At 44.7% G+C, this 72,089-nt stretch overlaps 1 protein-coding gene, 1 long non-coding RNA gene and 1 other non-coding gene across 3 annotated transcripts; 1 reads left to right on the top strand and 2 right to left on the bottom strand.

Annotated features, from left to right (window-relative positions):
* Positions 1-20,672: 20,672 nt before the first annotated feature.
* On the top strand, positions 20,673-36,378 carry LOC144338617 (uncharacterized). Its single transcript, XR_013412863.1, has 3 exons — positions 20,673-22,364; positions 27,040-27,182; positions 27,438-36,378. It is a non-coding gene; the product is annotated as an uncharacterized LOC144338617 (long non-coding RNA).
* ZNF275 (zinc finger protein 275) lies at positions 34,984-59,838 on the bottom strand. The gene is made up of 4 exons (XM_001082824.5): positions 59,708-59,838; positions 57,276-57,352; positions 42,413-42,514; positions 34,984-41,219 (listed from the first exon to the last, which is right to left on the bottom strand). Exons 2-4 carry the CDS (start codon positions 57,304-57,306, stop codon positions 40,063-40,065), a joined length of 1,290 nt encoding a protein of 429 aa, XP_001082824.2. The 5' UTR covers positions 57,307-57,352; positions 59,708-59,838; the 3' UTR covers positions 34,984-40,062.
* On the bottom strand, positions 36,307-36,410 carry LOC114675256 (small nucleolar RNA U13). Its single transcript, XR_003726340.1, has one exon. It is a non-coding gene; the product is annotated as a small nucleolar RNA U13 (small nucleolar RNA).
* Positions 59,839-72,089: the final 12,251 nt, after the last annotated feature.

The following is a 72,089-nucleotide window of genomic DNA, read 5'->3' as shown; positions in this document are numbered from 1 at the left end:
CTCAGGTGGGAGTTCTGCTTGGGATTAAACCTTAGCCAGCACACCACAGGCCTGGGCTGGAGTCAAGTTTGTTCCCAGAGCACCTTCAACTACTCTGCCTGCAGGGCCCTCCTGCCCTGGCCTGCCCCGGCCTGGCCCCCTCCCCGAGCCTGGGACTCCTCACCTTCCCTGCTCTGCTCTGTCCTCCTGGGACTTCTGAGAGCTGCTTGCAGTCAGGGCACCTGCTCTCCTTGCCCACGGGCCTCACTGCCTTGGCCTTTCAGGAGTGACTCCAGGCCACATCCTCTTTGATGTCTTCCCAAGTGGATTGAAGGTCCTTGATCCAACGTCCCAGGTCACAGTTTAAGAAACAGTCCAGAGTTGCCTGAGAAGCCTCATCTTGCCCAGCTAAGATAGGCTGGGTCTTTCTGGCCTGGAGTAGCCTTCAAGCAGGAGTTACAGATGCCCCCTCCCCAGTCCAGAGCTCCTGGCAGTTTGCCTCCCAGTGACTGATATGGCCTGGGAACAGATGGAGCTGAGCACTGTATATTATATATAGGCATGGCCTATGATGTTATCTGCTTGCAAAAGATACAGACTAAAGAAACAACATTCCTTCATGGTCTTAGCACTTTTCTTTTTTAGTTATACAGAAAAATGATGGGCTGGCCTTGCTTCAAATACAACTTCAAAGAGAAAAAATACCATCGAAAACTGCTACAACCTCAGACCACAAATTAGCCAGAGGCCCAGCCTCACATTGCTAAGTCTGGACAGGGAGTAGAGAACAAGCCGAGCCAAGCCAGCAATGCCTCCTCAGAACTGAGGCAGAAATCAGATCACCCCCAAGCTAAGGGTCACTGTCCCCAAAGTAATAGAACACTTGAAAACAAATCTCTGGCTAGATTAATGAAATTGAAGGCCACAGGCCACTGGTGTGGCAGAACATCCTGGTCAGATGATGCGGACGAGGGAGATGATGGGAAGATGCTGGTGAAATCCAGTGCCTTTGCAAACCAACGCAGGTTTTACACATATGATGGCAACAGCAACAACGGCAAAAACAATAGGTGGAAGGGAGAGCTAAGAGCAGATGAAAACTACAAGGGGGAATTACGAAAAAACACAGAAAGCCCCCAGACAAAAAATGCTCCATAGACTCAGGGAAAGTCCCGAAAACATGACTCTCAGAACAAAAGACACAGCTTAATGGAGAGATACAGGGTTCAGAGAAAAGATAAGAAAACAGAAGGAAACAAAATGAAGGTCGCAGAGCTCAGGGAAAAAAATGGAAGAAAAGAATAAAAATATTACCAGGACGAAAATCCCATGCAAAGCAATGACAATTTCAGGAAACTAAACCACAGACATACTGGTCATCCGGGGACTTCGTGGCAAGACTTGAAGAAGTCACATGATACAAAGCGGAAGAGAGACTATGGAAGATAGAAAAATAGACACTGCATACATAGCATGATATTCCTGAAAAACAGCACAAATAAACCGAATAAAACAGACTTAGAAAGAGTCATGTTGGCTTTAGACTTCTCCAGATCAGTTCTTAATGCCAGAAGACAGTGGGGCAAGGTTTACCAACTTCGAACTTTGTCTGAAGTTTACAAACTTCAGTTTGCTTCAATAATGTTATAGCTATTCAACTTGGCCTTTAAGTCTAAAAGCAAAATGAAAAATTACTACTGGACAATAAAATTGAGCCAATTAAAAGATGTAATAAAAAAAGAACTCAGAAATGCAGGAACAATTGCGAACATTGAATCCATTTATATACAGATCAAATATTAAACAACTATGGAATTATGCATTGGTGCCTCCTATAGAACTTAAAGGCGAGAAACCTTGACATTAGAAAATTAACAAAGATCCCAGGTGAAGGACTGAGGCTGAGGAGAGATTTCTTCATCTGTTACAGCAAGGCACTGTGTTAAAACATGCAATTATTATTATTACTATTATTTTTTGAGACAGAGTCTTGCTCTGTCGTGTAGACTGGAGTGCAGTGGCGCAATCTCGGCTCACTGCTACCTCCGCCTCCCGGATTCAAGCTATTCTTCTGCCTCAGCCTCCTGAGTAGCTGCGACTACAGGTGCGTGCCAGCATGCCCAGCTAATTTTTTGGTATTTTTAGTAGAGACGGGGTTTTACTGTGTTAGCCAGGATGGTCTCGATCTCCTGACTTCATGATCCACCCGCCTTGGCCTTCTAAAGTGCTGGGATTGCAGGCATGAGCCACTGTGCCCGGCCAGAACATACAATTATTATAAACAGAATATTTCAAATAGTTCAGCATTTTTCATAGTTTTATTCCTTTAGTGGGATTTTTTGGGAACTAATACTTGTGAAGAAACATTTATTACAAGTTCAACAATCCTTTCAGCTTTATTTCAGTTTGTTTTCTTTTTAAAATTTTTTGAGCTGAGGTCTCACTCTGTTGCCCAGGCTGGAGTGCAGTGGTGCAACCATGGCTCACTGCAGGCTTGACCTCCTGGGCTCAAGCGATCCTCCCACCTCAGCCTGCTGAGTAGCTGGATCTACAGGTGCGTGCCACCATGCTCAGCTCATTTTTGTATTTTTTGTAGAGACAAGGGTCTCACTATGTTGCCCAGCTGGTCTCAAACTCCTTGGCTCAAGTTATCCTCCTGCCTCTGCCTCCCTAGGTGCTGGGATTACAGATGTGAGCTACCACACCAGACCCTCAGTGTTAACAAATAAGATGAGTATGCTACTTTTGATTAAACACAATGTATAGACATATAATGATCCCATTTTTGTTGAGATGCATTATTTACATGCCACAAAATTCATCTTTTTCAAGTGTACAATTCAGTGGTATTTAATATGTTCACAAAGTTGTGCAACCATCACTACTATCTACTCCCAGAACATTTCTGTCACCCTAAAGGAGACCCTGTCCACATCGGCAGTCACTCCCCACTCCTCCCAGCCCCAGCCCTTGGCAACGACTTATTTGTTTCCATCTCTGTGGATTGGTCTCTTCTGGACATATCATAGAAATAGAATCACAATATGCGGCCTTTTGTGTCTGGCTTCTTTCACTGAACACATTGGATGATCCCATTTTGGGGAAATTGTTCTGCCACCCACCAGTTCCTTCATCAGCCCGTCTTTCACAGTCCTGGGTCTGGGGTGATGTTCATGGTGGCATTCTAGGTGCTGCGATGTGGGGTGGACACAATGTCACCCTGGACTTTTCTGTGGTGCTTGGCCTTCCCTAGCAAGCCTGCCCTCCCTCTCCTGCTCTCCTTGCTAGTTGGCTCATGGTGGTCTCTCTCTGCTTCTCAGTTATTGATTCAAGGAGTATTTGTTGTGCTCCTCCTGTGTGCAAGTGAGTGGGGCTGGGGGCCTGGTCTTAGGAGATGGCAGGCAGTGTGGAGAGGAATGGTGGATGGGTTAGGGGCTGCTGAGGGGCCCAGATAGCAGGAGTTCATGAGTAATGAGCGAGGTGCCCGGTGGGGTGGGGGTTTCTGGATGATGCTGAGGTGTTCAACCTGGGCTGCAGGCATGGAAGAACCCATGGTGAGGGGGGGTTGAGCAAGACATTGGACTGGAAGTCAACCAGGTACAGCATCACCTTTCCCCTCCGTGGGCAGTTTCTGCCAGGGTGCAGGCCCCACCTTGACAGCCTCCTCCTCAGGGTTCGGTCCCTCACTTCCGTCACCATGCTGGGAGAGTGTTGAGGGAATGAATGCCTTATAAGGGGAGAGAAATAGACTCCAGGCTCCAGATGCTAGTCTCCGGTCAGTCTGTCCCTGGCATGGGGTGCATGTGTGCATGTGTGCATGTGTGTGGTGTGTGTGGTGTGTGTGTATTCATGTGGGGGGTTTTGTGTGGTGTGTGTGTGTTCATGTGTGTGCTGTCTGGGTTAGCATGTGGTGTATGCAGTCATGTGTGGGTGTGGTTGTGGTGTATTTATTCATGTGTAGTGTGGGTGTGGTTGTGGTGTGTTTGTTCATGTGTAGTGTGTGTTTATATGTGGTGTGTGGTGTGTGTGTTCATGTGTGGTGTGTGTGTGATCTGTGTGTTCACGTGTGGTGTATGTGTTCACATGTGTGTGGTGTGTGTTCATGTGGGGGTGTGTGAGGTGTGTGGTTTGTGTGTTCATGTGGGGTGTGTGTGGCATGCATGTGTTCATGTGTGGTTTGTGTGTTCACGTGGGGTGTGTGTGGTGTATGTGGGGTGTGTGGTGTGTGTGTGGTGTGGGCTGTGTGGGGGTTGCAGGGTGTGGGGCATGTGAGTTTTCATGTGTGGGGGTTGTGTAATGTGTGTGTTCACGTGTGGTGTGTGTGGGGTGTGTGTGGTCTGTGTGGTGTGTGTGGGGTGTGATGTGTGTGTTCATGTGTGGTGTGTTTGTGTTCATCTGTCGTGTGTGTGTGGTGTGTGTTGGTTGTGTGGGATGTTTTTCATGTGTGTTGTGTGTGTTCATGTGGGGGAGTGTGTCGGGTGTGTGTAGTGTATGTGTTCATGTGGGGTGTATTTGGTGTGTGGTGTGGGGTATGTGGGGTTTGTGTAGTGTGGGGTGTGTGTGTTCATGTATGGGGGTTGTGTGATATGTGTGTTCATGTGCAGAGTGTGTGTCTTCATGTGTGGCATGTGTTGGGTGTGTGTGGTCTGTGTGAAGTGTGTGTTCATGTGTGGTGTATTTGTGTTCATGTGTGGTGTGGGTTGTGTGGGGTGTGTTTTCATGTGTGGTGTATGTGGTGTGTGTGTTCAAGTGTGGTGTGTGTGGTGTGTGCGTGTTCATGTGGGGAACTGTGTGTGGTGTATGGTGTGTGTGTGGCGTGTGTTCATGTGCGGCATGTGGGGTGTGTGTGTTCACGTGTGGTGTGTGTGGTGTGTTGATGTGTAGGGTGTGTGTGTTCATGTGGGACTATGTGGAGGGTGTTTGTGGTGTTTGTGTTCTTGTGGGGTATGTGAGGTATATGGTATATGTGTTCATATGTGGGGTGTGTGTGTTCATGTGGGGGGTGTATGTAGTGTGTATGTGTTCGTGTGTGGTGTGTGGTGTGTGTGTGTTCATGTGTGGTGTGTTTATGTGGGATGTGTGTTCATGTGTGTGGTCCATGTGGTATGTTGTGTGTGTTCATGTGTGGTGTGTGTGGTGTGTGTTCATGTATGGTGTGTGATGTGTGTGTTCATATGTGGTGTGTGTTCATGTGTGATGTGTGTGGTGTGCGTTCATGTGAAGTGTGTGGTGTGTGTGTTCATGTGTGAGATGTGTGTGGTGTGTGCTGTGTGTGTTCTTGTGTGGTGTGTGTGGTCTGTGTGGTGTGTGTGTTCATGTGGGGTGTGTGAGGTATGTGGTGTGTGTGCATTCATGTGGGGAGTGTGTGTAGTGTGTGTGTTATTGTGGGTGTGTGTCATGTGTGTGTTCATGTGTAGTGTTTTGTGTGTTGTGTGTGTTCATATGGGGTGTGTGGTGTGTGGTGCGTGTGTTCATGTGTTGCATGTGGTGTGTTTGTGTTCATCTGTGATGTGTATGTGGTGTGTGTTCATGTGTGATGTGTGTGTTCATGTGTGATGTGTGTGTTCATGTGGTGAGTGTGTGGTGTGTGGTGTGTGTGTTCATGTGTTGTATGTGGTGTGTTTGTGTTCATCTGTGATGTGTATGTGGTGTGTGTTCATCTGTGATGTGTATGTTCATGTGTGATGTGTGTTCATGTGTGTGTTCATGTGGGTGTGTGTGTGGGATGTGTGTGGTGTATGTATTCACATGGGGTGTATTTGGTGTGTGTGTGCTCATGTGCTATTGTGTGTTCATGTGGGGTATGTGTGGTGTATGTATTGTTTGTGTGGTGTGGGGTATGTGTGTTCATGGGTGGGGGTTGTGTAATGTGTTTGTTCATGTGTAGGGTGTGCATTGTGTATGTGTTCATGTGTGGTGTGTGTGGTGTTTGTGTTCATGTGTGGTGTGTGTGGGTTGTGTGGGGTGTGTTTTCATGGGTGTGGTGTGTGTGGTATGTTCAAGTGGGGGTTGTGTGTGGTGTGTGTGTTCATTTGGAGTGTGTGTGGTGTATGTGTGGTGTGTGTGTTGTGTGGACTGTGTGGGGGTTGTGGGTTGTGGGGTGTGTGTGTTCATGTGTAGGGTGTGTGCTCTGTGTGTGTGTTCATGCATGCAGTGTGTCTTCATATGTCTTGTGTGTGGTGTGTTTGGTGTGTGGGGTGTGGTATGTGTGTTCGTGTGTGGTGTGTTTGTGTTCACGTGTGATGTGTGTGGGTTGTGTGAGTTGTATTTTCGTGTGAGGTGTGTTTGTTCAAGTGTGGTGTGTGTGTTCATATGTGGTGTGTGTGGTGTGTGTGTTCATGTGTGGTGTGTGCTCGTGTGTGGGGCTTGTGTGTGTGTTCACATGTGGTGTGTGTGTGTTCATGTAGGGGCATGGGGGGTGTTTGTGGTGTGTGTGTGTTTATGCAGGGTGTGTGAGGTATGTGGTGTGTTCATGTAGGGAGTGTATGTAGTGTGTGTGTTCTTGTGTGTGTGTGTGGTGTGCACGTTCATGTGTGATATGTGTGTGATGTGTGTGTGCTTATGTGTGGTGTGTGTGTTCATGTGTGGTGTGTGTATGGTGTATGTGTTCATATGTGGTGTATGTGTTTATGTGTTCATGTGTGTGGTGTATATGGTGTGTGTATGTTCATGTGTAGTGTATGTGTTTATGTGTTCGTGTGTGGTGTGTGTGATGTGTGGTGTGTGTGTTCATGTGTGGTGTGTGTGTGTGTTCATGTGTGGTGTGTGTGGGGTGTTTGTGTGTTCATGTGTAGGGTGTGCATGATGTGTGTGGTGTGTGTGTATTTATGTGTGGCATGTGTGTTCATGCGTGGTGTGTGTGTGGGGTGTGGGGTGCATGTATTTGCAGAACTTCCCATAGATGGAGCCAGGCCATGCTCTGTAGGCAACCAACATTTCCCAGAGGTGGGTGATGCCCTCCCACAGTGCCACACCTCCCCAGCCCTGGAACTGCATTGGGTGACAGAGACTGGGCAAGAAGCCAGAAGCCTGGCCCCCTCCCCAGCAGCTCTCACGCAGTAACTGCAGAGGCTCACCCTAGCCTGTGAATTTCCAATGTTTCCCCCTTTCTGTCTGTCCCTGACTCTGTCCTGCCTCTCTGTCTGTGTGACACACACAGACAGCAGAGGGGCCCCCAAGGAAAGCTGAGACCCCGCTGGGTACAAGGTAACACTGTGTGGCTTCCAGTCAAAGCCAAGAATTATCTAGCCCTTCCTGTTCTCGGAACTGTGCTGTTTCCTAGACAACGTATTTTGTATAATCATGGTCAAGGCAACGTACATTTCTGCCCAGAATCAAGGTCACAGCATAATACTGATTCACCACGGCAACAGCAGACTGCTCATCTGACATGGGAGATGAGATTTGCAATGAAAACCACATGCAGATTGCTAGTTGCCCAGCGACTCTGCACCACGAAATAGGTTTGACTCCAGTGGAATCTGGAATCATGTCCTTAAAAGACACAGAGCCCCTGGTAGTTCAACATATGTAACTGGCCAGCCAGAGCCAGCCAGGCACATGGCGCCACTGGTAAGCAAACCTGCACATGATGGAAGCCTTTCCACCTGCCCTGGCTTCAGGAGTTTAGCTCAGTCCACAAATCCACGCCAGGAACATTTCCCTATGTAAACAAGCCCTGCGATGCTCCTAGTCCATCTGAGCTCACTGTGGACCAAGACAGGCGAATGGTGGTTCTAGAAGAAAATCTTGTCATTTAGGATTTGATCTTTTTCCTAATTTCTCAGCCCAAGATCAATTGTTGGTGATCCCCTAGCTCTCACACCTCTCTTCTCTGGCCCCCTGAAATCAGAGAGAGGTAGCAGAGCCTCCTCTATTTTGGTAAGCTTGGGCTTGGGGCCATTATGCGGTCTGTGGGTCTGAGTCCCCAAGGCCTCTGGCTTGGGCTGAAGGAGAGAAGTAGGAACTGGGGCCCTCCAGCCTGTGGGGTGAGGTCTTCATGAAGGTGAATATCTGAACTGTCTCCCCTGGGACTCCTCCAACCCTGCTGTTGCTCCCCGGGAGAAAAGGCCTTTGGTGCCTGCCTGAGGCCTTAAAAGTCAGTTTTAAGTGCCCCTCCGAAACATGGCAGGTGATGGGTCTCTGGAGGGCCCAGGGGACAGAGAAAGAGTGAGAGTGGCTGCATTGTATTCATGTCACCAGTATCCAGCCAGAAAGGAGGCTGAGATCACCTGGGGAGGTCACCCTCACCTTCTGCTGATGTCCAGAGGAGCTAGTGACAGATTTTGTCAAAAGAATCAAATAGCCCGCTGCACATCCCCATTGGGCACCTGGTGCCCTCACAGGCCACCTCTGTCTCACCTTCTGGCCTGAAGGCCACCCTCAGGGGGCTCTTGAAGCCCAGCTGACCTCTCTTCCACCTGCTTTGGTGGCTTCTATTACAGAGCCCCGAGGCCTCGAGGTTGAGAACTGGGAGGATGGCTAGTGCTAACAAGGACAGCTATCCTGGGTGACAGCTTGGCAGACAGAAACATGCTCTAACTCAGAGTCCTGTGACAGGCCACGGCCGCCTGTCTGTGCACGGCTGCCCAAGAAGGGCTGCAGGCAGCTTCCGTGGCCATGCGGGCCAGGGATTACAGCCCGCCTGCCAGGAAATCCTCTCAGCTCGACTGCTTTGGTTACCAACTTTCCTAAACTTACAATCTGTTTGCATCTCATGGTCCAAGGAAATGCCAGAAGCGCTTTGTAGCAGATGCAGTGCTGGGCACTTTTCCTCACCTCACTTCATTTCCTCTTTACAAGCCATTCCCTTTGCTGATTCCTCGAGGGCTGGGTCCTGGGGCACACTGATAAACTGGGTGGGTGTGGCTCCAGAGAGCCCAGAGGACGCACGGAGGTGGCCATCAAAAAAGAACAGACTGGGAGAAGTGCTGTGAAGTGACCCAGCAGGACAAAGATGACTGGGGGCTGGGCTCAAGGAAGGGGCTCTGAGTAGGTGACCCTGAATCTGAAACCTGAGCGAGGCAAGAGAGCATTCTACAGAAGAGGGGCACATGGGTCATGGCCTCGTGCAGCAGGCAGGATTGAAATGGTTGGACATGTTAGGAAACGGAGGTTCACATTGGTGAGTGTCATGAGTGGCTCTGACGTGTTGGAGTTTGTGACAGATCCCTGCTGTCCTCAGAGCTCCTGTCACCAGCAAGATTACTTCAGGCCCCACTTCTTTCCTGGCATGATGCCCATCTCTTTCTCTCTTGAGGCCATGAGGTCCATGAGGGTTCTCGAGGCACCCCAGCTCTTAGCCTCTGCCTCCGTGCAGTAGGTGTTAATGACACAACCATGCGTGGAGCACCCACTTGGGCCAGTCCTGGGTTAGGAGCTCGGGGCACAGACTCAGAGTTTGGCCAAGGAGCTGGAAAACTCCCCATAGACCCAACCCTCTGCACCCAGACTCCCCTGAGCAGGCCTCCAGGTGAACCCAGTGGTCCCTCCACCTCACCTCCCGACCCTTAGCGGTGGGCACTCAGCAGTCTTCTCCCCACTACTCCCTCCTGGCCCTGCATTCTTGCCTGGGCTCTCCTCCTCCCCCAGGCCTCCCACTGTGCCCCTGCCCTTGGCCCTTGCGTCTGCCTTCTCCTCCACCGCCTGCCTTGGGTGAGGCTGACATGTGTCCAAGGCCATGGCCCCACGTACCACAGTGGGAAGGTGAAGGGGCCAGCACCCCCTCTTCCCTGTGATGTCACGTCTGGCACCACGCTCCTCCCCTTTAGGCCTGCCCCATCTAGTCATGCCTGTCTGGAGTGTCCCTGCTGTTGTTTATCCCCCTTGGTCCCCTGCTCTCATGGGTGCACCCTGGACCTGCCCCCGGACCTCTCACTCCCAAGCACCCTCTGTCAATGGAAGCCTCTTCCTCCTTCCTCTACATCCCTGTGACCTTGATGGGAGAGAGCAATGGCCCCTATTCCCACCCACCTTGGCCCCAACCTCTTCCAGGCCTCCTTTCTTCACCACGTGGACTCTAGGACTGCCCCTCAACCGCCCCTTCAGCACTTCCCGCCACCCCTTGTTCCCCTGCCTTCAATGTGTCTGCTCCATGAAACCACAACTGAGGCCCTAGAGGCAGAGGATGAGAGCGAATGCGCCCATCCCCCACCCCCATTCACTGAGCCCCCACTGTGTGCCAGGGCAGGCACTATGCTGGGTGCTGGGGTACAGCAGTGAGCCAAGATCCGCCAGCCTCCTGCCCTTGTGTATACAGTGGTCTAGACATTAAAAAGTAACTTTCCAGTTACGTGATAATTACAAATGGTGACAGTGATGTATAGGCAAGTGCCAGGTGTTCTGAGAGCAGAAAAGGAGTTCTAATGTCATCTAGGAGGAGAGAGGGCAGAGAAGGGTCCCTGGAGGAAGGGACATTTGCACTATAATCTGCAGCGGTCCCATCTGCATTTGGGATAGCTGCTTATTTCACCTTGTGTCTCCCTTGCTGGCAGGGCCCCTATCTTGGGGCCACGTGCTCAGCCCTCCAGCCAGGAGCTGAATTGACAGTGTAAGGGGATTAGTTAGGCATTGCTGTGGGACAGATTGCTGCAAACTTAGCAGCTGTCTCCAATGCTCCTTTCTGTGGGTCAGAAGCTCTGGGAGTGAAGTGGCTGGGTCTGAGGCTCAGGGTCTCACAGGCTGCACTCCTATCTGGAGGCTCTGGGGAATAACCCACTTCCAAATTCATGAAGGTTGTTGGCCAAATTCAGCTCCTGTGGCTATCGGACTGAGGTCCTGTTCCTTGCTGGCTGTCAACAGGGGCCACTCTGGGCTTCCCCATCTTCAAAGCCGGCAGAAAAGCTGCTGTCTCATTGAACCCCTTTCACGCCTGGACTCTCCAACTTCCCTGTCTCTGGCCTCTAGACCCAGATTTCCAGGGCTCATGTGATTAGGTCAGGCCTACTGAAGAGAGCTTCCCTTTCTTAAAGTCACCTGTGCCATGTACCATAACCTGATCATAGGGGTGATGTTCCCTCAGATTCACCACCTGGGGTGTCACATGGGACTTGTGACCCAGGGGATGGGGAATTGGGGGCTATCTTAGAATTCTGCCTACCACCGGAAGCCTCCTGTGGGGGGTCTCATTCCATTTGCTGGTGGGTGGTTTAGGCAGGGTAGGGGTGGATCCACAGTTTATGGAGCCTAAAGTTTATGAATTTGGAGGGCCTTCTTTAAGGAAAAGAATATAAAATTACAAATACAAAATCTCTGGGACCCCTCCCAGGCCGTGAGAAGAAGTCTGTGCAGTGAAGGGCCCTAAGCTCATACAGAGGGCTATGGTGGAAGCAGAACTCCCAAATCAGTTTCACTGGGTCACAGTCAAGATGCCAGCAGGACCACACCCTCTTAGGAGGCTCCAGGGGAGAATCCTGTTCACACCTTCTCCAATTCACACCTTCTCCAGTTCACACCTTCTCCAGCACCTACAGCCGAATTCCTCAGCTCATGGACACTTCCTTCATAATTAAAACAATTTTTGTGGGTACATGCATAGTAGGTATGAATATTTATGGGGTACATGAGATGTGTTGATACAAGCATGCAATGTGAAATAAGCACATCGTGGAGAATGGGGTAACCATCCCCTCAAGCATTTATTGTTTGAGTTATAAACAATTCAATTACACTCAATATGAAATCAAGGCCCCTCCTTGGTCTCCAAAGGGCTGTGTGCACACCCCAGACCAGGTGGCTCAGGCCTGAAGATCTCTTTCCCACCTCCTCTCCAGCCACCTGGCTGACTCAACTTTGCCACAGGTCTCCTGACTGGGTTGGCCCTCTCTTCTCCGGACCACCCCAACTGCCTTCTCCCAGCTTGCCTGGCAGGCCCGTGTCTCCAAACCCCTCTGCCTGCAGCCACTGAGAGCCCTGGACGCTGCAACCACACCTGCCCTCTTGGGCTTAAAGCCACCCTGGGGAACAGTTCAAGCTTCCAGAGGGCTATGCTTTCCAGGGGTGGCAGAGCTGGCCCAGCTCCTCCACAGCCTCACCTGCCCCCTCCTTTGTGTTCACAGAAGCCACCAGTGTGACACACATATGTGCCTTGGACACATGCCATCCTTGCCTATCTCAGCGTTTGCTCATGCTTCTTTGATCAAAGCCTTTATTTCCTTCAGGATCTGGCTTGATTATACCTTTTGCAGGCAGCCTTCCTCATAGTATCAGCCTTTCTCCCTACCCAAAGTTCTCACCGAGTTGGGCCTCTCTGGCAAGTAGACATCCCACTCTGCCTGCTACACTATGGGCTTTAGTGTCCTGTGGCTGCCAGAACAAAGCATCATAAACTGGGTGGCTCACAACAGAGGAAGTGGATCCTCTCCCAGTCGTAAAGGCCAGAAGTTCAAAATCAGGTGTCTCAGGGCCACACTCCCCCCAGAGGCGCTAAGGAAGGCTCCTTCCTGCCTCTCCCAGCTCCAGAAAGCTCCAGGCATCCTGAGCTTGATGGCTGTCTCACTCTAGCCTCTGTTGTATGTCTTTCTCCTCTTCTGTCACTTACAAGGCCCCTTGTCATTGAATTAGGGCTCACGCTAATCTAGAATGACCTAATTTTGACATCCCTACCTTAATTATAACTGCAAAGACCCTTTTCCCAAAGACAGTAGTCTCTTCTCCTCCTCTGTTTTACTTTCTGTGGTTTCAGTGACTTGTGGTCCAAATATATTAAATGGAAAATTCCAGAAATAATTAAAAGTTTTAAATTGTGCACCACTCTGAGTAGCATGATAAAGTCTTGTTCCGTCCTGTCCAGCATGTGAACCCTCCCTTTGTACAGTGGCTCCACACTGTCAATGCCTCCCTGCCAATCAGCCACTTAGTAGCCACCTTGGTTCTCAGAATGACTCTCCCCGTATCACAGTGCTTGTGTTCAAGTTACCCTTCTTTTCTTAACAATTGCCCTAAAATACATGTTGAGGTTGCTAAGAGCTGCAGTAAGAACAAATCTTCCATCCATGAAAATGTGAAGAAGGAATAAGAAATTTGTGCTAGTTTTTGAAGCTGCAGAAATTATGGCTGGGTAAAAGGGAGGACTCACGCTCCGGGTAGGATGGAGAGGGCTTGAGATTTCATCACGCTACTCAGAAGGGGGTGCCATTTAAAATGGTTTATTTAATTGAATTGTTCATTCAATTTAAAATGAATTATTTATTTCTGGAAGTTTCCACTTAATAATTTTGGGCTGAGGTTGGCCACGGGTAACTGAAACTGTAGAGAGTGAAACTGCAGATAAGCAGGGGACCACCACACCACCCAGGCATGCTCAGGACCACTGTGGAAGATCTCTCCCTCATGAGGACAGACTCTCAGACTGCAAGCATAAAACACACCAGAAGTCCTGTGCCCTGAAAGAGAGTCCTGGGAAATTCCAAAGAAAGAAAGGAGGACTAGCACCCATAGAAGAAAATTGGGAGGTCACGGAACAAAGACAGGCAGATAAAAAATGCTAAGGTGAAATCTTAGAAAGTAAAAATGCTCATTGAAATAAAATCTTAATAGATGAGTGAAACACCAGAGTGGACAGAGCTGAAAATTGGGATTCACTCAGATTTGGGAGTGGATGGATTTGTTCCAGTTGCCATAACAAAGTACCACAGACTTGGGAGCTTCAACAACTGAAATGGATCCAGGTTATTGGCAAGGTGGGTTCCTTCCAGGGGCTATGAAAGTAGGATGTGTTCCAAGCCTCTCTCCTTGGCTCGTAGATGGCCATTTTCTCCCTGTGCCTCTTCACATCATCTTCCCTCTGGGTGTATCATCTGTGCCCCAATTTCCTTGTTATGTTCTTATAAGGACATGACTCATACTGGATTATGGTCTACTCTGATGATTTCATTTTAACTTGATTACCCATAAGGTCACTTCGATATTTGTCACTTTGTCTCAAATCCTTTTAATCTATTTCTTCATTATTTCTTGTGCTAAAAAAAGTCCTTGCTTTCACCTTTTATGTCCCTTAATCCATTATCTGTTGTGTTTTTGTGTTTCTTCCAATTTAGTTTTCCTTTTTAACATTTAAAAATCTTGTTTCTAATTCTTTCCTGAGTCCCATCACCTAATTTCCGAGTTTTGCTAATTCTGATATATGTTTTTCTTTCATGTCTTGCATTACTTTCTTAATTTCTTTCTGCTTGTTTGGGAAATCGTAATTCTAGTTTGGATTTGTTTTGAGGACATAGCTTTCTGGTGTGCTTGCTGTCTTTCCAGATAGGAATCTGTTCTTTTCAGATAGATAGGAATCTGTTCTTTGCAGATAGATAGGAATCTGTTCTTTATTTGCTTTTTTCCTTACAGTACAGCTTTTTTTTTTTTTTTTTTTTTTTTTCCAAACAGCTTTCATTATAAGAAAAGGTATGGCATTTTACCATGATAGTTTTCATGTGAAATTATTTTTCTTTAACTTTTAGAAGGAGGCATGGTTCAGGATAATTTTTCTAACTTCACCCATCTCCTTCTTTCTTTCATGGTTTTCTTTTGATGATCAAAAATGTGGTGATGTGCCTTCTGAAACTTCTGGCTCAATTCCTCTGGCTGACCTTGAGCTAGATCTCCTCTTTCTTTTGGCTCCACTCTCTGTGTTTTCCTTGATTTCAGCTTCTCTCTGGCAGTTTCTCCCAGTGTGGGGCTCTGTCCTAGAAGGGAGCCCTGTCTGGCAGGTTTCAGGTACTCACAGAGGCCAGACTTTACTAAGGGCCCCCTTTGTTCACTTGCCATTGCCTTCGGCAAAACCCCTCCCAGACTGAGCTGCTGTTCTCAAATTGGCCTGCCTGGTTTTCCAATGAGCACCTGTTGACTACTTTGGGGTCCCCTGTTCTCAAGTCAGTCACCTGTCCTTTTATTCCCTGGGCTTAGTATGATCATGGCATTGTGATTATGTTAATAGAGTATGTTTTATAGGTCCACACTTACAATCTATGAGACAAATCATAGGATGTCTGGACTTTGCTTCAAAATAATTCAGGAAATTCTGGGAAGATGGCAGTGGCATGAATCTTTAATCTCTCCAAATCCTCACATAAAACAGAACCCTACACTCAGGCTGCTCTGTGGATTTTGTGGCTCTTGGTGGTTTGCACCCACCCACTTGTATTTTGGAGCTCATTAGGAAGACCTTTCCACTTTGCACTGTTGTAAATGTTGTCTTTGGAGTTTTGATTCTGCCACCGGTTCTGTTTTATGTGAGGATATGGGGAGATTAGAGAGCTATGCCACTGCCATCTTCCCAGAATTTCCTGAAGTATTTTGAGGCAAAGTCCAGACATCCTATAATGCCATGATCACGCTAAGAATTAGTGATAATTTTTAATTATTGTCAAATAGCCAGTCAGTATTCAAGCTCTCCATTGTCACATATTTCCTTTATAGTTTGTTTGGATAAGAAGTCATCTGAGGTTCATCCATTGACTGATGATGGTTTTACATTTTTTTTTTTTTGACAGAGTCTTGCTCTGTTGCCCAGGCTGTCATCCAGGCTCACTGTAGCCTTCATCTCCCAGGCTCAAGCCATCCTCCCACCTCAGCCTCCTGAGCAGCTGGGACCACAGGCGTGTGCCACCACACCTGGCTAATTAATTTTTTTTTTGTTTTAGAGATGGAATCTCGCTATGTTGCCCAGGCTGGTCTCGAATTCCTGGGCTCAATTGATTCTCCTGTCTTGGTCTCCCAAAGTGCTGGGATTACAGGAGTGAGCCACTGTGCCTGTCCTGGTTTTAAGTGTCTTTTAATCTACAGGTTGTTCCTCTGTCTCTTGTTTTCCCCTTGCAATGTATTTGTTGAATAAAACAGTGTTATTCGTACTGTGGCATTCCCCTCAGTCTGGATACTAATGGCTGCAGCCCTGTAGGGTAGTAAACTCTGTATTTCCTGTATTGGTAGTTGGATCCAGAAGGTTAATCAGATGTGAGTTCTTTTTTTTTTTTTCAAGACTAATTCATATGCAGTGTTGGAAGACTTTAACACACCTTTGTCAGTAATTGGTAGATCAAGCAAACAAAATACAAGTTAGAATATGGTTTTGAACAGGAACTGGCAGCTTAACCTAATGAGCATATGTGGAACATCACACCCAACTGCAGACCGCACATTCTCTTGGGCACACATGGAATATTAATAAAAACCAACCACAAACTGGAACTTAAAGCAAATCTTACCATGTTTCAAACGGTTAAAATCATTCAGAGCGTGATCTCTGACCACAGTGTCATTAAGCTAGAAACCCAAGAGAAAGGGAAAATAAACAGCAGACCCTGACATTTGGAAGCTGGCCTGGCCCTCGCAGCGAGGCCATGCTGTTCTCCTATTGGACATAAACAATCTCGCAGAATACCAACCTCAGACAAGGTTACTTGGAGACCATGAGAAAATGAGACAAAGCAAGGCCACTTCATCATTTTGTCTAAGTGCAGATAAAAACAAGGTTAACGTGCAACCCACAAAATACCAAACGTCCTCCTCTTGCTTGGCTAGTATGGGTGACTGCTGCTTCTTTACAAATTACAACTTTAACTTTGTTCTAGCCTGCCCTCCCCAGAGAAAAGATTTACTAAGATACCCAATCATAGACTTGTTCTCACTCTCTGATAGTGCTTAGAGCAAACCCCAGCTTCCTCAGACCCTCCTCAAAATACCCCACAAAAGTCCAAATCTAATAGGTTTTTTTTCTAACATACTTTCTCTGAGATGGTGCACATCTCCCTCACTGCAGAGAGGAAGAAGACCACCGTATACAACTAGAAAAATCCCCAGGTGTTTAGAAAAGAAGAAATGCACATTGAAATCACCCAGGGCGCAAGGACAGTAACATGGGAATTAAAAAATATTTTATTGAATGATAAAACATACCACACATCTGTAACAGTCAGCTGTCTGACAGGAAACGAATGTCACATGCAGACTGAGTAATTTGAGGAGAGTTCAAGAAATGGATTGAGGTGGCTTTGTCATGTGTCACCTTGGCTAGCCTGAACTATGTTTTCTAGAATTCCCTTTTCTATAGGTTTTGATGAGATGGGCAACATGAGAGATTCTGATGGGAGATTTGGAGAACAGAAGGGAAACAAAGATGTAACTAAGTTCTCATAACTAGAAGATAGAAGGAACAAAAAATAAGAAAAATACATAGAATACAATAGAAAAATGGGCCAAACTCTTGAACAGACAATTCTTCACAACATATGAAAAGTGCCTGACCTCACTTGTCATTTCAGAACTGTAAGTTAATGTTAGCGGGAGATACCATTACACACCCACCTGATTGGCAGAAACTGAAAAGTATCACAATTGTAAGTTTGTGAAGCTGTGCAGCAATGGAAACTTCCCACAATGCTGGTGGGGGTGTGCGTTGGGAAAAGGGTTGGCATCCCGTAGTAATATTGAAGACACACTTCCCCTATGACCCAGCAGTTCCACTGCTAAGTATACAAACTCTGGAGACACTTGTGTAGGTAGGCGCCAGAAAGCAAGTGTAGATGGTTGCAATACGTTGAACGGTGCCTCCCACTCCACAACAAAAATGATAAATGTCCACCCCCTAACCCGTAGGCACCATGAATGGGATCTTATTTGGGAAAAGGGTCTCTGTGGATGTAATTAAGTTAAGAATCTTGAGAGTACATCATCCTTGGTTATCCATGTGGGCCCTAAACACAGTGAGAAGTGTCCTTATAAGAGAAAGGCACGAGGCCATTTGAGAGAGGCTGTGTGAAAATAGAAGTAGAAAGTGGAGTGATGTGGCCTCAAGCCTGGAGTACCAGAAGCTGGAGGAATAAGCAAGAAAGAGAGTCTCTCCTCAAACCCTCAGGGGAAGTGTGGCTCTGCTAATGCCTTGGTCTTGGATTTCCGGCTTCCAGAACTGTTGGAGAATCCATTTTTGTTATTGTAAGTTGACCACTTTGTGGTACTTTGTTGCAGCAGCCACAGGAAAATTGTACAATGGTTCATCACAGCATTTGGTGGCTGAAAATAAACCAAATACTCAGCAGGTGTGGGATGGATAAATACATCATGGTAACGTTGTACAATGGAATACTCTACCGGGATGCACAGGAATACACTCTACGTATGCTACAGTAAGGATGGATTTTAAAGACACAGTGATGCATGAAAGAAGCAAGACACACAAAAAGCATACATTACAGTTGCATTTATGTAAAGTTCAAAAATAGCAAAGTGGAATCATATGATTTATGGATGGATGTGTGCTTCAGTGGCAAAACTCTGATGCAAAGCAAGGAAAAGTTTACGAAAAATTTAATAAGAAGACGATTGCAAGGGACACACTCTGGGCTGGGGTGGGGGCCAAGGGTCTAACCCTTGATCTGGGGTCCGGGGGGTTAGCTGAATATGTTCACTTTATAACTGTAGAGTTTTAAAGTGCAGAAAATGCATGTAAAATATATATGATTTATACAGTCCTCTGTATCTAGGCTGTATTTCACAATCTGAAAAGTTGGAACATTAGAAAGCAGAATTCAAACAATGATTATTTGCAGATTATATATTATATATATGTCTCTGCACTGGGAAAAATCTAAGGGAATCTACTAAAAAAAGTTACAAAGAGTAGGCCGGGTGCAGTGGCTCACGCCTGTAATCCCAGCACTTTGGGAGGCTGAGGTGGGGGGATCACGAGGTCAGGAGATTGAGAGCATCCTGGCTAACACAGTGAAACCCCGTCTCTACTAAAAATACAAAAAAATTAGCCAGGCATGGTGGCACGCACCTGTAATCCCAGCTACTCGGGAGGCTGAGGCAGGAGAATGGCATGAACCAGGGAGGCGGAGCTTGCAGTGAGCCAAGATCGCGCCACTGCACTCCAGCCTGGGCGACAGAGCAAGACTCCGTCTCAAAACAAACAACAACAAAAACAAATTAAAAAAAAAAGTTACAAAGAGTAAGGAGAATTCAGTAAGTCCTATGGGTACAAAATCATTGAGACAAACAAGTTAGAATATATAATAAAAGAGGCCGGGCGCGGTGGCTCAAGCCTGTAATCCCAGCACTTTGGGAGGCCGAGACGGGCGGATCACGAGGTCAGCAGATCGAGACCATCCTGGCTAACCCAGTGAAACCCCGTCTCTACTAAAAAATACAAAAAACTAGCCGGGCGAGGTGGCGGGCGCCTGTAGTCCCAGCTACTCGGGAGGCTGAGGCAGGAGAATGGCGTAAACCTGGGAGGCGGAGCTTGCAGTGAGCTGAGATCCGGCCACTGCACTCCAGCCTGGGCGACAGAGCGAGACTCCGTCTCAAAAAAAAAAAAAAAAAAAAAAAAAGAATATATAATAAAAGATGCCATTTAATAAAAACAATAAAATACCTTGAAATAAATTTAACAAGGAATGTGCAAGATCTATGTAAAGAAATTTTAAAATGTTCCTCAGGGCCGTCAAAAAAGGCTTGAATGAATGGAATGGCCTATTATGTTCTCAGATAGAAAAAGTCAACTTCATAAAGAAGCAAAATTTCCCTACATCAGTCTCTAAATTAGAGATGATTCCAAACACACAACCACAGAAAATTTTGGAATTCATCAAGATGATTCTAACATTGGTGTAGAAAACTAAAGGAGTAAAATTAGCCAGAAGTATTCCGAAAAGGAAGACTAATGAGAGGGGCACTAGTTCTATCAATATAATACTTATTATAACATAATAAGTATGTTTGATGTAATATGTTTGATGTAATATTTAATATAATATTTATTATAACATGTTTGATGTAATATTTAATATAATACTTATATGTTTGATGTAGTATTTCATGTAATACTTATAATAATATATGTTTGATGAAATATTTAATATAATACTTATAACACATGTGTGATGTAATGTTTAATATAATACTTATAATATGTATGATGTAATATTTAATATAATGCTTATTATATTAAAACATAAATTGAGAGTAATTTAAAAGAACAATGTAGTACTAATATATGAATAGAAGACAGAACAATAGAAAAAACAGAAAGTCTAAAATACATCTAAATACAAACGAGGATTTAGAATATGATAGAAATGTTATTTCAGTTTCTTGGAGAAAGATGGGTTATTCAATCAATGGTGTAGGGACAAGTAGGTGGCCATCTGGGAAAAATGTGAAGTTGAATCCCACCTCATAAGCAACCAACTAAATTCTGGATGGATCAGATTTAAAGATTAAAAAAAAAACTATAAAAATATTGGAAGAAAATATGGGACATTTAAAATATGTTGGAAGAGAGAAGGCCTAAAAGTTATGACAGAAGCCAAAACAGAGAAGTTTGATTAATTCGGCAGATAAAAACAAAAAGTTACTTCAATACAAAACTTCCTGCCAGCAAAGTCCAGGGCAAATGTTAAACCGGGAAAATTATTTGCAATTCCTGTTGGAGACAAGGAGGCTAATTTTCCTATTATTTAATAGCTCCTACAAAATAGTAAGAAAAATGGCAACAACACAATAGCAAAACAGGCATAAACTAGGAATATGGTTAATGGGAGAGAAATACAAATGACTTCCAAATAAGAGAAATCCAAATCAAAACCACCTGCTTTCATTTATCAGACTGGCAAAAGTAGAAAAGTTTGATAGCACCCAATGTTAGCAAGAGTGTGGGCAAATAGGCACTGTCCTATGTTGCTTATGGGAGTTGGACCTGGTATGACTTCTGTGGGGGTAATTTGGCAACATCTATCAAAATTACATTTTGGGACCCAGCAATTGCACATGCAGGAATTGATTCTGCAGATATATTTTTGTGAAAAGATAAAAGAATACTAGATGAACATTAAAGAGAATGAAGAAATTAGGTGCTGATATAAACCATCTCCAACACACAATGTTAATTTAAGAAAGAAAAGTAAAGCACAGCGTGAGTAGTATGCTAGCATTTGTATAAAACAGGAATGTGTGTGTGTGTGTGTGTGTGTGTGTGTGTGTGTGTGCATGTACATGCATAGAATGTCAATGGATAATTGTTGAAGTTGGGTGGTGGGTATGTGGAGGTTCATTATACCATTTGCTATTTATTGTGTATGTTTGAAATTGCCCATTATAAAAAGTTGAAAAATATACTTAAATGATGACAGTAAAAAGAACATCTCTAGAAGAATAAACAAAAACTGGGGAATACTGGTTGCCTCCACAGGCAATGTATTAATTAGGAACTATATTCAATGGAGTAACAGACAACCAGCAATGGGGATTTAAACACAAAAGAGTTTATTTTTTCCATGTATGGAGATGTATGGAAGTAGGCAGTTGCTGGCTTTGGTTAGTTGCTCAAGGATGTCAAGAGAGATCTTTACTATTTTCTTGGCTTTTTTTTTTTTTTTTTTTTTTCCATACGCACCAACACAGCTGCTGAAGCTCCAGCCATTAAATATGTGTTCTAGGTTAGGAGAAAGAGAAAGTGTGGGGACCAAATGGGGCAGCTCCTGGTAATTCAGCCCACTGTCAGGAACTTTCCAGAAGCTACACCCAATGACTTCCACTCTCATTTTACTGGCCACCCCTATCTGCAAAGGAGAATGGGAAATGTAGATTTGAAACTTGCAACACTACTACTCCCAACAAACTTTTTACAAAACAAATAATGAGAAGGGTCAAAATAAATGGATTTTAAAAAGGCCAGGAAAATACTAACAGAGAGAAAGCAAGTAGAACAATACTACTATCATGTAAAATGGAGCTCAAAGCAAAAAGCTTTCTCAGGGACAAATATGACTATTCCTATACGTAAAAGACACAAGCTTAAAGGGTTAGTGCCCAATATAGTTTCATAATATGTGAAACAAAAACCTGATAGAAGTTCAGAAAAAATTGACGAGTTCATAGTCAGAGTGAAAGAGATTTGCTATACTTCTCTCAGGAACTGATAGACCAAGGAAACAACAAAATAAATAATAATATAGAAGCTCTGAATAACGCAAGTTAGGAGCTTGACCTAAGAGGTGCACAGTGTGCATAACTGCATCTGACAATCAGATAACACAGATTTTCTTCTCAAATGTATATGAAACAGTATTCAAGACTGACTATATATTTGGTCGCAAAGAAAATCTCAAGTTCAAAGGCAGAAACCATATTTATTGAATACAAAGCACTAAAATAAGACATTAGTAACTAAAGGAAAGCCCCCAATACTGAAAATAATGATTAATAAAATAAATTGCAAAAAGCCCAGAATAGTTGAAAATATCAATATTTAAAAATGCACAAATTCATGGAGATATTGGTCAGGAGAAAAGAAGGTGAAAAAACAAATAAATATAATAAGAAACAGGACAGGGTGTAAACTTCAGATGCAGAGCCTGTTTTTCTAAAACATGTAAGAGAATACTATGTATAGGCCGGGCGCAGCAGAGGCTGAGGCGGGCGGATCACCTAAGGTCAGGAGTTAGAGACCAGCCTGGGCAACATGGAGAAACCCCATCTCTACTAAAAATACAAAAATTAGCCAGGCATGGTGGCACATGCCTGTAATCCCAGCTACTCAAGAGGCTGAGACAGAAGAATCACTTGAACCCAGGAGGCGGAGGTTGCAGTGAGCCGAGATTGTGCTACTGCACTCCAGCGTGGGCGACAGAGCAAGACTCTGTCTCACACACACAAAAAGAATACTATATATAGTTTTATGTGAATAAATTAGAAAATACAGATAAAATAGAAAATTTTCTAGAAAAATACAAATTATAATAATTGGTCAAGAAGTAGAAAATCAGAATAAACCAATATCCATAGAAGAAATGTAAAGATAGTCAAAGATTTATGCTTCAATATTGCATCAGGCCCAGGTGGTTATATGGTTAAATTCTGCTAAATCTGAATTGAAATAGGTAATTCTCATATTGTACAAACCCTTCTCTGCATTGGAAAAGATGGAAAGCATCCAAACCCATTTTACGAGGCTACTATAACTCTGATACCAAAATTGGAATAAGATTGCACAGTAAAAGCACTGTGTAGATCAATTTTCCTCCTGAACAAAAACACAAAGACACCTCATATCCATGAGGGCATTACAAGGATCCTTTATCATGTCAAAGTACAGGTTCCCTCCAAGAATGCAAAGATAAATCAATATTAACAGTTATTAATGTAATTCACTTCATTACTGGTTAAAGGGGAAACATAATATATTATCTCAACTGATGTAGGAAAAACATTTGATAAAATTCAGCATCTATTCTCAGCATCCTTGCCAACTTTCTGTAATGGACTCAGCCTGATCAATGCAAGACAAGAAATAAATACAGAGTATAAATGTTGGACGAGAAAAGACTATAATTATTCAGATATGTTGTGCTCATTTTCTAAAGAATCTAAAAGAAGGACCTGACAAATCTTTAATGTTCATATGAGATGTTTTCACAAGCTCTACCTTTCCAGCAATGACCAATTAACCAATATACTATTTTTGAAAACCTCGTAATCCTCAGAGCAACACAAACTATAAAATCATTTGAACTTAAAAGGCATAAAAATGCATAAGACTGATATAAAGAAAAATATAAAAACTCACTACAGGACATAAAAGTAGTCTGAATAAATGATAAGATATATCATGTTCTTGGATAGAAAGACTCAACTTTGAAAGACGTGTGTTCTTCTGAAAGTAATCTATAACTTTAATGCAATCCCAATAATAATCCCCAAAGGATTTCAATAGAACCTGGGAGGCAAATCTTAAATCAATTTGGAAGAGAAATGTACAAGATTGGCAAAAAATCTTAAAAGAAAGAAACTACTAGATATCAAAACTTATAAAGCAATAGTTAAAACAGTAGAGTATTGAAGCAAGAATCAACATATTAATTGATAGCACAACAGAAATTCCAGAAACACACCCATGAAAATTTGGCTACTTAGAATTCATTCATCCATCCATTCAGTTGACAAATCATCATGTGCCAGACATTATTTTAGGGGTGAGGAAAACAAAGCCTCTGCCCTCATGGAAGCATGGAGCTTACTTTCTATGTGATGAACTTGGCATTTCAAATAATCAGGGGAAGGATGGTGTTGGGACAATTGGCTATTCATGTAAGGAAAACAAAATAATAGATCCTAACTATATATCATAGAAAAGACATATTCCTGAGTGAATAGTAAAAAGTTTAAACATAAAAAACAAAACTGTAAAAAGAAAAGTATACAAGCAAATTTATAAAAACAAGACTAGAGGATAAAGAAGATGTTATTAAGTAAGGCACAAAATGCACACACCATGAAAGAAAAGCCTGATACATTTGAGGACATAACTGTGAAAAATATAACTTCTGTAGGACAATAAACGTGCCATTAACTAAGTTAAAAATACGACTGTGGGGCCGAGCATGGTGGCTCACGCCTGTAATCCCAACACTTTGGGAGGCCGAGGTGGGTGGATCACGAGGTCAGGAGATCGAGACCATCCTGGCTAACACGGTGAAATCCCGTCTCTACTAAAAATAAAAAAAATTAGCCGGGTGTGGTGGCGGGCACCTGTAGTCCTAGCTACTCGGGAGGCTGAGGCAGGAGAATGGTGTGAACTCAGGAGGCGGAGCTTGCAGTGAGCCAAGATCGCACCACTGTACTCAAGCCTGGGCGACAGAGTGAGACTCCATCTCAAAAACAAAACAAAACAAAACAAAAACAAACAAAAAAGCACAAAACACAGTGGAAGAAGCATCTACAACATACATAACAGACAAAGGGTTACTATCAAGCATATAAAAAGAACTGCATGTCCATAGGGAAATCAGCAAAGAGTATGAAAGAGCAGTTTACAGAAGAGGCCATTGAATGGTCTGTAATAGTAAAAAGATGTTCAACCTGACAGCACTAGTAATCAGGGAAGTGCAAATGATAAGGAAGTATCTGCCATTTTTGCCCATTTGTTTTGGCTAGGGTGGGGGGACATGGGAACTCTTGCCACTTGGTACAGGCTTTTTTGGAGGGAAAGTTGCCAGAATCTACTTTTAAAATGCCTGTACCCTTTGAACCCAGTAAATGCCACTTCTGGAGATCTCTGACTGCTCATTGTCTCCCTGGCCCAAGGGCTATTATTCCTGGGTGCTAGGCTGCTCAGCTAGACAAGATTATCCCAGCATCCCTTGGGGTGAGTGTGGTGCCCACTCCCCACTTGAGCTCCTCCTCAAGTGGAGCTGCTATAGCAGGGTCCCTGAACCACTGTGCACCCACAAATTGTTTGTTAGTGGTGGGTCCATGACCAGCGTTAATTTTTAAACAAATCTATAAATTTGGAAAGGAGAAAGGAGACTTTACTTCTTTTTAAGGGTTACAGCTTGCAAGGTGGTCATCCCACAGGCTGGGAAGTGTGCCTCTGGTCAAGACAAGAGACAGGCACTTCGAAGGAGGAGGGGTTGGGCTAGGATCTTAGTGCTGGACAGGTTAGCTAAACATACATATTCAACAGGTTACAGGAATAGCTATGAATATTCATAAAGGGGGTCCCGACACACGTATACTGAACAAACATGCATGTAACATATGACCCATGTTCACTTTGGGGTGGAGACTTAACATTTAAATGTATTACAGTTAGGTCTTATACATCCAAAGGTCTTTTCAGGACATGAAGTCACTCAAGCATGAAATCTCTGTAAACTGGCAAGAATCAGCATGTGGCTGCTGGTCTTATCAGGAGAAACTTACTGAAATCAATCTCTTGTCCCATCAAAGCTGTAGTTACGTCTGGTGGAACAGGGGTTCAGTTAGTCCATGTCTGAAGCTGGCTGAGCGGCAATTATTTATAATCTTGCTTATTTCAAGGCCAGTGCTTGTTTAGCTGCTAGAGAAAAAGAAAAAGCTTGTGGCAGTGAGAGCACAGTTCATTCTGTAAGTGTAGGGGTGTGGGACTTAACCCTTGCATGGCATGGCCTTAGGTCGTGTTTATAATTTCACATCTAATTGTCATCAAGAGTCTGTTCTGTCAGTCTTATGATCTCTATTTTAACACCAATGCAGGTTAGTTGTTGTGCTTAATCTCCAAAAGGGAGGGAGTACAATGAGGCATGTCTGACCTCCTGTCTCATCATGGCTGTGAACTCAGTTTTAAGGTTTTCTAATGTCTCCCTGGCCAAGAGGGGGTTTGTTCAGTCAGCTGGGGGCTTAGGACTTTATTTTTAGTTTACATTGGGTTAGTACAGATATTAAGGCTTTTATAGTAACAGAATATCACCATGGCATCTTTATTGTAAGTTAAAAAAATTTCACTCTACAATTGAATGACATAAACTGGCCTTTCACCATAGAGTTTGAGAAGTGCTGTCCTAGAGAAGAGAGGAAAAAGGCAACGTGAGGAGCTGGGGTTTCTGAGTGACTGTGTGGAGCAGAGCTGCCCCATCAACCAGGACTACATGGCTCAGACTTCCATGAGAAATGATCCTCAATTTTCTCTAAGCTACTGCTTTATTGCAGGTCTCTTTGTTGAAGCAATCTAGTGTCACTCTACCTAACTCAGCATCTGTTGTACAGCTCACACCTGTGCACAAGAGCTCTGAGCAAGGCTCTTTCAGCATTGTTTCTATTAGCAAAACCCTGGAAAATACCTGAATGTTTACCAAGAAGGGGAAGGGTCAAATAAACCTCACTATGCTCATGCTATGAAATACTGAGCTGTAGTTAACAACACTCTCCCAACATTCTCCCATGCTTAGTTATGTGAAGAAAGTAAGTTGCATGACAAGCAGATGGCATGATAAACTGTCTATTGTGTGTGTACATATATGCAGGTAAATAGGCAGAAAAACATCAGGACAGATCTTTTCAGAAAGGGGAGTGTGACTGGGAGGGGCCAGATAGTGACTAAACGGGGTTTTTATTTTATTCATATTTGTTTAATATTTTAAAATGAGATTATGTTCACGTTTTGTTTGTGTAATTAAAAATGAATATAAAATAGACAATATTCATTTTTTTTTTCGAGACACAGTCTCATTCTATCACTCGGGATGGAGTGCAGTGGTGCAATCACAGCTCACTGCAACCTCTACCTCTCAGGCTCAAGAGATCCTCCCACCTCAGCCTCCTGAGTAGCTGGGACTATGGGTGCGTGCCATCACACCCAGCTATTTTTTTTTTTGTATTTTTGGTAGAGATGGGGTTTTGTCATGTTGCCCAGGCTGGTCTCAAACTTCTGCGCTCAACTGATCTGCCCACCTCAGCCTCCCAAAGTGTTAGTGTTATAGGAGCGAGCCCCTGTGCCTGACCTGTTCATACATTTTTAATAACAACACAGAACAGAATAAAAAATCTCACTTGATGATTTGGCACACCAGCGTTTGTAGCATTGAATAAAGGAACTTTAAGAATGGAATTTAGTTTTTACTTGTTTGACTCCATTTAAGTCATAAGTGTCTTCAGAAAGAGCACCATGGGGAATTCTCATCTTGCAAGAAAAAAAAGGAGAACCTCCAGGAGGAAAAACTCCAAAGCTGTGTACAATTGTGTCTTTGATAAATTGTCTCTAATCCCCCCAAAATAAAGAATATAAAAATATAAAGAAAAAAAATAAAGCACTGGAGAAAAATGTGGTTCTCAAACACGTTTTAAAAAACTTATTTATTTATTTATTTACTTATTTATTTTTGAGACAGTATGTCACTCTGTCTCTCAGGCTGGAGTGCAGTCAAACACATTTTTATCTCAACTACACAAACTTCAAGCCAGACTTTACAGAATGCTTTAGGAAAACACTTGCTGAAAAGTTAAAGGAAATCTTGTGACTATGACCGCTATAGATGCTGGCAGTTTTCTGTAGTTAAGGGCAAAGAATTTTTGAGATTTGACCCAACTGTTAATCCTAGGAGCCAGGTTCCTTCTGGAAAACATGTCACTGAAGCCTTTCTTCTGGAATCCAGTTGGCTGCTCCAGGAGCATCAGGTGTCATCCTGTGGCCAGCAGGAAGTGGCTAAGAGCCCAATACAGGGACCCCAGGAGTCTGCTTTGGGCACCAGAGGGCCAGCTCTGAAAGTGAGGATGAAGATGGATCATTGCATTATAGTAACAGTTAGGTTTGGAGATTTTAATACTCTGTTTTCACGCTGCTGATAAAGACATACCCAAGGGCAATTTACAAAGGGAGGAGGTTTAATGGACTTATAGTTCCACCTGGCTAGGGAGGCCTCACAACCATGGTGCAAGGTGAAAGGCATGTCTCACATGGCAGCAGACAAGAGAAGAGAGCTTGTGCAGGGAAACGTCCCTTTAAAAACTATCAGATCTTGTGAGACTTATTCACTATCATGAGAACAGCACAGGAAAGACCTGCCCCTATGGTAATTGAATAATTACCTCCTGCTGAGGCCCTGCCACAACATGTGGGAATTCAAGATGAGATTTGGGTGGGGACACAGCCAAACCATAGCATTCTGCCCTGTCACCTTCCAAATCTCATGCCCTCACATTTCAAAAAAAATCATGCCTTCCCAACAGTCCCCCAAAGTCTTAACTCATTTCAGCATTAACTCAAAAGTCCACAGGCCAAAGTCTCATTTGAGACAAGGCAATTGCCTTCCACTTATAAGCCTGTAAAATCAAAAGCAAATTAGTTACTTGCTAGATACAATAGGGGTACAGACATTAAGTAAATACAGCTGTTCCAAATGAAAGAAATTGGCCCAAACAAAGGGGCTACAGGCCCCATGCAAGCCTGAAATCCAGCAGGGCAGTCAAATCTTAAAACTCCAAAATGATCTCCTTTGACTCCATGTCTCATGTCCAGGTCATGCTGATGCAAGAGGTGGGCTCCCACGGACTTGGGCAGCTCCACTCCTGTGGCTTTGCAGGATACAGTTTCTCTCCTGGCTGCTTTCACAGGCTGGTGTTGAGTGTCTGCAGCTTTTCCAGGTGCACAGTGCAAGCCATCAGTGGATCTACCATTCTGGGGTCTGGAGGATGGTGGCCCTCTTCTCACAGCTCCACTAGGTGGTGCCCCAGTAGACTCTGTATGGGGGCTCTGACCCCACATTTCCCTTCCATACTGCCTAGCAGAGTTCTCCATGAGGGCCCCACCCATGCAGCAAACTTCCGTCTGGGTATCCAGGCATTTCCATACATCCTCTGAAATCTAGGTGGAGGTTCCCAAACCTCAACTTTTTTTTTTTTTTTTAGATAGTGTCTTGCTCTGTCACCCAGCCTGGAGTGCAGTGACATTATCTTGGCTCATTGCAACCTCCACCTTCTGGGTTCAAGTGATTCTCCAACCTCAGCCTCCTGAGTAGCTGGGATTACAAGCGGGCACCACCACGTCCAGCTAATTTTTATAGTTTTAGTAGAAACAGGGTTTCTCCATGTTGGCCAGGTTGGTCTTGAACTCCTGACCTCAAGTGATCTGCCCACCTTAGCCTTCCAAAGTGTTGGGATTACAGGTGTGAGCCACCATGCCTGGCCCCAAACCTCAATTCTTGACTTCTGTGCACTTGCAGGCTCAACACCACGTGGAAGCTCTCAGGGCTTGGGGCTTCCACCCTCTGAAGCAATAGCCCGAGCTGTACTTTGGCCCCTTTTAGTCACAGCTGGAGTGGTTGGGGCACAGGGCACCAAGTCCCCAGGATGCACACAGCAGAGGGACCCAGGGCCTGGCCCACAAAACTATTTTTTCCTCCTAGCCCTCCAGGCCTGTGATGGGAAGGGCTGCCACAAAGGTCTCTGAAACACCCTAGAAGAATTTTCCCCATTGTCTTGGTGATTAACATTTGACTTACTCTTACTTATGCAAATTTCTGCAGCCGGCTTGAATTTCTCCTCAGAAAAGGGAATTTTCTTTTCTATCACATTGATAGGCTGCAAATTTTTCTAACTTTTATGCTCTGTTTCCCTTTTAAAACTGAATGCCTTTAAAAGCACCCAAGTCATATCTTGAATGCTTTGCTGCTTAGAAATTTCTTCCACCAGATACCCTAAATAATCTCTCTCAAATTCAAAGTTCCACAAATCTCTAGGGCATGGGAAAATGCTGCCAGTCTCTTTGCTAAAACATAACAAGAGTCACCTTTGCTCCAGTTTCCAACAAGCTCCTCATCTCCATCTGAGACCACCTCAGTTTGGATTTCATTGTCCATATAATTAGCAGCATTTTGATCAAAGAAATTCAACAAGTCTCTAGGGAGTTTCAAACTTTCCCACATTTTCCTGTCTTCTTCTGAGTCCTTCAAAATTTGGAATCCAACCTCTGCCTGTTACCCACTTCCAGTCACTTCCATATTGTTCTGTGCAGGAAATGCATGAGGGGAGAAAAAAGACACACACACAATACTTTTAAGGGTAAACAAATTTTATCCCATGTAAATGGCAAGGCAGATATAATAAGCAAATGATATAATAATAAGCAAATGATATAATAAACAGATTGATACAATAAGCAAATTGCAATGGGAAGGGGAGAAGGGAATATATATATATATTTACACTCACCAGATTATGGAGGATTCACCACCAGACTGGGAAGCAACAGTCTGGGCTCCAGAGTCAGAAGCAACAGCCTGGGCTCCAGAGTCAGACACTTCACTCACCAGACCATGGAGGATTCACCATCAGACTGGGAAGCAATAGCCTGGGCTCCAGAGTTGGCCACTCATCTGCGGCACAGAATAGGAGAGGTCTCATGAAGGTTTGGTGCAGTCTGGGACCCTAGCTCTTTTTGTAACGAGTTGTTTGGCATGAGGCCCAGTCACGAGGGCCCTTCACGACTGGGCTCAAGGAATATAAAAAGGTCAACTTGTTTTTGCAATTGTCTATCGTTTTTCAATGTATAGGAATAGATTGAAATGGAGATTTCTCTGAAACAGCAGTGGATGAACGTCTCAAGGGGCTCACACAACCTGTTCCAGGACTTGGTGACCATTGTTTGTGTCCATGTTCAATTGAGTTCAAATTTAACATTTAACTTTTCCTCCACACACATTTTCGGGTATCTTTTCAGCAGTACCCCACTCTACTGGTGCCAATTTACTGTTTTAGTCTGTTTTCATGCTGCTGATAAAGACATTCCCAAGACTGGGTGATTTACAAAAGAAGGAGGTTTAATGGACTTACAGTTCCACGTGGCTGGGGAGGCCTCACAATCATGGCAGAAGGTGAAAGGCACATCTCACATGGCAGCAAACAAGAGAAAAGAGCTTGTGCAGGAAAATGTGCCTTTTAAAAACCATCAGATCTTGTGAGACTTATTCACTATCCTGAGAACAGCATGGGAAAGACCTGCTCCCATGGTAATTGGATAATTACCTCTCACTGGGTCCCTCCCACAATATGTGGGAATTCAAGATGAGATTTGGGTGGGGACACAGCCAAACCATACCAGAGATAAATTTCAGAATTACTATTGAATCTTGGAAGTTCATTCCCCAATGGTGAAATTTGGGCTTTGGCTTTGGTCATTGGCATTTGTTGCCCTTCCAAAGTGGGCTTGGTGCCCTGAGGCTTCTTGAGGTTCAGGGGCAACGCACCCATCCTCCACCATTTGGCCCCTCCCATTTGGCAGCTCCTGGCCTTGGGGACCTTCTGAGCCATGGTGGAGGCTTCATCCATCCCCATTCTCCAGGCACCTGCCACCCACCTGCCACCTCCAACCAGGAGGTCAGCACCTTTGTGCAGTGGCCACCCAGAGGCCTGGGAGGGACTTGGATCTGGAGGGTCTCCTGCTGTCAGGCCTTGCCTAAGGCTCTGCACCCTCCCTCCAGCCCTCCAGCCCTCCACCTTCCTCAGGTGGGGACCTCCCCATGTCTCTCTCTCCAGGTGTGTAAAGCCTGAGGACACCCTGGGGAGTTGGAGAGTAGAGGGCCCCCTGTTGCCCAGGTCCCCAGGCCCCCCCACCTGCATGTGCTGCAGAATCCTCCAAGTGCACCAGTTCCCCAGCTCTGCATATTTGCCCGCCAGTTCCTTGTCTGCCTCCCTGAGCTGCTCTGCCAGGTTCAGCAGCATCATGGGTAATGCCATGGGCTCTGTGGCTGGGGACCCATGGAGCTGGGGCCAGCCCAGTCCTGATGAGTCCTTCCACACCCAGTGGACAATCTGATCCATCATCTCCACCACTTCCATCTGGGGGTGCAGGAGATGAGGTGAGGCCCAGGCTGAGGCTACATTCTGTCCCACCTGTCCCATCCCCAAGGACATGGCCCTGGGTGGGAGAACCAATTTCTCTCATGAATTCCAAAGACATCTTCATCCAGGGCCCCGGTGTCCAGTGAGGTCAGGAAGATGTGCCCCACTAGGGGGCTCCCAGTCTGGGGGTGCAACCCCTCCCAGGCTATGGGGTCAGGGTCTGGCAGCACAGGGAGCCCAGGGAGGAGGGAGGGGCCTCTTCCCGGTTGGGGGCAGGGTGTAGTTAGTACCCTCTCTGTCTGGGCCTCTGTGGCATCCAGCAGGAGGGTGTTCAAAGGTGAAGGAGACTTCTGTGGGGAAGGGAGACACCTGTAGACACCAATGACAAACAGCTCAATAAGGGGTGGTGGTGCCAGAAGTCCTTGGACTGTAGAGGCCCAGAGGAAACACCTCAGGACTGCAGAATTTGCAATAGGGAAGAAAGGGATGAACAGACTTAAACTTGTGGGAGAAGCTGGCTTGTTGGAGAAGATGTGGCAGAGGACTGGGATGGACAGAGAACTAGCAGTACAGTATCCCGGGAGTGACGTAGAACAGCCAGCTCACAGCACCCTGAGGTGCCGGCCCCACCCGCCTTTGAAAGTGCTGAGGTGACAGGCTGACCTTTCAGTAAAGAACTCTCTGTAGCACGGTGGGGCCTGCTGGGCTTGGGTGAGGACCACCCCACTGGAGCTGCCTTTCTTCCCCAGAGGTCGACAGGTGCAGAGTGGAACATGGACTGGGCCCAGAAAGGCAAGGCAAGGCAAAGAGGCAGGGATGCCAGTGAGGCTGATGGAGCAGGGCTGGGGCAGGGATGGAGAGGTGCCAGAGAGTAATGTATTAATAAAATCCCATAGCATCTGAGGAGGGAGTGGGGGGATTTATCCACTAATGTTGTATATGCATTTGGCTTGGTAGTTGTTGTGTAACCCACCTCCACTCAAGTGCACAAATCCTACCTAGGAGCACAGCTTGGTGAACATTTACATAGGCCCCACTTGTGGTGACATTTTGGCTGCATGTCTGTTTTCTCTCTGGCACTCTGTCCTTGAGGGCAGGGACCTTGTCACTTGCTTTTACATCTCTGGGGCCCAGCACAGAGCAGGTGCTCAATAAATACTTGTTGAATAAAGGTCAGAAAAGGGATGACAGAGCATAGAGTTTTTCTGACACATCTTGCCCGAAAAAAATTTGAGGCCATGTTTTTTTATTGTGCAGTGAGCTTTTGAATGAAATGCATTTTAGCCCAGAAGGTGCATCACGTCTACTGGAGACTAATGAGGGTGGACAAAGACACAGCTCTGGAAGCTTCAGGAAAATAGGCTGGGAGAGTGTTGGGGAGGGGAAGCTAAAATGCAGTGGGCATGAAAGCAGAAGCCCCCATTTCTACCTGCTGGCCTGTCCTTTCTGCAATGAGAGGTAGGCTGGGGCTGAGGGCTGTGATGGGGAATCTGGGCTAGAGGAATCGGGGCTGCAGACACTGGCCCAGAGATTAGGGGCTGGGGACTGTGAACTCTCAGGCCAGCAAGAGACTTCTAGGGTGTAGCACGTGATCTTTCCAATAATCTTGGATTTTTTAATGTTCCACCAGGGAGGAGAGCCAAAAGGCACATCCCATTTCCTCAGATGCCTTCTTGTTTGTTCTACAGAGGGTGGTGTTGGAAGAGCTACAGTGCTCAGGCAGGCAGGGGCACTAGGAGAGGGGCAGGAGACAATATTCTCAATCCTCTACTAGGATTGAGATAACATTCTCAATCCTCTACTAGGATTGAGATAACATTCTCAATCCACCCATCTTAGAGAACACAGAACACACATTTAAACAGGTGTTCACGCAGTCAGGTGCGATTGGCCTACTAGGGGCCCATAGGACCCCCAGAGGAAACCCCATGCTGTCCCCTCCTGCCTTGGGTGCAGTGTCAGCTGTGCAAATGGACCCATGCACATCTGAGGCTTGCCAGAACAGCTTGCACACGTTTTAAGAAAAAACAAACAGGTGGAATTCTCAGTAACAAGTGCCATAATGATGCTTTTCCAGCAACTAAGTGACTTGCAAGTGGCGAGGGCTGGGCCACACCAGGGCAGGCACTGGCTAGGGGTAGACGCACTGGGAGATGGCTGCCTTGCCAAGTAGGAAGCAACCCTCAAGGGGGGGCAGTATCGCTCCACCCACCCAGAGCTGCACCTGGGGTAGAAGAATTGACAGTGGTGATGAGCATGGGCCCCTGCCAGAAGCCAGGGAGACTGGGGCAGTGGAGAGAGTCATGTTGTCTCCTCCTGTTGGCTCCCATCGGGATGTGCACCCCGGAGCCCAAGGGATGGGATGTCCTTCTGCAATTGGGCTGCTGGCTCCACAGCTGAGCCATTGGCATTTAGAAGGGTCAGGAAACTGGGGCCTGCTCCTGCCCCCGACTTCTCTGAGGCAGTGGTCACCAGGCAGAGGGCCAGCCACAGGCCACCAAGAGGAATGAACTCCTGCTCCCACCCCTATGCAGCCTAGAGAGGTGGGATGATTCTCAAGTCCCAAAGCCATGTTAATCCCATTCCCAGTCCCTGAGGGAGGAGCTGAGGATCTGGCCTTGTCTTCTGCTCCCACCTGGAATTACAACTTGGGGAGCCCTCGCTGCAGTGAGGGGAGGCTGAATGAAAGACCCCTTTCTGCCGAGGGAGAGCTCAGAGCTCCAGGCAAACCAGCTTCCCCATCAGGGTGCTTCCTCTTCCCTCCAAGTGCCCAGCAAGCACTGGAATAACCATTCCCAGCGGGGGCCACAACAGCACCTGGACCCTAGGAGGGGGCAGTTTCCAAGTGCAAGGACAAGTATAGAACCCTATGGCATGGAGAAAGGAGCAAGGGAAGTGGCAAACGAAGCTGTGACAAAAGACGTCAAGGAAGACCAATGCCATTTAACATATATTTATTGAAATCTACTTGATGCAAGGCACTGTGCTAGATTTGGTAGGGGATCAGACACGAAAGGCCACCCCTGTCTTCTAAGAGCTCACAATTAAACGGGTGGGGGAGGGCTGAGGAGGAGGGGGTGAAGCCAAGTCCACAAACAGCTCTAGTGCAAGGCTGATTATAGTGAGTGCCAGAAAACAGACAAGGTAATGAGATGGGGGGAATGAGAAAAGAGTGCCAACCCAACAGAAAAATACAGAGATACGCAAATGACACTGAGGGCCAAGTTTAAAGAGACAGTTTCTGCTTTGCAAAGTAAACACCCAAAGTGATGCAATGAGAACCACAGAATGCAAGCACATTAGTAAGAGAAGTTAGCAATCCCCCCCTCTGATGGACATGCTGGAAATCGTGAAACACTTCAAAAATAAGAGAACAGGGTGAGCTGTGACTTCACTCATTTTATGGCCTGCACGTGGTGGGTTCAGTAAAGGAACAATACCTAGACATAAAATCACAGGTTAAATTCACTGAGACTAGAAGGCATCAACTTTCACCCATCTTAGAGAACAGAGAACACACATTTAAACAGGTGTTCACGCAGTCAGGTGCGACTTGGCCGGAAAGCAGTCAAGTGGCAAAATGCAATAGAAAACAGTAGAGACCCACTCAAGCTGACTCAAGTCAAGGAGTCTGTAGTGGGGACGCACGTGGACCAATGAGGGCTGCTGCCAGAAATCCAAGAACATACCATGGCCAGGCCTTCCTCCCAGCAGGTGCCACACTCCTCACTCCTCTGAGTACTGTGCTGCCCCCCACACCTTCTGATGCCTAGAAGGTTCTGTTTCCTTGTTTGCATTGCCGATCTGGAAGGCCTGGTGGTGTCCATGGTCCGTCGTGTTCTGCCAGCTCTATGCTCTGAAGATTGCCTGCTGCCCTTGGGTCAGGTGTTCAGGTCTGGCTGAATTAATGTGGCCTAGAAGGGGGGTGGCAAATCACATGGTATGCAACAGGGCCACAACCCAGGGCTGCAGGTAGGGCAGGCGCTGTGCCAGTTCTAGCACAAAATCAAGCACATGGAATGCAACACCACTGGAGAAAGATGCCTGCTGCAATCGGGTGGGGACTATTCTGGAAATGCAAGAGTGGGGTGACACAGCTAACGGACACAGCTCATTGTAATAAGCAGCAGAAATGGTAAACAATTAGTTTCTTTTGAAAATTTTCACAAGTATTCAAAACTCTAATAAAAGTAATGGAGGATTTCTTTTTTCAAATGGTAGGAAAAGAACATATTTCTTTTTTTTTTTTTTCTTTTTCCATGCCAGGCGGGTAATGTGCCAACATAGTAACAAGGTTTGAAGGAGGCACATCTCACACATGTGCATGAAAACCCAATTGTCACGTGTATGAACTACAAAAGGATCAGGAAAAGAACACATTCCCTCGCAATAGGAATACATGAGAGTAGAAAGAAAACTGGAACGAGGTAGATGCATGAATGCACAGACAAGGATATGTGACAGGAAGCTGGGTGATATTTTGCATCTGACATAGTAGTACACCTAGAGAGCCCAAGGAAATCCACCCCAAGTTACCAGAGGCGAGAAATGAACTCGGCGAAATTAAATGACACACGTTAAAGCCACAGACTGCGTTGAAAGAGAACACGGGTTTTACCGCAAACACTACGAACAGCTGTTCCGTCAACCTTGACAGCAAAGACCAGATCTTTAGTGTTAACTCTAAAAGAGCATTTGTTTGAGAGAAAATTATTGAACCGAAGATGGGAAAGAGTCAAGGAGGACAGGAAGGGATGCCAAGATGCCACGTCCCAGTTGGGAGCAGTGACAACTTTATGCTACGTTCTGAGTTAATGCTGCATTCAATGGGATCCCTTCATAAAAGGGATCTACTTCAATGGGATCCCTTATGAAACGCAACAAACGATGAACGAACGGGCAAGACATGGCAGAGTACTTCTAGGTAAAGGTGCCAGACTTGCCCTGGTCGAGGTCAACCTTCTTTATCAAATGACAGCTGTACAAAACACATCCTAACAACTCGAAAAGAGAAAACGGATCCGAGAAGAAAGTAGTGATTTCAGACACAGATTCACAACTACTCCAAGAACTGAGGCCCACAGGGCAAAAGGAATCACTATGTAACAAGTGTTTTTGGCTCCTCTCCAGCCTAGGGGTCAGGGTGGAGATGTCGTATAATGCCACTGTGGTGGCCTGGGTCCATTTGAGAGGACCTTCTGGCCAAGGTCACAGAGGTCATTGTAGGACCTTGCTTCCCAGGATGGGAGCCTGAGAAGCCCTTCCAAGTTGTGTCTGCTAGGAAGCTCTGCCTCAGCCTTGGTGGGCCCACAAGGGCACACTTTCTTGCCAGGCCCTCCTAGTGTCCCTGTCCCCAGCCACAGCTGCTGGGAAGTCACACCACAGCCCTGGTGGGGCTGGCTTCTATCTGTGGCTTCTGTGGACCACTGGAAGGGCAGGTTCCTCGCCAGACCTTGCTGCTGTTCCTCTTGGGGGAGCCCGCTAGAAATGGCAGCTCGGACCCAGGAGGACCAGCTTCTACTTGTATGCCACACAGACTGTCAGAAGGGTTCCACTGCCCTCCAAACCTTTGCTTTAGTGCTCCTCCTGGTCATGACTGTTGCAAGTCATAGCCCAGGGCAGTGCTGCCAGCTTCCATCCACATAACACGCAAGCCATCGGAGGGGCAGGGTTCCTCTCCAAGCCTCTGCTCTGTTGCCCTCGCTTAGGTGTGGCTGCAGGAAGTGATGCCAGAACACATGGGTGAATTTTCCCCTAGCTGCCCAAAGCAGAAGCCTATGAACCAATCTCTTTCTAGTTCTAGAGTCACTGGCTGAAAGGAGGATGTGGTCCAGGCGAGTCTTCTTGTGTCCAAGGAGATGTCTCGTGGGTGAATCTGCTGTTCAGTCACTGAATCCACTCCGAGCACTGCCAAAGCTCCCAGGAGCTCAAAGGATGGCTGGGCTGCTTGCTCCCAGATCAAGTTTGGACCACCCCATTGATCTAGGTGAGGCCAAGCCCTGCTGCTGCTGGCGGGGTCTATATTGATGAACAGTCACAGAGTTCTGGCTAACCTATGATGGGAGCATCTCCAGTGTGCTGCAGTGGCCAGGTTGGATAGTCAAGTGGTGCCCACAGATAGACACGGAGTCTGCATCTCGGATGAGGAAAGAGCCTGCTTCTCTGGCCCATTTCCATCCAGCCTGCCCACCTGGTGTACTCACCTTCCGATGGGCAGGGGTTGCAGCTTTTTGTTTGTAATTAAAATTCTGGAGAAAATGTCATCATATCTAGCTACAGAAGCAAGGGTTGCAGCTTTTTGTTTGTAATTAAAATTCTGGAGAAAATGTCATCATATCTAGCTACAGAAGCAATGAAAGTTATGACAGAGTGGACAAAAAATGAATGCTTGGATATGTAAAAATTAAAAGCTTTCACAACAAAAATGTAATAAAACTGCCACAAAGAGCAAAGCAATAAAACTGGAAAAGAGAACATCACCATCAATATAGAAAGAACTGCCACGTAAAGTCAATATATCGGAAGGTAACTTGATAACTAGTCAAAGGAGATGAACAAACAATTTGCATGCAACAGAAACAGCATTTAAGTCATTGCATAAGAGAAAGAAGATGAGACTGGTGGTCAGGAGGCCTGGGGTCTATCCCCAGTTCTGGTACTGACAAGCCACAGAATAATGGCAATAACTATGACAATGACAATGACAGCAGATGGCCTTCACTGAGTGTGTACCTCCGTGCCAGGCTGGTGGTCCTGGCACTCTGCAGGCACGATGGCAGTCCTCGTGATAACCTTCGGAGGTAGGTGCTGTGATCACCCCCGTTTTACAGAGCTAGAAACGGAAGGTTGGAGAAGTACCATCTAGGCCTGATACCAGGAGAGGCTCTTGTTTCCAAAAGGAGGCGTCACCCTGCACTGGAGTCCTTGAGATGTATCTCTTCTTAGGGGCATGCTCTCAACTATTTTGTTTTGAACAAAATAGTGCTGCTTGAGGACAAGACCCATTAGTTCAAAACAACCCCAATCGATGCTAGTTTTGGACATGTATAGGGGACACGAAATTGAAATGGTTTAAGAAAAAAAGATACAGACATTTAACCCAGATTCAGTAACTGTTACTAGGCGTTTGGCCTCACAACAACATTTTGGGTGCTTTAAAAGAAAAGACGTTTAAAGGTTGTTTGAAAAAGTACCACCTTAAGTGGTTATATTGTAGAGTCACAGGACAGATTAAAAAATGACAAGAGAAATAGTCCTTATGTTCTGCAAATATGGTCTTGTGGCTTGGGAGAAAATTTCTAATGAGAGCCTCATGAAGGGATTGTCACTGAGCTACCGTGCAGAGTTCGGATGGAAGTGACTGGGTGTATCTTGAAACTGTCTGATGACTCAAACAGGGCTCCCATGTCGGTGAAGACCGTGAGGAGTCAGAGTAAAATGATTTCGTGAAAGGGAGGATGGCAAAAATGGGGCATTTTCTAAATTAATATATTATTTTATATAATATGTGATTTACAGTATGTATGTATAACTAAATTAATAAATTAAATATTTTAAGACATTTGAGTGTTCTATTTACATCCCTAAAAATTTATAAATTCAAGTAGGCCAAAAATCATGAGGGCAACGTTCTCTTCAGGAAAGTTGGGATCGTATTATAAGGACGCCACCGTGGAATAGCTCTGTGTATTTTTCTGGGGCGGGGGGAGCTTGGACTTGATGACCTCTAAGCCCCTCCCTACCCCACATCCAGATTTGTCCTCTCTCATTCTTGGATTCAAGGCATGTGTACCTCGATGGTACTTCCTACCAGTTAAACTAGGCAAACTAAGTTAAATGGTACAAGCTACTCTCGATGGGCATAACGTAACACTTATAAATTGCTGGTGGCAGTATAAATCGGTCTCAACCTTTTGGAAGACAAAATATATAAGCGCTACAAAACTGTTCATCTCCTTTGACTCTGCCATCCCCTCTGGGGATTCCGTCCCTGTCCCGCGGGACCGCAGGGCATTTCTACTCGTGGTGGGTCGGCTGATGCTTCTGTAGCGCCGAGCGCCTCTTGAAGACACGGCCACACTGGCTGCATTCACAGCGCCGCGCCCCGCTGTGGATCCGCCGGTGGCGACTGAGGCCGGAGCTCCGGCGGAAGGCCTTGCCGCACTTGTCGCACTCATAGGGTTTCAGTCCGCTGTGGATGCGCCGGTGCTTGATGAGGTCGGAGGGACCGCGGAAGGCCTTGCCGCACTCGCCACACGCGTAGGGCCGCTCGCCACTGTGGATGCGTGCGTGCTCCAGGAGGCTGGAGCTCTGGCGGAAGGCCTTGCCGCACTGGCCGCAGGCGTAGGGCTTCTCACCCGTGTGGATCCGCCGGTGCTTGGTGAGCTCCGAGCTCCTTCGGAAGAGCTTGCCACAGTGGGGACACCCGTATGGCTTGGCCCCACTGTGGATGCGCTGGTGCTCAGCCAGCCCGTTGACCCCTCGGAAGGACTTGCCGCAGTCGTCGCAGTCGAAGGGCAGGTGGCCAGTGTGCATGCGCTGGTGCTTGAGAAGCTCCTGGCGATCCAGGAAATCCCTGCTACATGCCTTGCAGGCGAAAGGCTTTTCCGAAGTGTGAAGTTTCTGATGTCGGAAGAGGTGGGTGTTGACTTTGAAGGACCGCCCGCACTCCTCGCAATCAAAGGGCTTCTCTCTGCTGTGGACCCTCAGATGTTGACTGAGGCCTGCATTCTTCTTAAACCGTTTTCCACACTCCTCGCACTCGAAGGGCTTTCCCTCCCTCTCCGTCTGCTCCCTCTTCTCCGCGGCATTCTCCAGGGCCCTACTGGGGCCGGGCCGGGGTTCCGCAGCTACATGGCTTTTCCTGTGCTCATTAAACTCCGCCACCCCCCTGAAGACCTTCCCGCAATCGCCACATTCCCAGCCCTTCTCCTCACTGTGGACTCTCTGGTGCTGGACAAGCAGGACTTTAAGCCGAAAGGTGTCCCCACACTCTTTACAAGCAAAATGATGTTCTATGGGCAGATTCTGTGGGCTCCCTCTCTTCCTGTCAGAGTCCCCATGCTGTCTGAATTCAGGACTGGGGCCACTGGCCCTTGGGGAGCTTGTGGACGCCATCTCCTGTGGCTGGGCGTCTTCCCCCATCGTCTGGTGTCGGGTCGCAGAGGTGTTTTCTGAAACGATAAACACAAGGCAGTGTAGTCTGCAGAGGAGGACGGAGGAAAGGGCCTCTCCTTTGTCAAGAATCTTTTTCTTTCTGAGACAGCCACTGAGCATGGGGCCTGGGCCCGGAAGCCACCAGAAGCAAGGACTGCAGAAGCCAGGGGCAGAGGGGCCTCATTCCATTCTGGACACTCTACCACAGTGGTGCTGAGGAGGTCACCCCTTCTGTGACTGGAGAGCAGCCACACACGTCCCCAGAGGCTCAGCTGGGCCCCCTAACCCTAACCCAAGCACCCCAAGAGCCCAGTTAATCCTCTCAAACCTAACCTATACCCCAAGAGCTCAGCTGGGCCCCCAACCCTAACCTCAACCCCAGGAGTTCAGCTGGGATCCCCAAACATAACCTGAATCTCCAAAGGGCCCTGCTGATCCTCAACCTAACCTCACCGTCAAGAGCTCAGCTGGGGCCCCAAACCCTAACTAGAACTCCAAAAGCTCAGCTGGGACCCCCAACCCTAACTTCAACTCCAAGAGCTCAGCTGGGATCCCCAAATATAACCTGAATCTCCAAAGGGCCCTGCTGATCCTCTCAACCCTAACCTCACTGTCAAGAGCTCAGGTGGGCCCCCCAACCCTAACTTTAACCCCAAGAACTCAGCAGGGTTCCCAAACTTAACCTCAACCCCAAGAGCTCAGCTGGGATCCTAACTTTAACCCGAATGCCCAGAGAGCCAAGCTGATCCTCTCAACCCTAACCTCAACCCCAGGAGCTCAAATGGGCCCCTCTACTCCTAACCTCAACCTCAAAAGTTCAGCTGGATCCCCTAACCCTAATCTCAACTCCAAGAGCTCAGCTGGGCCCCTCAACCCTAACCCGAACCCCAAGAGCTCAGTTGGAACTCCTCAACTCTAATTCAAAACCTCCAAGAGGACAGCTGATCTTCTCAACCCTAACTTCAACCCCAGGAGCTCATCTGGGCTCCCCAACCCTAACCCAAACCCCTGAGAGCTCATCTGTTTCAACCCTAACCTCAAGCCCAAGAGCTCAGCAGGGTCCCCAAACCCTAACCTCAAGCCCAAGAGCTCAGCTGGGACCCCCAACCCTAACCTGAAGCCTAACAGCTCGGCTGGGCCCTCCAACCCTAACCCAAACCCCAGCTCAGTTGGGCCTCCCCCAGTTTCCTCACATTTCTTTTTCACTCACCAGAGTACTTAGCTGGATCAGTGTTGGGCGATGGGTCTGATACCAACAGCACTTGTCCTTGTGCCAGGTGAGGGACCAAGGCAGGATTCAAAACAGGAACGCCTGCTCATGGGAAAGGAGATTGGTTACGGCGACAGCCAAAGATGACATGAGAATAGTGGAGGAACATAGGCAAGGCCTTTGAAGGGGAACCCCCTTCCATCTTCAAAGACCAGGCTGGCCTTAACCTTAGGCAAGTCATTCATTCAGTTCAAAGGTGTTTCCCAAGGTCAGGCTCCTTCCAGGAGCTTGAGGAAGGCAGGCTCTGGGCCCACCTGGGGGAGGCTCTGTGGAGGATCAAGTGGCCACCCTGAGGAGGTGATCCTCACCCTGCCTTCTGCCTGTCCACCCCCTCAGTGCTCACACATTTAACTTCATGCTCTTCCCAGACATGTGGACTTCCACAACTCCCAAATCTGACTCCCAACAGTCTCTCCTCCTAAAACCTCCTCCCCACTGCACACATGCAGACCCCTAATGGGTGAACAAGATCTTGATCACGTCAACCATTCTCTCACAAATAAACTCAAACCAAATGGTCATGCAATTTGCATAATTTGTGCATTAAAATGAAAAGAGTATTCTACATTACAGTGGCAGTGTTCTAATTTCTTTCCCAATAAAAGACTGAGAGGGGTTCTTTCCATGCCAAGAGGAGTTGGGGGAACGCATACTACTCTGACATATCAGATGTGGCAGACCCATTGTGTTTCCCTACAATCCAGGGAGAAGGTGAGCTTCTGTGGGGGTAGCCATGTGCCCCCTGCCCCACTCCAAGCAGGTGGTGAATTTGAGGAAGGGCTGGGACATCCTTACCCACAGAGGTCACGTTCCTATAATATGCCAGCACCCTCTGTTCAGGGTCCAGCTTAAACCACTCCCCTGTGGTGAGGTACCATGCCACATCGTCAAATGTCACCAAATCCTGAAAGAATTCCCAGGGCTAATCAGTCTTTCCATCTATTTTAGAATGAGGCAGGGGCAGTGCCAGTAATGCCAGGGACAAGAGGCGAGGGTCTGGAGTGGGTGTCTGTTGTTAACATGGAGGCCTAACCACAGCTCCAAGAAGTCCTGAAAAGAGAACCTGATCAAGCACTAGGATCCCTGGGCCATGGCCCTGGCGTCTCATCTTTCCAAGGGACCTCCGTTCAATCACTTTCCTGGATGGAAACTCAGCTTCCCCACCTGGATGATTGGGACTTCAAGCCCAGTGGATATCCAATCCTTGGCAGCCTCTAGAAGAGAAGCAGTGGGAGGGCAGGAAGGCAGCAGCTGGGGTTCATACTCTGCCGTGTGTCATGCTGGGGCAAGAGACAGAGGCTGAGGCCAGATTCAGGGAGTGGTGAGAGAATCCCAAGCAAGGCAGAGGGAAACACAGCTCACCTCAGCCTCCGGCATCTCAAGAGGGACTGCCAAGACCTGGTTTCCTGGTGCTCCATCCTGGGGAGAGTAAGACCTTGGGGATTAGGTGGAACTAAAGAAAGTGAAAAAGGCCATGAGTGATGACAGCCCTGTCCCTGGATCCCCTGTGAAGAGACTGGTGATTTCCTCTTCCTTGGTTTCTGATCTTGTTGAGTCTTCTCTCACATGTTGGCTGAATGACAAGCCAGGGCATGAAGATGTGTGAGAAAACACACCTTGAACCGGGCCTGGCAAAGAATGAACAGAGGCAGGCCAGAGGGAGCCAAGACAAGACCAGCAGATGCCAGCCCAGGCACAGCCAGGTGAAGACAGACCTAGACAGAGATCCAAGGGCAGGAAGACTGGCAAGCCTAGAAGTCTATGCTGACGCTGCACAGGAAGGAGGCACACCAAGATCATCAGAAGAAATAACCAGGAAATGAGAGACCCTTTCCAACTTTGTAGAGGCAACAAAAAAACTGGATCAGGATGCCGGAGGGAAGACAGCAGGAATGGGGGCTTCTAGACCAGCAGTGAGGCCCTTAAAAGCCATAGCCCACTGACACAAGGAGCCTGGTGACAGCGAGACAGGTACACATGACAGCAGTTCTCTAATGCATTCAACCAAATGAGAAGTGGAACAAAACAGCTGGAAAAATAAGCCTCAAAGAAAAGATCTTCAAACACTAAATTGTTAAACAAAAGAGCTGAATGATTTCTACAGATTTTCTTCTCCTTCCAAATTGCAAATTATGTGAAAGATCCTACCACCGATATCCATGCATCACAGGCCTCTCACATCAGTGAGTTCAAAGAAACAGCTACACAGTTCCTGTTGTGATGACAGTTCAATTTAATTCATAATTCAGTAAAAAGGAAGGCTTTTTACACTGGCTCAAGACCCACAAAATCTAGCTACTCCAGAAAGACTCTTATATAAAATTAAAGATGTTAATTAAAAAGAATGGACAGAAACTTCCACGTTTGGCTGCGATGGAGTAACAAGGAACAGATTTCACATCCTGCCATAAATAAGTAGAAAAAAATGGAGAAAATATATGTGAAACAAGTTTTCAGACACTGGACAGCAGGAAGTACAGAATCACGATCCCCAAGAGAAAAGAAACAGATAAGGGGAGCCCTATCATTGCCTCAGCTGTCTGCCTGGAGGCAATTTCCAGATTGAGACTGTGTGTTGGGGTGGGCAAAAACCAAACAGAGCTTAGTGGCTTTGCCAAGTTGAGGAGACACAGACCAGCATTCAGAGCAGCTGAGGCAGCTGGAAGTTGCAGAGCAGAGTTCCAGAAAGGAGTTAGTTATGCAGTAAAAAGAGCTTCAAAAAATATGTATAAGCTTCCCTTTGAGTCTTTCCTGACTACTAGGCCATGCATGCATAGAGCGAAACTCCAAAAGCCCAGGAAAAGGGTGATCAGGAAGCTGTAAGCTGAACAATTCTCAGGACACACAAAGGTAGAGAGACATTCAAGGTCTGACCAACCAGTATAGAGTCCTCTGTGATTACCTGGGACACACAGTAGAGAATCCAGAGGCCTTAGTAGTAGGGCTGATGTATTCCTAGAGCCAAAGCTACACAAGACCTGTCTCAAAGAAAGCTTAAAAATAGGCCTCAAAGGGATCAAACTGATCCACAAATAACTACCACCCCAAATCCAGACACTCAACAATATAATCTTTATAATACCCAACATCCAATCAGAAGTTACTGAAATGCCAAAAAGCACAGAAATGTGGCCAGGGCAGGGAGAATAATCAGTTTATAGAAACACACAGAAATGACCAGTGACGACTCACAGACAAGGATAACAGCCAGTTTAATGATGTACAAGCATTAAAAGAAAAACAGGAATACAGTGAGAGAAATAGAAGATATAAAAAGAACCAAATAGAACTTCTGGAGGTGAGAACTATAATATTTAAAGTGAAAATTTTACTGGATGTGATTAACAGCAGATTAGATATCACACAAAAAAATTAGAGAACTTGATCTTTTCAAAAAACCAGCTCCTGGATTCATTGATTTTTTGAAGGGTTTTTTGTGTCTCTATCTCCTTCAGTTCTGCCCTGATCTTAGTTATTTCTTGCCTTCTGCTAGCTTTTGAATGAGTTTGCTCTTGCTTCTCTAGTTCTTTTAACTGTGATGTTAGGGTGTCAATTTTAGATCTTTCCTGCTTTCTCTTGTGGGCATTTAGTACTATAAATTTCCCTCTACACACTGCTTTAAATGTGTCCCAGAGATTCTGGTATGTTGTGTCTTTGTTCTCCTTGGTTTCAAAGAACATTTTTATTTCTGCCTTCATTTCGTTATGTACCCAGTAGTCATTCAGGAGCAGGTTGTTCAGTTTCCATGTAGTTGAGTGGTTTTGAGTGAGTTTCTTAATCCTGAGTTCTAGTTTGACTGCACTGTGGTCTGAGAGACAGTTTGTTATAATTTCTGTTCTTGTACATTTGCTGAGGAGTGCTTTACTTCTAACTATGTGGTCAATTTTGGAATAAGTGTGATGTGGTGCTGAGAAGAATGTATATTCTGTTGATTTGGGGTGGAGAGTTCTGTAGATGTCTATTAGGTCTGCTTGGTGCAGAGCTGAGTTCAATTCCTAGATATCCTTTTTAACTTTCTGTCTTGTCGATCTGTCTAATGTTGACAGTGGTGTGTTAAAGTCTCCCATTATTATTGTGTGGGAGTCTAAGTCTCTTTGTAGGTCTCTAAGGACTCGCTTTATGGATCTGGGTGTTCCTGTATTAGATGCATATATATTTAGGATAGCTAGCTCTTCTTGTTGAATTGATCCCCTTACCATTATGTAATGGCCTTGTCTCTTTTGATCTTTGTTGGTTTAAAGTCTGTTTTATCAGAGACTAGGATCACAACCCCTGTGTTTTTTGTTTTCCATTTGCTTGGTAGATCTTCCTCCATCCCTTTATTTTGAGCCTATGTGTCTCTGCATGTAAGATGGGTCTCCTGAATACAGCACACTGATGGGTCTTGACTCTTTATCCAATTTGCCAGTCTGTGTCTTTTAATTGGAGCATTTAGCCCATTTACATTTAAGGTTAATATTGTTATGTGTGAATTTGAGCCTGTCATTATGATGTTAGCTGGTTATTTTGCTCATTAGTTGATGCAGTTTCTTCCTAGCATCGATGGTCTTTACAATTTGGCATGTTTTTGCAGTGGCTGGTACCAGTTGTTCCTTTCCATGTTTAGTGCTTCCTTCAGGAGCTCTTGTAGGGCAGGCCTGGTGGTGACAAAATCTCTCAGCATTTGCTTGTCTGTAAAGGATTTTATTTCTCCTTCACTTATGAAGCTTAATTTGGCTGGATATGAAATTCTGGGTTGAAACTTCTTTTCTTTAAGAATGTTGAATATTGGCCCCCCACTCTCTTCTGGCTTGTAGAGTTTCTGCTGAGAGATCTGCTGTTAGTCTGATGGGCTTCCCTTTGTGGGTAACCCAACCTTTCTCTCTGGCTGCCCTTAACATTTTTTCCTTCATTTCAACTTTGGTGAATCTGGCAATTATGTGTCTTGGAGTTGCTCTTCTCGAGGAGTATCTTTGTGGCGTTCTCTGTATTTCCTGAATTTGAATGTTGGCCTGCCTTGCTAAGTTGGGGAAGTTCTCCTGGTTAATATCTTGCAGAGTGTTTTCCAACTTGGTTCCATTTTCCCCGTCACTTTCAGGTACACCAATCAGATGTAAATTTGGTCTTTTCACATAGTCCCATATTTCTTGGAGGCTTTGTTTGTTTCTTTTTACTCCTTTTTCTCTAAACTTCTCTTCTCACTTCATTTCATTCATTTGATCTTCAATCACTGATACCCTTTCTTCCAGTTGATTGAATTGGCTACTGAAGCTTGTGCATTCGTCACATAGTTCTTGTGCCATGGTTTTCAGCTCTATCAGGTAATTGAAGGACTTCTCTACACTGGTTATTCTAGTTAGCCATTCATCTAATCTTTTTTCAAGGTTTTTAGCTTCTTTGTGATGGGTTCGAACTTCCTCCTTTAGCTCGGAGAAGTTTGATCGTCTGAAGCCTTCTCTCTACTTGTCAAAGTCATTCTCTGTCCAGCTTTGTTCCATGCTGGCAAGGAACTGCAATCCTTTGGAGGGGGAGAGGTGCTCTGATTTTTAGAATTTTCAGCTTTTCGGCTCTGTTTTTTCCCCATCTTTGTGGTTTTATCTACCTTTGGTCTTTGATGACGGTGACATACAGATGGGGTTTTGGTGTGGATGTCCTTTCTGCTTGTTAGTTTTCCTTCTAACAGTCAGGACCCTCCACTGCAGGTCTGTTGGAGTTTGTTGGAGGTCCACTCCAGACCCTGTTTGCCTGGGTATCAGCAGTGGAGGCTGCAGAACAGCGAATATTGCTGAACAGCAAATGTTGCTGCCTGATCGTTCCTTTGGAAGCTTCATCTCAGAAGGGTATCTGGCTGTGTGGGGTGTCAGTCTGCCCCTACTGGGGGGTGCCTCCCAGTTAGGATACTTGGGTGTCAGGGACCCACTTGAGGAGGCAGTCTGTCCATTCTCAGATCTCAAACTCCATGCTGGGAGAACCACTACTCTCTTCAAAGCTGTCAGACAGGGACATTTAAGTCTGCAGAGGTTTCTGCTGCCTTTTGTTTGATTATGCCCTGCCTCCAGAGGTAGAGTCTACAGAGGCAGGCAGGCCTCCTTGAGCTGTGGTGGGCTCTACCAGTTTCGAGATTCCAGGCCGCTTTGTTTACCTACTCAAGCCTCAGCAATGGCAAGACTAATAAAGAAGAAAAGAGAGAAGAATCAAATAGATTCAATAACAAATGATAAATGGGATATCACCACCGACCCCACAGAAATACAAACTACCGTCAGAGAATACTATAAACACCTCTATGCAAATAAACTAGAAAATCTAAAAGAAATGGATAAATTCCTAGACACATACACCCTCCTGACTAAACCAGGAAGAAGCTGAATCCCTGAATAGACCAATAACAGGCTCTGAAATTGAGGCAAAAATTAATAGTCTACCAACCAAAAAAAGTCCAGGACCAGACGGATTCACAGCCAAATTCTACCAGAGGTACAAGGAGGAGCTGGTACCATTCCTTCTGAAACTATTTCAATCAATAGAAAAAGAGGGAATCAGCCGGGCACGGTGGCTGACGCCTGTAATCTCAGCACTTTGAGAGGCCGAGGCGGGCGGATCATGAGGTCAGGAGATCGAGACCATCCTGGCTAACATGGTGAAACCCTGTCTCTACTAAAAATGCAAAAAATTAGCCAGGTGTGGCGGCAGGCGCCTGTAGTCCCAGCTACTTGGGAGGCTGAGGCAGGAGAATGGCGTGAACCTGGGAGGCGGAGCTTGCAGTGAGCCAAGATCGCGCTGCTGCACTCCAGCCTGGGTGACTGAGCGAGACTCCATGTCAAAAAAAAAAAAAGAAAAAGAAAAAGAGGGAATCCTCCCTAACTCATTTTATGAGGCCAGCATCATACTGATACCAAAGCCTGGCAGAGACACAACAAAAAAAGAGAATTTTAGACCAATATCCCTGATGAACATCGATGCAAAAATCCTCAATAAAATACTGGGAAACCAAATCCAGCAGCACATCAAAAAGCTTATCCACCATGATCAAGTGGGCTTCATCCCTGGGATGCAAGGTTGGTTCAACATATGCAAATCAATAAATGTAATCCAGCATATAAACAGAATCAAAGACAAAAACCACATGATTATCTCAATAGATGCAGAAAAGGCCTTTGACAAAATTCAACAGCCCTTCATGCTAAAAACTCTCAATATATTAGGTATCAGTGGGACATATCTCAAAATAACAAGAGCTATTTATGACAAACCCACAGTCAATATCATACTGAATGGGCAAAAACTGGAAGCATTCCCTTTGAAAACTGGCACAAGACAGGGATGCCCTCTCTCAACACTCCTATTCAACATAGTGTTGGAAGTTCTGGCCAGGGCAATTAGGCAGGAGAAAGAAATAAAGGGTATTCAATTAGGAAAAGAGGAAGTCAAATTGTCCCTGTTTGCAGATGACATGATTGTATATTTAGAAAACCCCATTGTCTCAGCCCAAAGTCTACTTAAGCTCATAAGCAACTTCAGCAAAGTCTCAGGATACAAAATCAATGTGCAAAAATCACAAGCATTCTTATACACCAATAACAGACAAACAGAGAGCCAAATTATGAGTGAACTCCCATTCACAATTGCTTCAAAGAGAATAAAACACCTAGGAATCCAACTTACAAGGGATGTGAAGGACCTCTTCAAGGAGAACTACAAACCACTGCTCAACGAAATAAAAGAGGACACAAACAGATGGAAGAACATTCCATGTTCATGGATAGAAAGAATCAATATTGTGAAAATGGCCATACTGCCCAAGGTAATTTATAGATTCAATGCCATACCCATCAAGCTACCAATGACTTTCTTCACAGAATTGGAAAAAAACTAGTTTAAAGTTCATATGGAACCAAAAAAGAACCTGCATTGCCAAGACAATCCTAAGCCAAAAGAACAAAGCTGGAGGCATCACGCTACCTGACTTCAAACTATACTACAAGGCTACAGTAACCAAAACAGCATAGTACTGGTATCAAAACAGAGATATAGACCAATGGAACAGAATAGAACCCTCAGAAATAATACCACACATCTGATCTTTGGCAAACCTGACAAAAACAAGAAATGGGGAAAGGATTCCCTATTTAATAAATGGTGCTGGGAAAACTGGCTAGCCATATGTAGAAAGCTGAAACTGGATCCCTTCCTTACATCTTATACAAAAATTAATTCAAGATGGATTATAGACTTAAATGTTAGACCTGAAAACATAAAAACCCTAGAAGAAAACCTAGGCAATACCATTCAGGACATAGGCATGGGCAAGGACTTCATGTCTAAAACACCAAAAGCAATGGCAACGAAAGACAAAAGTGACAAATGGGATCTAATTAAACTAAAGAGCTTCTGCACAGCAAAAGAAACTACCATCAGAGTGAACAGGCAACCTACAGAATGGGAGAAAATTTTTGCAATCTACTCATCTGACAAAGGGCTAATATCTAGAATCTACAAAGAACTCAAACAAACTTACAAGAAAAAAACAAACAACCCCATCAAAAAGTGGGTGAAGGATATGAACAGACACTTCTCAAAAGAAGACATTTATACAGCCAACAGACACACGATAAAATGCTCATCATCACTGGCCATCAGAGAAATGGAAATCAAAATCACAATGAGATACCATCTCATACCAGTTAGAATGGCGATCATTAAAAAGTCAGGAAACAACAGGTACTGGAGAGGATGTGGAGAAATAGGAACACTTTTACACTGTTGGTGGGACTGTAAGCTAGTTCAACCATTGTGGAAGACAGTGTGGCGATTCCTCAAGGATCTAGAACTAGAAATACCATTTGACCCAGCCATCCCATTACTGGGGATATACCCAAAGGATTATAAATCATGCTGCTATAAAGACACATGCACATGTATGTTTATTGTGGCACTATTCACAATAGCAAAGACTTGGAACCAACCCAAATGTCCATCAATGACAGACTGGATTAAGAAAATGTGGCACATATACACCATGGAATACTATGCAGCTGTAAAAAAGGATGAGTTCATGTCCTTTGTAGGGACATGGATGAAGCTGGAAACCATCATTCTCAACAAACTATCGCAAGGACAAAAAACCAAACACCGCATGTCCTCACTCATAGGTGGGAATTGAACAATGAGAACATTTGGACACGGGAAGGGGAACATCACACACTGGGACCTGTCGTGATGTGGGGGGAGGGATAGCATTAGGAGATATACCTAATGTAAATGACGAGTTAATGGGTGCAGCACACCAACATGGCACATGTATACATATGTAACAAACCTGCACGTTGTGCACATGTACCCTAGAACTTAAAGTATAAAAAAAAATAGACAACTTGATGACATAGCAATACAAATGATCTCAAAAGAAGCTCAGAGAGAAAAAAGAGTTTTTAAAAACAAACAGCATCTCAATGACCTGGGGTAAGAGAAAATGGTCTAACACCTACATAACTGGAACCTGAGAAGGTGAGGAAAAGTAGGGGAGGGATAAAAAACACAGTTGAAGAAATAATGGCAGGACAGTTTTCCAAATTTGATGAAAACTATAAGCTCACACATGCAAGAAAGTCAGTGAACCCCTAGCAAGACTTTAAAAGACCCATAATAATCAGACTGCTGAAAAACCAGTGATAAAGAGAAAGTCTTCAAATAGCCAGAGGAAAGAAATGATGTTGCTGCGTGGAGAGGAACAAAGAGTAATTACTAACTTCTTATCAGAGAATGTACAAGTCAGAAAACCAGTGCAAGACATTTTTAAAGTGCTAAAAGAAAAACAAAACTGTCAACTTAGAATTCTATATTCAAGGAAAATTTCCTCCCAAAATGAAGGCAAAATAAAGTTTGTTTTCAGACAAAAGCTGAGAGAATTCATCACCGGCAGATCTCTACTATAGGAAATACTAAAGGAAATCTTTCAGGTTGAAAGAAAATGATAGTAGGTGGAAAGATGGATCTACACAAAGGCATGAAGAACACCAGGAATGTAAATATGTGGGGAAATATACAATGCTTTTACCAATCTCACTTTTAAATGTTTTAAAAAACATTCAATCATTCAAAGCAAAAATAATAAAAAGGTAGTGTCGGGTTTATAACATCAGAAGTGAAACATATGATTGTGTGTTCTGGCAAGTCCTCCAAGACTCTGATACATGCTAATAAGCCAACAGCAGAGATCAAATATATACTAAAAATAATCTGAAGGAAGAAGGGTAAAGAAAAAGAGGGGAAAAAAGAATGGAAGGGGCAAATAAAAACAAATAGCAAGATGGCAAACTTAAACCCAACGACGTGGATAGTTAAGGTAAGTGTAAATTGACTAAATACTCCGATCAAAAGGCAGATTGTCAGGCTGTAATAAAAACAAGACATACTGTCTACAAGAAACTTTAAATATAAAGGCATGGATAGGTTAAAAGTAAATGGATGGAAAATGGAAAACAGGATACTAGAACCAACACAAAGAGTCTAGAAAATCCCAATGTCATAAAAAAGTGGGGGAAAGAATGAATGACAAATGTGGCTAAGAGCTCTGGAGACACTACCAAAGAGCCCTAGAACTCAGCAGGAAGAAAGCTGGAGGGTTTCAATATAAAACCAACAGGTGCCAACGTAGGATGATATGCTGCAGATGACAAAAATGTGAATCCTTCATAGACGATACAGGCATAGATAGTTACTCTCCCTTGAAAACCCAAAGAGGGTAAGGGAAGGGGAGGAGATGGCTAGGTATATATTTGCATTTCAGGAGAAAAAAGGAAAGAAGTGAGAGTGACTTGTAGCTAGAATAAGCACATCTCTAATGTGTATGTGACCACATGGGGTTGGAGTTGGGGAGAGTCAAGGTCTAGAAAGATCTGCTTTCTTTTTCTGTAATGTGAGAATTTTTAGTAACCAAGCTGAATTTTGTTGGTATCAGAAAAGCATAACAATTGTAAAATATTTTGGTTTTAAAAGACTTTGAGTAAGAAAGATGCTCAGCATGTGAGAAGCCAAGGGCTGAGGCCAAGGAGTCAATGGGGAGTGGCCCTTCGCTTGGGTAAAAAATCCAGCATTTCCTGGGATCCCCACACAGTAGGGCAAGTGCAGGGGAGAAGGGCTGGCAGGAATCTGTGGGCGGTCCACGAAGGGCAATGACCAGAAAGCCTAGAGACAGGCCCATGGGGTTGTGACTTCCTGGGCTCCTCCTTGCAAGCTATCAGCACCTAAGAAGTGCGGGCAGAAGGCCTCATCTAGTCCCAGAATCCAAGGAAGCCCCATTCCCATCTTTAACTGGCTGTCTGGCACAGGGGCTTCCCCAGTGTGAGTTCATGTTCATCCCCAGGTGCTCAGCAGCCATACCCTCACTGTCCCACTGTCACCTGGGCAGGGCCCTGCTGGTCCGCTGGATTCCTCTGGTATACATTCAATGCCTGATTTGACTTTGGCTTCCAGTACAAAATGAACTGGTCATAAATTACTTACACAATTCATTAAAAAAAATTCACTTCCAATTGACATTGACATTTGGCTGCCAAATGGAATGGAGAGGGGGATATTGTGGATATACCTTCTGAGAAAGAGGATCTGTTAGAGACCTCTTCTCGCTGACTTCAGGCCAGAGACCTAAGAACTTAGCCCTCTGACAAGGCTCTGCCCCAGCCCCCCAATCCCATATCTTGCCCTGCCACATCGCAGTGACATCCAGACACACTGGCCTTCATTCAATCCTAGATAGGCCAAGACTGTGGCCTTCAAGGCCTCTGAAACTGCTGAGAGTACCATGGGCTTCTCATGGATGGCTCCTTCTGAGAATTCGGGCCTCAACTCTATTTTTATTTTTCTGAGACAGGGTCTCACTCTGTCACCCAGGTTGGAATGTAGTGGTGCCATCACAGCTCACTGTAGCCTCGACCTCCCAAGCTCAAGTGATCCTCCCGCCTCAGCCTCCTGAGTAGCTGGGACTACAGCTGTGTGCCACCACCCCCAGCTAAATTTTTAAATTAAAAAAAAAAACAATTGTAGAGATGGAGTCTCACTATGCTGCCTAGACCAGTCTCGAACTTCTGGACTCAAGCCATCATCCCACCTCAGCCTCCAAATGCTGAGACTACAGGTGTGAACCACTGCACCTGGCCCACATCAGGCTTCAACTCTAATGTCACCTCCTTAGAATGCCTTCACTCTCTAGTGTCCGTCATAGTCTACTCGGAACATTTTTGCTAACTAAAAACTATCCAATGAAATTGCTTGTTTCTAACTGACAGTCCCCAGGAGAAATGGAGCTCCAACAGCGCAGGGGTGCTTTCTCATTCTTGGTCACTCCTGAATCCCCAGTGTCTGCAGCAGCTCCTGGCCCTGAGTGGGCACATGATAAATTGCGGGGTGACTGAATCAATGTGTGTGGGGAGTGGCATGTTAAATGAAGCACACTTCCATTACCGGAGCATGCACTACACGTGTTTGGAGCCATGCATCTCCCTTCCTGTAATTCACTTATCACATCCTGTGGTTATTACCGCCTCCATTCACAGAGAAGGAAACCAGGGCTCCAGGAGGTTAACTTGCTTAATATCCATCTCCCAAGATTTGAGACTTTTCGAACCACACCAGAGAAGAGCGAAATAATATTCAACCTATAACACCATGCCACAGCCAGAAGACAGACTGGGGGTGAGGCTTAGTGTCATCTAGGCCTAATGGCATATATGGGTGTTTGGGTGCTGCCTTTAAACCATCCTGCTAACATGCCCTCATTGCACAATGAGACATGTCATTCCTCTCTCTCTTTCTCCGTCTCTGTCTCTTACACACACACACACACACACACACACACACAGAGTCCTCCCGAGCCACCCACGTTTAATCGAGTGAATCCTCCCGAAGTGTTCCATTTAATAGGGCAAATCCTACTGAAGTGTTTTTACTTAATTGGCATGATTAACTGTTGAAATCCTGGAGCCACAACTCCCAAATGAATTGTTAATAATCCTTTCCTGTGCAGCAACAGGAGTGCCCCTTCCTGTAGCAGCTCACCCAGGGGACTCAGCCTGAGAGCACTTTAGCTCTCAGTGGCTGCGTGATCACCACCCACAGTGACAGAGCCCCTCGACATGGAGATCATTTAAAAGGTACTCATAAAAATGGGAGGAAAGAAGTGGGCCCTGCTTCCACAAAAGGAAATGAAACTTTGCATAATTAATCAATCAAGTATATCAGGTAAAAGAGCTTCATGAGAAGCAAAGGAAGGTCATTAAAAAAAAGATAACACATTAATCCCTACTGCAGATCAAAATAAAATTATCATCAATCCTAGTGATAATCGGATCATTTAGGATCTATGTTGCACAACTGTTCTATTTTAAAATGGTGGAACTAATCAGGAAAAGAAGCTGGATGCTGTGAAAAAAGTGACAAATGCAGGTGTCCACTGCCTTCTGACAGTGGATCTTGGGGAATCAAGGTCGAAGGAATTCCAGACAGAACATGAAAATCATTGTAATGCACACCCGATGGACACACAGGGTAATGCTGACCTTGAAGTAAGGCACTTTCACTCACAGCACAAAAGCATGTCCTCAATCTCGTAGGGTGCACTCCTACATACAACTGGGAAATATGAACGCTCAAAGAAATACTGTGGGAAAATACATTTCCAACCCTTAATATAAGTGGTATTATTCTCCTTTTTTCAATGGGATCTGAAGATAGTCTAAAGACTATAAACTCCCAGAAAGCAAAGGCCCTGTCAAGGTCAGCTGTGAATTGCACACTGGACCTAGGCAAGCACCATTACACTGCAGCTGTTTAACAAACATCTGCTAGAATAAATGGAAAATAATGATGTCAATGTCAACCTACTGCCTGATAATTTGAAAAATTATGCTTTCTAAAACACGAGAGCTCACATGAGCGAACAAATCTTCCTGCTCACGTGCTTTAGATCGCAATGTAAATTTTAACCAACTTATTTAAATCAAATTTACCGCATGGAAGCAGAAAACACTAAGAGACTCAAAATAATCATTCCACTTTGATGTGGAAGAACAGAAATGAAGAGTTGAACTCAACAGAGACAAAAAACAACCCACGTCACAAAATGTAGTAATAATGAGATGTTTCCTGGTTGTCTTTGGATTAAAGACACTCCTGCCTCACTGCTGAATGTTTGGCTACTGGCTAACAGTAGCTTCTGAGCCTAAAGACCAGCATTCAACTGATTTTATCACACAAATAGCCAAGCAACATTCTCTAACAGGGGCGCTGTCCTTCCCTGGGCAGGGGAAAGGCAGCGAGGCCACCCAAATAAGCCTCATCTGGAAGGTTCCAGAAGCTTCCAAGGGGTGCCAGAAACACCTGAACTCTCTGAAGCATCTAAATAAAGACCTGGAGCAGAATGTCCTCAGGCCCTAAAGCTTGAGTTTACCCAGAAGACAACAGGTGGCTTGTGTTCTGTTCAGTTCTAGGCCAGAGCAAATGTACCCCAAAGGGTGTCTTCAAAGGTTTCCACTCACAAGAGATCCAATTCAGATGGATGGCTTCTGCTCCCTCTCCCACCCAAAAGGGAGATTAGATTCCAAATTCTCTTTCCTGAATATCTTTTCTCCTGTGAGTTGTGTTGCTTGGATTGAGAGAACTGTCTCTGGGCAAAGACAGTTCAGCAACACTGGCATAGATGAAAATATAAGTGCTTCTGGAACCAAAACGATACTCCTCACCATGTTGTAACCCCACCTATAGGGTCTTCTGATAGCATGCCCAGTGTCGAGGCCAGCAGACACCACGCATAAACACCGAGACTTACCCAAAAGAGACACACACGGATGACTCATCATGGCTCAGAACTACTCCAACGGATCAGGCTGGCAGGTAAGGTCCCACCTGTTGGATTGCAATAATTCAGGTGAACAGAGGCAGACCCATGTGCGCCTCCCAGCAACCTGGCCCCCACATTTTGGGGGATGTACTGAACTGGGCCAGATACAGGGTTCAACTGAATGTACACCACCACAATCTGGATCCACCCTAGCCAGGTCAGGATGCAACCCTTGAGCCAAGCCCAGGGCCACGCTGGGCCTGGCCTTCATGTTCTTTCCACCTGACAGGCCAGGAGGCAGAAGTGAAGGCCCCACGTGGGCCCACCCTGTCCCGTCCCAAAGCAGCAAACAGGCTGCTACTGTAAGTAGCAGAATCCTGAAGGGTCTAAAGAGAGGGTGTCTCACCAGGAAAGTCTGTCTCTCTTGGGGTATTTGTGTCTGTGTGTGCCTTTTTCCGTATGTGTGGGTGGGAAGGCATCTGTTTCCTCTCTCACTTTGCCTGGGCACCTGTCTCTTTCTGTTTGGGTTTCTATCTTATTTCTTTTCTATAAAAACCCAGAAGGTAGACCAGAAGGGGATTTTGTAGTGTTTGTTGTACTTAATTGAGGAAAGTTTTGTGTTCCCATTTCCCCAAGAATATTCATGGCATCTTACTAAAAATCGAAATAAATTGTAAGTATAGCTGCCTTTAGGTAACACTGCCTGGATACAAAGGATTTGAAACTGGGGGTGGGGTGGGATGCTATGCAAATTGCAAGGAGCCCAGGGCCATCCAAGGAGCCCAGGCAGGTTTGGGTAAGGGCTGGATCATCGGGTGAGAAAGTTGGTTTGGAGTTCACTAACAACTCATATGGGAGTGTAGCTGGTTTGGGAGATACCAAGGGATCTGCATTTTTTAACAAGCACCCCAGGAGATTATGATGCAGAGCTGCACCTCCTTAACACTGGGCCTGTCTAGAATCTGGAGGTTCCCAGATTCTCCAACTCTCAGAATCTCTGTCATTGACAGGATTCCTGCCCAGGAGCCTTGTGAAATGGGAGCCCACTATCTCCGAGTCTGTGCTGATGGTTAGAAGAGAATTCACACGTTCTAGTAGATTTCCAAGGGGTCCCTCACAGACAGAAGGCTGAAAATCACTACTCAATAGGGTTCTATATATAAAACTCACAGTGTCTGGCCCAGTTCAGTAGTACATCTCCCACAAATGTTACTAGGGGGATATACTGAACTGGGTCAGACACTGTGCAAGTGGCTTCTACTTGAAGGTCCAATGTTGTGGGGTGGAGGGACCGTGGGGGTGGGGAAGGGCTGAGGCAGCATTAGTACCTAGGGGAGGTGCTGTTCCCGCAATCCTATCTGAAATTCTCTTGTAAAGGAAAAATGTCGGGCTGAGGTTGAAGAGGAAATGTTTCATTGACCAAGGAGACTGGAGGGGGGCCGCGGGCCCAGCTAGGCCAAGGCTGGCTGGAGGGCTTCAGTTGGAACAGGGTGGCAGGGTGGGACCTCTGGGAAGAGGGCCAGGAATGGGGGTGGGGGTTGTTTGAAAGGGACCATGGACTTTGGGCGGCAGGCGAGTGGGGGCGGGGGGGGTTGTGGAAAAGACATGTAATTAATCACCCAAATATAGACTGGAGGAGCCAGCAAAGGAGTTTAAGGGGGCAGGGGCACTGGAGTGGGAGATGGCAGCCCCCAGTAGGGGAGAGAAAAAGACTGGTTCAGACAGAGGGCCTTGAGCTCAGCTCACGGCCCCCTTTCCCCTCCCTCCCCACAGTTCTCTCTCTAGGCTACCTACCTGCCCCCATCCTCCCCACCAAGCTGAGGCTTAACCCCCACCCAACCCACTCAAAAGGAAAGGAGGGACTCCCCAGCGGGAATTGTTCCCACCTAGCCCACCCTCCCAGCGCTCAGACTGCGGCTCAGCCCCTCCCCTAGACCAGGGAAAAGTCCTTTAATCCCCACCCCTACAACGCCCCCTCCAGATCGGGCTCCTAGGCGTTAGGGGCGGGGGTCCTCTCTGTCTGCCCCTGAGCGGTTCCCACTCCTAGCTTCCCCCAAAGAGCAGAGCAGGCCTCCGCACTTTAGCAATTCCCACCCGGGACCGCCGCCCCCCGCCTGCCTCGGGAAGGCCTTCGGGCCTCTTCGTACTCGTCATCCGGGACCCGTTCCCAGCTCTGGCCAGCCCAAGGCCGAGCAGCTAGCTCTCCAACAGCCCAGAGACGCCCCCTCCCTGCACCGTGCACTCTTCTGCGGCCCGCACACTCGCTCCAGCCCCGCACACGGTCCTGCGCCTCCTGCACATCCTCTCGCGGCCCTGCACGCTCACTCGGGCCCTCAGGTCCTCCTGCCGCCGCCACGATCACCTCCGCCCTGCGGCCCCTCCAGCGCCCCCGCACATCCTCCCGCGGCCCGCACACTCACCCAGGCCCGGCGGCGGCCGACGCGCGGCCCTCGGTGGAGCAGCGCTGGCGCGGCCCAGGCAGGCCTGGCGTGGCAGGAAGCGCCACGGAGCCGCCAGTGCCCGGCAGAGCTAACAGCCCCGCGGCGCGTTTCCGGAGCCGTGAGCGCCGCCCGGGGTTCTGAGGGAGCGAGGCCCCGCCCCGGCCCCAGTCTCGGCCCCGATTGGCCAGGAAAGGGGGCGGGGCGGGAAAAGGGCGGGGTTTGGGGCGGGGCGGACTGGGCAGGCAAATCTGATCAGCCTGCGGGGGAGCTGCGCGCGCTGGCTGAACGCTTGTGGGGAGGTGGGGAGGAGTGGAATGAGCGTGAGAATGAATGAATGAACGAGCAAACAAATCGACCAGCAGACGAAGGAGGGAACGAAGGAATGGAAGAGACCTCTCCCCTTTGGGCGTCTTCAAGATGGTGGTGGGGGGAGTGAAGGGTCGGGAACTGAGGGCGATAGACCAGGAAAGCCACTATTCTGTATGAATGGAATCAGATCGTCTGTACTATTGTGTGTCTGGATTCTTTCTTTCAAAGTGATGTTTTTAAGATTTATCTATGTTGTTGAATGTGCTGTCGCTGAGTAGTATGCTGTTGTTTGGATATATCAGAGTTGGTTTGTTTATTCACCAGGTTATGATCTGGGCTGTTTCCAGTTTGGGTGATCATAAATAAAGCTACTATGAATATTCATGTACACATCTTTGTGTGGACATATGCTTTCATTTTTCTTGGGCAAATACCTAAGAGATGAATTGCTACATCATAGGATAGTTTTATGTTTTATAAGAAACTGCCAGAATGTATTCCAAAGTGGTTGTGCAATTTACATTCCCACCAGAAATGTATGAGAGATCCTTTTCTTTCACATCCTCATCAACATTTGAGGTTGTCAGCCTTTATTTTTAGCCATCTGAGAGGGTGGGAAGTGATATCTCATTGTTATTTCAATTATCATCTCCCTGATGACTAATTATGTTGAGTATGCTTTTATGTGCTCACTGGCCATTTCTATATCTTTCTTTGTAAAGTGTCTGTTCAAGTAGTTTGCCCAATGTTATGTGCAGTGTGTATATATATATATATATATATATATATATATGTGTGTGTGTGTGTGTGTGTGTAGAGACAAAACAGGAAGCTAGCTCATTATGTGCAATGTGTGTATATATGTGTGTGTGTATGTGTATATATATATATACACAGACATTTAGTTCCTGAGAAATTTTATGTTTTAGATTTAGGGGGTACATGTGCAGGTTTGTTGCCTCAGTATAGTGTGTGATGTTGAGGTTTGGGGTACAAATGATCCTGTCATCCGAGTACTGAACATAGTACCCAATAGTTACTTTTTAAACCCTTGACCCCTCCCTCCCTGACCCCTCTTGTAGTTCCCATTGTCTGTTGTTCCCATCTTTATGTCCACAAGTACCCAATGTTTAGCTCCCACTTATAAATGAGAATGTGTGGCATTTGGTTTTATGTTCCTGCATTAATTCACTTAGGATAACATCCTCTAGCTGCATCCATGTTGCTGCAAAGGACATGATTTAATTCCTTTTTTTGTGGCTGCATAGTATTCTGTGGTGAATACCTACCACATTTTCTTTATCCAGTCCACCATTGATGATCACCTAGGTTGATTCCACGTCTTTGCTATTGTGAATAGTGCTGTGATGACCATACAGGTACATGTGTCTTGGTGAAAAAATGATTTATTTTCCTTTGGGTATATACCCAGTACTGGGATTGCTGGGTCAAATGGTAGCTCTGTTTTAAGTACTTTGAGAAATCTCCAAACTGCTTTCCACAGTGGCTGAAATAATTTACATTCCCATCAGCAGTGTATAAACATCCCCTTTTCTCCACAGTCTCTCCAGCATCTGTTATTTTTTGACTTAAATAATGGCCATTCTCACTGGAGTGAGACACTGTCCCATTGTGGTTTCGATTTGCATTTCTCTGATGATTAGTGATGAGAGCATTTTTTTCATATGTTTGTTGGCCACTTGTATGTCTTCTTTTGAGAAGTGTCTGTTCACATCTTTTGCCCATTTTTTGATAGGGTTATATTCTGGATATTAGACCTTTGTCAGATGATTTTCTCCCATTCTGTAGGTTGTCTGTTTATACTGAGATATATTTGACAGACAGTAAACTGTGAGTTTGTCATGTTTCAGCTAAACAACTTGATAAGCTTTCACACACATACACACACACAAACGTATGAAACCATCACCACAATCAAGGCAATAAGGATTTCCATCACCTTCAAAATTTCCTCATGCCCATGACTATCCCTTTCTCTTCTCCTCTCCTGTCCCTAGGCAACCAATTATCTGCTTTCTGTCACTATAAGGTATTTTCTAGAGTTTTATATAATAAAATATTATAATAAGTCTTCTTTTGTGTTTGGTTCCTTTCACTCAACAAAATATTTGGAAATTGTCTTAATTTTCACTGCCATGACAAAATACCTGAGACTGGATGGTATAGTTTGAATGTATCCCTTCCAAAATTCAGGTGTTGCCAATGTGATATTATTAAGAGGTGAGGCACTGTCATTGTCTACTTTATGTAGTATTAAATGGACAGAAGGGAGAAGAGAGAGAGACCTAGATCTATTAAAAGGTGATTAGGCCAGTGGGCTACTACCTCAGAACGGAATTAAGGCCCTTATGAAAGAGGCTTCGTGCAGCATCTGGTTAACTTGCTGTTTTGTGTCTGCCTTCCACCATATGAGGACATGGTAAGAAGGCCCTCAGCACACACCAAACTCTGAGATGATCATTAGCATTTTTAGCAATAAAATATTTTAAAATTAAGATGAGTACATTTTTTCAGACATAATACTATTGTACACTTAATAGGCTATAGTTTTGTATGCACTGGGAAACCAAAAAATTTGGGTAACTGGCTTATTGTGATATTTGCTTTATTGTCCTGGTCTGGAACAGAAGGCATACTATCTCGAAGGTATGCCTGTATCTATTTCTTTTTGACTGAGCTTTGCTATTTGTATCTTTCAAGAAATTTGCCCATTTCATGTAAGTTGCCAAATTTATTAATATAAAGTTGTACATGATGTTCTATTATTATCTACAGTGATAACGCCACCCTGATTCCTGATATTGGTAATCTGTGTGTTTTGTTTCTTAACCTGTGTTTCTCTTCTTTCTTCTGTCCATTTAATACCATATAAAGTAGACAATGACAATCATTTTTATATTAACCATTCTTTGTTTGGGGCATTGCCCCATCCCACGAAGTAGAATTTGCCTCCCACTGTAGATCCCGAAGATGGTTAGTATTCACTCTCCCAGCTTCCCTTGTAGCTACAGCTTGGGCACCTAACTCAGGCTCCACCAATCACATGAACCCACTACCCATTGAGTCTGAGGCCCGAGGTGGGAAGAAGCAGGGTCCCCACAGATTTCACTCAGGCTGGGCTGCTGGTGGCAGGCGTCATGCCACCCATTCCTTGAGAAGCACTGGTAGCTGTGGTTCTCTTGGCAGCGTCTGCAATGTCTGCCCAATCATTGGTGGGAGCAACAGGGGAGCCCGAACTGCTGAGCACTGCGGTGAGGTTTGTAACCTTGTTCCTCTCTGCAAAGGTGAGTTTCTTGCTTGTCTGCATGTGAGTGTGGGCCACAGAGAATGCTGTGCTGGGTGGCTAAAACTCAGAGACCCAGAGAGCAGATTTTAGGGTGGCCATGGCAGAGGGAAAGCAGGAGGGGCAATATCTGGGAGCAGAGAAGCACCGTATGGACGAGCTCCATGTTTGGCCTGTACACTCTGCCCAAATCTCTGGTTGACCCTGGAGCTATGCATGCACAGGGCAGAGTCCAAGAAAAGAACTGAGCAGAGGTTTCAGCTGATGCCCAATACCGTGGAAACGGGGTCTGGAGATTGCAGTTGGTACCCAATACAGGGGAGACTTAGTGTGAGTTTAGCTAGGTTAGTTGTCTACTAAGACAACAAACCACCGTCACCACCACCACCACCACCACCACCACCACCACAACAACAATAACAAACAATGACCCATCTCTGGAGAAATATAACAGAAACTAAGAAGCCAAATCTACTAGAACTCATTATGGACAGTGTCCAGGATATAATGCTAGATTACTAGAAGAAACAAGAATTGTTCTGGTACTCAAGGGAAAAAGCATCCAAGGGAAACTCACCCTGGGCTGACAATAGTCAAGAACATAAAGCATGCTCATAATGATTGTTATATTGATATATGTGCTTCTTCATTAATGCATAAAATAGCAGTACTTAAAAGTTCTTTACCAATATCATAAATTGTTGAAATGTTATTTCCAGCGAATGTGTCTAGCTATTGGCAATAACTGTAATGTGATATGAAAGTATTTATTTCTGTTGGTGACAAAGTCACATGTACTGCCGATACTGTTGTAGTTTGTTGCCTACATTCATAATTGAAGGAAACACTAAAGTTTAGTTAGTTTAGTAAAAATAAGGATTCATTTTTCGCCATCTGATTCATAGATCCTTTGAGATCTTAACACCAGGTTAAGGTCTTAAGACCATAGATATTGATTTCTCCCTGATAGTACCAAAAAAAAAAACATGCCTGGCACATAGTAGATGCTTCATAAATATTTCTCAAATAAATGAATGCATCTGTGTTACAATCTAGTGATTAAGGGGTTAAAATTAATTATCTAGTTTTTCATATCCATTAAAACAATAAATTGATAACAAAGGCTATTATTTGATGATTGTTTGCTATGTGCCAGACATTGTTTTATAAATATTATCTCATCTAATTCTTACAACAGTCCTGAGGCAGACACTGTTATTACTTCTGTTTCATGGTTATGGAAATTGGTTATTGAGCCAAACAGAGTTTAAGTAATTTGTTCAATGCCACATGGCTGGCCTTAGAACTTTGCTCTGTCTGAGTCCAGAGTCTGCGTCCTTAAAGTATAAAGGTAAAACTTGTTATGAATGTCTCAGGCTTGGCTTCTGGCCCTCAGTTCCAACAAATTCTTTTCTGATCTCCTTCACTGACTAAGGCTCAGAACAACTCTGTTTTACCCACATCCTCTTAGGATACCTGTGGTGCCATCTGGGGATATCAGCCCCTCACCCAGTGATATGGTTTGGCTGTGTCCCCACCCAGATCTCATCTTTAATTGTAGCTCCATAATTCTCACATGTTGTGGGAGAGACCTAGTGGGAGATAATTAAATCATGGAGGCAGTTTTCCCCATACTGTTCTCATGGTACTGAATAAGTCCCATGAGATCTGATGTTTTTATAAGGGGTTTCCCCTTTTGCTTGATTCTCATTTTCTTTCTTGCCTGCTGCTATGTAAGATGTGCCTTTCACCCCCTGCCATGAGTGTGAGGCCCCCCAGCCACGTGGAACTGTGAGTCCCTCAAACTTCCTTTTCTTTATAAATTACCTAGTCTCTGGTATGTCTTTATCAGCAGCATGAAAACAGACTAATACACCCAGCTTCACACAACCACCTTAAGGCTAAATGCCATCAGGTTTGGCTCTCTGGGACCAACTTCTGCTTTCCAAATCTCAATGTCCACCTGCTCACTGGACACCTCTCCCTAATGTTCTTCAAGCCATTTGATGATTGTTTGCTATGTTTCTGATATGTACCTCTATCTTTCCTCCTCTATCCTAATGCAAGGTACACCTTCCCTGTGAGGACTTTCCTGACCCTTTCCAGGTATGACCTTCCCACTTGGTATCCCCCTGTACTCTGTACATACCCTATCACTACCCCCAGTAAGTTGTGTTACTAAATTTGTTTACATGCCTGTCTCTTCTTACCATTCTGGCAGCTCCTTAAGAACAGGGACTATTTCTAATTTGTCTCTAAATTTCTAGGACTTAAAATAATGTCTGACACAGTAGGTACACTGTAAATGCTTGTTGAATGGGTAGATCTATGAATAAATTAATGAATGAATTATATACACCAACCCTACTTATCACTTTGGCTGTTGTGTTTACTGTGATTTACACAAAGCCAATTGTGTAGTGTAGAAATGTAAATGTTATGTGTAAAATGTAAAAGGTAAAAGTGTAAAAATGTAAAATATATACAAACATGGCCCAAGGGGATAACAATGAATTTTTAAATAGGAAATTTTAGTATAGAAAAAGAAACTATTGAAAAGAACCAATTGGGGGAGTGGCCAAGATGGCTGACTAGAAGCAGGTAGGGTGTGTGGCTCTCACAGAGAGGAACAGAAGGGGCGAGTAAATACATCACCTTCAACTGAAACATCCAGGTACTTACATTGGGATTAATCAAGGAAACAACTTTACCCACAGAGAACGAAAAAAAGCAAGATAGAACAATGGCCCACCTGGGAGCAACACGGAGCGAGGGGATCCTCCCCTACCCAGGAGAGTGGTGAGTGAATGAGCGACCCTAGGAAACCATGCTTTTCCCACAGATCTTTGCAACCCTTGGGTCAGCAGATCTCCTTGTGAACCCACTCCACCAGGGCCTTCAGTTTTCAGTCTGACAGAGTCACGTGGAGTCTTGGCAGAGCAGCCGCTCAGGCATGTGAGGAGAACCTGGAGCCTTAGATACTTGGGCTTTCTGGCAAAAGTAGCTGCAGCTTCGGCAAAGTGGAAGGCTAGACTCCTGTACCTACCCCCAGGAAAGAGGCTGAATCCAGGGGTCTGAGCAGCAACAGCATGCAGGCCCCACTTCCACAGCACCTCACAAGATTAAACCCACAGGCTTGAAATTCCAGGAGTTGGTTTTTTGAAAACATTAATAAAATAGGCCACCAGCTACATGAATTAAGAAGAAAAGGCCAGGCGCGGTCGCTCAGGCCTGTAATCCCAGCACTTTGGGAGGCCGAGGCGGGTGGATCACGAGGTCAGGAGATGGAGACCATTCTGGCTAACATGGTGAAACCCCGTCTTTACTAAAAATACAAAAAAAAAAAAAAATATAAATAAATAAAAAAAAATTAGCCGGGCGTGGTGGCGGGCGCCTGTAGTCCCAGCTACTCGGGAGGCTGAGGCAGGAGAATGTCGTGAACCCGGGAGGCGGAGCTTGCAGTGAGCGGAGATCGCGCGGCTGCACTCCAGGCTGGGTGACAGAGCGAGACTCCGTCAAAAAATTAAAAAAAAAGAAGAAGAGGAAGAGGAAGAGGAAGAAGAAGAAGAAGAAGAAGAAGAAGAGGAGGAGGAGGAGGAGGAGGAGAAGAAACAAACACAATTAGAAATGATTAAGGGAATGTTACTACTGACCCCACAAAAATAAGAACAACCATCAGAAACTACTACAAATACCTTTATGCACACAAATTAGAAAACCTAGAAGAGATGGATAAATTTCTGGACCCATACATCCACCCAAAACTGAGCCAGGAAGAAACTGATTCCCTGAACAGATCAATAACAAGCTCTGAGATTGAATCAGTAATAAATAGCCTACCAACCAAAAAAGGCCTAGGACCTGATAGATTCACAGACAAATTGTACCAGATGTACAAAGACAATCTGTTACCATTCCTATAGAAATTATTCCAAAAATCGAGGATGAGGGACTTCTCCCCAACTCATTCTATGAGGCCAGCATAATCCTGATACCAAAATCTGGCAGAGACACAACAAAAAAAGAAAACATCAAGCCAGTATCCCTGATGAACATCAATGCAAAAATCCTCAACAGAATACTTGAAAACCAAATCCAGCAGCACATCAAAAATCTAATCCACCATGATCAAGTAGGCTTCATCCCTAGGATGCAAGTTTGGTTCAACATATGAAAACCAAAAAATGTGATTCATCACATAAACAGAACTAAAGACAAAAACCACGTGATTATCTCAATAAATGCAGAAAAGACTTTTGATAAAATTTGACATCACTTCATGTTAAAAACTCTCAATAAACTAGATATTGAAGGAACATAACTCAAAATAATAACCACAGCCAACATTATACTGAATGGGCAAAAGCTGGAAGCATTCCCCCTTGAAAACCAGCACAAGACAAGGATACACTTTCTCACCACTTGTGTTCAATGTAGTGTTGGAAGTCCTAGCCAGAGCAATCAGGCGATAGAAAGAAATAAAGGGCATCCAAATAGGAAGAGAGAAAGTCACCCTATCTCTGTTTGCAGACAGCATGATTCTATATCTAGAAAACCCCATAGTCTTGGCCCCAAAGCTCCTTCAGCTGATAATAAACTTCAGCAAAGTTGCAGGATACAAAATCAATACACAAAGATCAGTAGCATTCCTATACACCAACAACAACCAAACTGAGGGCCAGATCAGAAAGGCAATCCCATTCATAATTGCCACAAAAATATAAAATACCTAGGAATACAGCTAACCAGGAAGGTGAAAGAGCTCTACAATGAGAATTACAAAACCTGGTTAAATAAATTAGAGAAGACACAAACAAATGGAAAAACATTCCATGCTCATGGATAGGAAGAATCAATATCATTAAAATGGCTATACTGCCCAAAGCAATTTACAGATTCAATACTATTCCTATCAAACTATCGACATTCTGCAGAGAACTAGAATTATTTTAAAATTTATATGGAACTAAAATAGAGTATGAATGGCCAAGACAATCCTAAGCAAAAAGAACAAAGCTGGATGGATCACATTACCTGACTTCAAACTATGCTACAAGGCTACAGTGACTAAAACAGCATGGTACTGGTACAAAAACAGGCACATAGACAAATAGAACAGAATAGAGAGCCCAGAAATAAGGCTGCACACCTACGACCATCTGATCTTTGACAAAACTGACAAAAACAAACAATGGTGAAAAGACTCCCTATTCAGTAAATGGTGCTAGGATAACTGGCTAGCCATATGCAGAAGATTGAAGCTGGACCCATGGTTTACACTGTATGCAAAAATCAATTCAATATGAATTAAAGACTTAAATCTAAAACCCCATACTATAAAAACCCTGGAAGACAACTTAGGCAATTACCATCCTGGACATAGAAACAGACAAAGATTTCATGACAAAGACACCAAAAGCAATCAAAACAAAAACAAAAATTGACAAGTGGGATCTAATTAAAACTTAAGAGCTTCTGCACAGCAAAAGAAACTATCAACAGAGTAAACAGATAACCTACAGAATGGGAGAAAATATTTGCAAACTATGCACGTGACAAAGGTCTAATATCCAGAATCTACAGGGAAATTAAATAAACTTACAAGAGAAAAACAAACAACCCCATTAAAAAGTGCGCAAAAGACATGAACAGATACTTCTCAAAAGAAGACATACATGTGGCCAAAAAGCACATGGAAAAAAAGCTCAATATCACTGATCATTAGAGAAATGGATGAAAACCACAACGAAATGCCATCTCACATCAGTCAGAATGGCTATTATTAAAAAGTAAAAAAATAACAGATGCTGGCGAGGTTGTGGAGAAAAGGAAACCTTTATACACTGTTGGTGACAGTGTAAATTAGTTCTACCATTGTGGAAAACAGTATGGTCATTCCTCAAAGAGCTAAAAGCAAAACTACCATTCAACCCAGCAATCTCATTACTGGGTATATACCCAGAGGAATATAAAGCATTCTTCCATAAAGACACATGCACATGAATGTTTGCTGCAGCACTATTCATAATAGCAAAGATATGGAATCAACCTAAATGCCTATCAATGACAGACTGGATAAAGGATATATGCTACATATACATGATAGAATATTATGCAGCCACAAAAAGAACAAGAGTATGTCTTTTGCAGGAACATGGATGAAGCTGGAGGCTATCATCCTTAGCGAACTGACACAGGAACAGAAAGCCAAATACTGCATGTTCTCACTTGCAAGTGGGAGCTAAATGATAATAACTTACGAACACAAAGGAGGAAACAACAGACGCTGGGGTCTACTTGAGGATGGAGGGTGGGTGGAGGGAGGGGAACAGAAAAGATAACTATTGGGTACAAGCTTAATACCTGGGTGATGTAATAATATGTACAATAAACCCATATGACATGTGTTTATCTAGGCAACGAACCTTCACATGTACCCCTAAACCTAAAATAAAAATTTAAAAAAGAGAAAAAAAACCAACTGTAATTCCAGAACTGAAAAACATAAAGTGAAAAATTCAATGGATTGTTTTAATAACAGATTGCAGATGACAGAAAAATCATGAACTTGAAGCTAGATCAATAGAGATGATCTATTCGGATAAACCAAGAGGAACAACAATAAAAAGGAATGGAAACTCAGTGGTCTGTAGGACAATATATAAAGTTCAAATGTGTATTTTGAGTGCCAGGATGGGATAGAGAAAATGGGGAAGGAAAGCTATCTGAATAAATAATGGCTGAAAAATTCCTCTAGTATCATTTTTCTCGGGAAATCCATTATTTACAAATTTAATGAAACTCGATGAACCACAAAGAGGATAACTACAAAGGAAAGCAACATCTAGGTACGTTGTAGTCAAGCTACTGAAAACAAAGAAGGGTAAGAAAGTAGTCAGAGGAAAATGAAACACTACATATGGGAGCATATTAAGAACTTAATTCTCATCAGAAACAATGGAAGCCGGAAGACAGTGGAGCAACATCTCTAAAACAGTGAAAGAAAAAAAAAAAAAAATCTTCCAATCCAGAACTCTATATCTAGGGAAATAGAACAAATTCAAGAATGAAGGTGAAATAAATATCTTTTGAGATACATGAAAGCTAAGAAAATTCATCAACAGAACTGCACTAAAAGAAATATTAAAGGAAGTCTTTCAATCTGAAGAAAAATGAAACTAGAGGAAATCTTTGATCTTTGGGTAGAAATGAAGAACACAGGAAATGGTAAATGTGTGGGTAAATATTAATGAATAGTTATTTGCTCTTAATTTCTTTGTAATAATATGACTTTAAAGTAAACAGTTTAATAGTATATACTATGGCTTGGCAACTATAGCATAAAGGATAAGGTGGAATGGAAGTGAATCTATATGATGGAGAGTTTCTTACATTTATGTACAATATTAACTCTAAGTAGACAGTAAAAAGTTAAAGATATACATCGTAATCTCTAGAGTGAGCACTACAAAAATGCAAAGAGGTATAGCTAAGAAGATAATAGATACATTAAAAGTGAATTATAAAATATATTTGATTAATCTGGGCAGGAAATGGGGAACATGGGATCAAAATCAGATGGAGCAAATAGTAAAAGGATAGACCTAAATCCAAACATATCAAACATAACATTCAATGTAAATGGGCTAAACACTCCAATTAAAAGGCAGAGACTGTCAGAATGAATAAAAGAGCAAGACTTTTGCTGTCTCCAAGAGATGCAATTTTAATATAGAGACTCAGATGGGTTGATAGTAAGAGGTTGTAAATTATATACCATGCAAGGGGCAAGCATAAGAAAGTGGGAATTGCTATGTTAATAGCAGACAAAGTGGAGTTCCAAAGAGTATTGCCTCAGATAGAGGTAATAATTATGTAAGGTTCAATTAATCAGAAACACATAGAACTCATAAATATGTTTGCACCCAATAACAGAGCCTCAAAACATATGAAACAAAAATTGACAGTACAAAGGAACAACTAGGCATTTCCACAATTGTAGTTGGAGATTTCATCATCCCTGCCTCAGCAATTGATATAACCACTAGACAGGAAATCAGTAAATATATAAAATATATTTAACATTTAATATAAATCAGTAAATATACAAAACATTCCACCTAAAGAGACTAGAAAAGGAATAGCAAAGTAAATCTCGAATAAGTAGAAGGAAGGAGATAATAGAGATACAAGAGCAGAAATCAACAAAATAGAAAACAAAATAAAAGTAAGCAAATCATACATATTTTAAAAGAGCAACAAAATGTATAGCCCTTAGGAAGGCTAATCAAGAAAAAAGAAAAGAATCATTAATATCAGCCAAGAAAGAGGGGTATCATTAGAGGTCATATAGGCATTAAAAGAATAGTGAGGGAATATTAACTTTATGACAATAATTTTGACAACTTAGATAAAATTGACCCGTGCATTGGAAACAAAGCAATTTACCAAAACTTCCAATGGATTGAATAGAAAAAACGAATAGCCCTATACTTCGTAAATATATTTATTAACAGAAAACATTTCTAAAAATAAAACAAAAATCCAGGCCCAGATGATTTCATGGGTGAACTCTAGCAAATATTTATGGAACAAAAATTGCCAATTTTACACAACAGTTTCAGAAAATAGAGGAGCAGGGAACAATTCTTAGCTCAGTTTATGGGACCAGTACAAACCTAAATCCTGATAAAAAGATGATATAAAACCAGAAAATTACAGAAAAATATCCCTCATGAACAGTGTAGC

This window comes from Macaca mulatta, chromosome X (genome assembly GCF_049350105.2).
Source record: "Macaca mulatta isolate MMU2019108-1 chromosome X, T2T-MMU8v2.0, whole genome shotgun sequence".
NCBI lineage: Eukaryota > Metazoa > Chordata > Mammalia > Primates > Cercopithecidae > Macaca > Macaca mulatta.
The sequence above is the reverse complement of the archived record's forward strand: the minus strand, read 5'-3'. Positions and strand labels throughout refer to the sequence as shown.

Coding starts and splice junctions, on each gene's coding strand:
- ZNF275 (XM_001082824.5), bottom strand. CDS start 57,306: ATGATGAGTCATCCGTGTGTGTCTCTTTTGG. Junction 42,515..57,275: donor TCCGTGTGTGTCTCTTTTGG/GTAAGTCTCGGT, acceptor TCCCATGAGCAG/GCGTTCCTGTTTTGAATCCT. Junction 41,220..42,412: donor TGATCCAGCTAAGTACTCTG/GTGAGTGAAAAA, acceptor TTATCGTTTCAG/AAAACACCTCTGCGACCCGA.